Genomic DNA, 72089 nt, shown 5'->3' on the forward strand with positions numbered 1-72089 from the left:
AACTTACATAAGAAATGACTATGTTTGTCAATTCTGTTATGACCATACAAAATGTTGGAACAACAGGATTAGGTTGGTGATGCAAGCAGCAAATCAGCATATTACAATGATTTCTGAAAGGATCACTGAAGACTGGAGTAATGGCTGCTGAAATCAGCTTTTGGGGATCACAGGAATAAATTACATGGAAAATGGCATTAAATTAGACCCTCATCCTTTACCTAAGTCCATAATTACTGATTTTTACTGTTGTTTCTGACCAAATAAAGTAAGATAGGGTCTGTTCAATGACATCTTTACAAAAAAAAGTAGCTTGGACGCAACCGGTAATTACCGCCGCCGCAGGCCATGTGCGCGAGTGAAGTCGTGCACGAAACTACCCAGTGCAGGTGGCGCAAGGACGTTGCACTGCTGTTATTGTTGTTTTGTAATGGAAAACGAATAATGTTTTAATATAACTTATGCCCTTAAAAATCTTACAAATGATTTAATATAATTCTTAGAGTTTTTCAACGCGAGATAGTTGACTGCAAAGAATTTTTTACCAGGCGGCTGTTTGGTATTAAACAGTCATTATGAAACCCATCAAGCTCACAATTCCTTATGTTGTATTGGGGCTTTCATTTGTACCTGCTATTTCGTTTTTGAAGAAAAAATCATGACTTTGGCCATTGCCTCTGTACAAGCTGACACTTCAAGTGAGACTAGATGAAAAAAATAATCTTGTTAGAACCTTCTCTTATAGGGTTACTTGCGACATAAAAATTAGAAATCTATAAACGTAGCCGATTGCTCTTGGCATGCGTAGCTTAAACCAAATGTCAGAAGGTGCTGTATGTAAGATTTTGACTCTACTAAGCTTAAAATACCATATATTTTTGCGATTTTGAAATCATGCGGATTACTAGACTTGTTTATCTGAAAACATGCTACTGTCATTTATTCTCATGTAAAATGTACATTCGCGGGCCTCCACCCTCATCTGCAATGTACTATGCAGATGAAAGGGCCCCTCCTTATTGCTGTAATACCCAATCTGGTCGAGCAACGTAATGTTAAATGTGCTGAATTGGCATAAACATAATGGTTCGTTTGTAGGAGAGGAAGGAGACCAGGGTCGGCGTTTCTGAGGAGTCGTGGGAACTTTTTAGTTTAACGAAATAAAACAAAGTCGCAATCCACACCTGCGCATACGTTTACATTCAAACCACTCTGCTGGGCAATTCACAGTCTTGCTTGCTTGCTTGCTTGAGCTCCCCACGAGTCCTCAGCTCTCTCTCTGCCCTCGCTGGGTTTACGGGCGGCCTAGCTTAAATACCCCGCTTTCCCCATGCCAATCACTGCAATGAGAACCAGGTGTTACTCGTTTTTTCACTTGACCCACTTACCACCGCTCGTCTCTTCACTCTGCTCTCTCGTCACAGACCTCACTGAAACCACACCTCCCCTGCCACATACCCCCACCTACGCCCGACTCAGCCTGGGAGCCATCCGGCCTGCAGCCGCCCCCCCATTCCTGGAGAGGAAGTCGGCTACAGCCATCTGCACCCCGGCCTGTGAATCACCTTGAACTTAAACGGCTGTAAAGCTAGATACCAACGGGTGATTCGCGCGTTGGTATCCTTCATGTGGTGGAGCCACTGCAGGGGCACGTGGTCCGAGCAGAGGGTGAACTCCCGCACCAGGAGGTAGTAGTGAAGGGTGAGGACCCCCACACTGATGGACAAACACTCCTTCTCTATGGTGTTATCTAGATGGTCTCTCTCTTCGAGAGCTTTCCGACTAATGTACAGCACCGGGGCGTTCCTCCCCCCACTTCCTGTGGACAGGACCGCACCCATCCCCCTGGTCCGACGCGCGGTCTGTAACAAAAAGAGGGAGAGAAAAGTTAGGAGCATGCAGGAGCGGTCCGCCACACAGGGCAGCCTTAACTCGGGTAAAGGCCTGTTGGCACTGCTCCGTCCATTGGACCGTATCTGGTACCTCCTCCTTTTTTAGTGAGGTCAGTCAGCGGGCTGGTGAGGTCCGAATAACCAGGAATAAACCTCCTATAATTCCCGCCAGCCCCAGGAACTGCCTCACCTTCTTTTTTTTCGTCTTGGGTCTGGGGCAGGTCGCAATCGCTGCCGTCTTGTCAATTTGGGGACGCACCTGCCCGTGACCCAAGTGGAAGCCCTGAAATACCTTACCTCCAACCCGCCCAACCGTGCACTTTATCTTCGGGTTGGCCGTTTAGCCCCGCGCCTGTCTCAGCGCCCCGAGGACAGCCCTCGCATGCTCCCATATGCCGCTGCCAGTCCCCACTATAGATATGATATCATCCAGGTAGGCTGCGGCATATGCAGCATGGGTTGGCGCAGCACTCGATCCATGGACTCCTGAAACATAGCGGGGGGCCCCCGAAAAGCCGAAAGGAAGCGTCACAACTTGGTGTAATCCAAAACGGCGTGGTGAAGGCTGTTTTTTCTTTGGACATGGAGATAAGATAAGGGGATCTGCCAATATCCTTTTGTTAAGTCCCTATGTCGAGTAAAAAAAAAAAAAAAACGAGCCGTACCTAACCGACACATCGAGCAACTCATCAATCTGCGGCATAGGATAAGCATAAAATTTTGACACTGCGTTCACCCCCTGCGATAGTCCCCACAAAACCGCACCGAGCCGTCCATTTTAGGCACCAAAACTATCGGGCTCGCCCAATCACTGTGGGACTCCTCGATTACTCCCATCCCCAGCATCCCTCTAATTCTGTCTGAACCACTTTTTTTGTGTGTTCAGGTAGTCTATATGGCCGGCTGCGAACCACCATGCCCGGCTCCGTCTCAATATGGTGCTGAATCAGATTAGTACGACCAGGTAGGGGTGAAAACACAAATTCGGACTGTAAATGCCCAATGTCGTGTGAGCTGCGAGGGCGAGAGGTGATCCCCTCCTGGGCCAGGGCGAGGGATTTTTCTTTTTAATGACCGCCTCTGGCCCGAGATCTTCCTCCTCTGATCACCGCCGTCGCTAGCAACCCTGACATCCTCTTCGCTTCATTTTTTAGGAGGTTGAAGTGGTAAATTTTTGCCGCGAGTCGCCTTTATCTGTTCGTACTACTTCATAATTGAGATCTCCTACTCGCTGTATGACCTTCAAGGGTTCCTTATGCCACTTGGCTAATAATTTGGAGCTGGAGGTGTTGGCAGTAATACGTTCGAGCACTTTATCGCCCCCGGCCGTGCAAATTCTCGGAGCTTATTTCCCCTGTTATACAGCTGGCTTTGTCTGCCCTGGGCCTGAAAGCAAATTCTCCATAGAGAGCCGCCCCAGTGTATGGAGTTTTGCTCTCAGGTCCAATGACATATTGAATTTCATTCTTGCTATCGAAAACGTCCGTTCCTCCCAAGTGTCTTTTAGGACGTCTAGCACCCCCCGTGGGGCTGACGTCCTGTAAAGAAGCTCGAAGGGGGAAAAGCCCGGTTGCGGGGGACCGCGCTCACAGCGAATAAGAGGGGTTTCTAGCCATCTGTCCCAATTTTTCGACGTCTTCTTGTACGAATTTACGAATCATTGTTTTCAACGTGCGATTAAACGTTCGACCAGTCCGGTCCGTTTGTGGGTGATAGACGCTGGTACGTACCGGGTTTAATGCCCAACAATTCGTATAATTCGCGTAACGTGCGTGACATAAACGCTGGTGCCCTGGTCCGTGAGAATATCTCTTTTGGGATTCCCACGCGGGAGATTAAACGAAGCAGGGCGTCCGCCCCACTCTTTGCTGAGATGTTGCGGAGCACCACTGCCTGCCTCTTGATATCGTGTTGCGTAATCCACTATGACTAACGCAAAACAATGTCCCCATGCTGATCGTTCTAATGGCACGATGAGGTCCATACCAATTCGTTCGAAGGGGACCTGCACTAGAGGAAGAGGGCGCAATGGGCTTTTGGGGTGGCGGTGGGTTCACCAACTGACATTCCCGACAAGACGCGCACCATCTGCTCACATTCTCGTGAATGCCCGGCCAAAAAAATCGGGTCCTTAGACGATTTCATGTCGCTGTCATACCTAAAAAGCCCTGCCATTGGATTACAATGCGCCGTCTGGAAAAGCATTTCCCGACGGCTCTGAGGTAGTAATAATTGGGTTGTATCTTCCTTTGTCTGAGCGTCATGGGTCACTCGATACAACCGGTCCATATAACGGCAAAATATGGATAAGAGAGCGCGCGGTCAGGATGGAGGACCCTGCCCATCGATGGAACGGGACCTGCTCGAATGCGTGTTTGAGGGTCTCATACTGGGGACTGCTCCAGGGGAAAGTCATCACGACTGGAAAGGTTTAGCCTCCCCAAGTTGCTAGGTTCCCCTGAAACCTCCCCACTGGGTCCTGGCACAGATTCTCCCACCTGAGCGCTCGCCCCCCCTCTGGCCATCTCTTCTTCCCCCAGAGGCATCCACAGGCAATCCACTGTTAAACACCCCAATAATTGTTTTGAAAGCTGGCCAATTGGTTCCCAAGATTAGTGGATGCCGGAGGCGCGGACTAACGGCCACCTCCACATAATGCTTTTGTCCCCTAAATTTGATGGCTATGGCTTTTACGGGGTATTCCACTATATCCAATGCCCCGGAGATGTATCAGGCTTTGATGGATGGAGGTCTGGTTACAACCTGAATCCACCAAAGCCTAATAGGTACCCCCCTTATCCTCACGGGTATTTGGTACAACCCGGCTTGATCGGGGGCAGCCCTGCGGGACGTCCGGGATCCGGACGCAACGTCCCCACCTCCATGACTGGGCACCGATCCACGAAATGGGCTGGATCCCAGCAACGCCAGCACGGCCGGCCCAGGCCTCCCCGCCGCCCTAGTGGCCGGGAAGTCGGTCAGGTGATTTGATGTGGGAAAGCGGCAGGTGCTCGTCGAGTCCCTCCCGGTGCGGCGACGCCATTCCCCGGCATGGGCATGGCCTCACGAACGGCGCAGCCGGCTCTGTCCCCCGGTCCTCCCAGCGGGGGGCGGCCCTCGGTGGCCCCGCGAATCGGGTCCTGGGATAGGGACAGGTTTGTGAGGAAGTGGAAGAGAGAGGGGGGGGGGGGGAAGAGAGAGGAGATATATGGAAGGGGGTCGCCGCGACCCTGGAACACGCCGCCAGCTGATCCTCCGCCAGTTGGATGGCCAGATCCAGCGATGCCGGCCGTGTCACTGGACCCACTGGGTGGTTCTCTTGGGGAGTCACGAGATGAACTGCTCCAGTAACACTTTGTTGATGATGGTCTCGGTGTCGCTTCCTTCCGGCCAACAGCCATTTGCGGCACGAGTCCCGGAGCTGCTGGGCTAAGACAAAAGGGCCGGCCCGCTTCAGTTCAGTTCCAAGAGACCGGAAAGCGCTGACGGTGTTGCTCGGGGCTGAGGCCGACCCTTTGGAGCACTGCTCTTTTTAAGTGTCTGCATAACCAGGAGGTTCTGACAGGGCAGGTGTTGAGCAGCCTTCTGGGCTCCCCCGACAGCAGGCGGGGATCACCCGCACGGCTTAAATACCGCCTTCCCCATGCCAATCACTGCAATGAGAACCAGGTGTTACTCGTTTTTCACTTGACCCCCCCCTTACCACCACTCGTCTCTTCACTCTCCTCACCCGTAAAAAAAAAGAAAAAAAAAAAAAAAAAAAAAAAATAAAGAGAAAAACAAAACGAAAAAAAGTAAAATAAGAAAGAAAAAAGAAAAGAAGAACACAGACCCGCTGAACCACGCCTCCCCTGCCCACAAAAAAAAAAATAGACTGTATTCAGTAGTTACAAGTGTTCATTCTTAGAGGGGGAAAAACAGTGGAAGCAGTTTGTTAAAATATATACTTATTTGAATTTTTTTTACTTTATTATTTAATTTTTTTTTTTTATTTTTTTTTTTTTTTATCTGTGTTTGGACACAAGTCATGTGCATGGTTGCAAGCACGATACAGAAACTGAAATCTTATAGAGACCAAAACTGCAACTATTGTAAACATGTTGTTCAATTGAAATTGGTGCTGAAATACATATAAAACTAAACAAAAATAAAAAAAAAAAATATAAACATAAAAAAAAACTTAAAAAAATTAAAAAAAACCCCAAAACAAAAAAAACACAAAAAAAAAAAAAAATAAAAAAAAAAAAAAAAAATAAGAATAAATAAACACACTAAACTGAATTCAAAATCTAAGTCTAAATAGAAAGAAAGAAAGAAAGAAAGACAGAAAGAAAGAAGAAAGAAAGAAGAAAAGAAAGAAGAAAGAAAGAAACGAAAGAACTGAACAAATAAAAGTGTTGTTTCGGTCAGTGTATCTTTTGGTCATTGATTTTCTACTTAAAAAGAATAAAGAGAAATGAGAAACACTTTGATTCATCATTTTTTTTTATTAAGAAACAGAAAAATACAAATTAAGCGGGATTAAATATTATTTTATAATCATATTACTTAAAAGAATATAATAATTATTTTATAATAAATCTTCTACTTAAGCTCGCGTTGGCCACGTATCAGTGCAGTAAAGAAGGAAAGAAAGAGACGTTTCAGCACTGCCCACACTTTGAAACAAATATTAAAGCTATAATCTAATTTTTATACAGAATCCATTGAACAAAAATATGAAAAATTCAGCTACATTTTCGTTTCTCTACGTTTCTTAAAGGGTTACTCCACCCCAAAATAAAAATTTTGTTATCATCACTTAACCTCCATGTCGTTCAACACCCATAACAGCTTTGTTCATCTTCGGAACACAATTTAAGGATATTTTGGATGAAAACCAGGAGGCTTGTGACTGTCCCATTGACTGCAAAGTAACTTACACTGTCAAGGTCCAGAAAAGTATGAAAGACATTGTCAGTATAGTCCATCTGCCAGCAGTGGTTCAACCGTAACGTTATGATGAGAATACTGTTTGTATGAGAAGAAAAAAAAATAACAACTTTATAAAACAATTCATCCCCTCGATGTCTCCACATCATCCTAGCGCCATTTTGAAGAATATCCGCTGAACACAAGCTCAGCTCGGTTGGAACCACTGATGGCAGATGGACTATTCTGATGATGTCTTTCATACTTTTCTGGACTAGGCAGTCTTTTCACGGGTTTGGAACGACATGGGGGTAAGTGATTAATGACAAATGTAAATTTTGGAGTAGAGTATCCTGTTAACAAAACGAAAATCAAACTGTTTCTCATTACTCTTCATTTCTTTTTAAGTAGAAAATCAAAAGACCAAAAGATACACTGACATGTTTCACTTTTATTTTTAATGTTTCTTTTTGAAGTTTGACATGCTGAATATTTGACATGCTGGATGCAGACAACAGAGGATAATATATTCAGTAATATTTCCAGTCCATACATCACACAAAGCTGTTATATGACTTGGAATATAGTACACATATTAGAAATTTTCCCCATTGAGATTTTCCCCACTCACTTTTATTGTATGGAAATGAGTGGCAAGGATTTGTTTTTTCTTTTTTTTTGGGAACAAGAGGGTGAGAAAAATGATTACAGGATTTTTCCTTTTAGGCTGAATTGTTCCTTCAAATGCATTTATTGTATATTCACCAAATTGAGGATGGGAAGGACCTTGAATGCGAGTGTGCTCCAAGGCATAAACAGCATGCACTAATGTTCTGTTTTATCTTTCCCCAAAGCAAGAACGATTCTCATACAAAGCTCTTTTCCGGTTTGTTTCAGTGGCATTCGCGAGTCGGGTTATGTGCACTCTGGTGGTCAGCGTGTATACGTACATGCACTGGTTTCTAGGTCAGCATCGAGTCGGGCCTCAGGGCTGTGGCTGTTATTTAGGTTGATAATGAAAGTGCTGCAGTTAAACAAGCACTCATGTTCACCTACAGTGCAGCAAAGGCCCTAACAAATCCCTCTATTAGAACTTTAGAAAAGTTATGAGCACTTCTTTTTTTAGAGGTTAAATCTAAAATTCTTCTCATCGAGTAAAAATATTCAGTCTGCATTAGCATATAAATGCACGTCTGGTGATGCATGTTTAATGGTGGGTGATTTAAATGTATATTATTCATACACAAAGTGATGATTGTAGCTATAAATGTGCAAACACTGACTGAGGCGGATAAGTTCTGATGTTAAAGTGCATGTGCTTGCATACGTGGGTCAGCATATCTATCTTTTTCTTTCTTTCTTAGCTTTCTTTCTTTCTTTTTTCTTTCTTTCTTTCTTTCTTTCTTTCTTTCTTTCTTTCTTTCTTTTCCTCTAATTATTGTACTGTACTTTGTTTGTTCTTTTTTATCTTTCTTTTTGTTTTATTTTCTTTTCACATCTCTCAATCCATCTCTTTTCTCTCTCTTCCTTTTTTGTTCATTTTTCCACATTCATTGTTTCGCTTTTTTCATTCGTGTCAGATTCAAGTTCTTTCCTCTAAATTTGTTTCTTTCTTTCATTTTTTTCTTATTTACTTTCTTTCCCTTATGCATTCTGTCTTCCTTCCCTTATTCATTCTGTCATTCTTTTCTCCATCTTTCTTTTCATTTGTCCATTTTTCCATTTAATTATTTATTGGTCCTTTTTCCATTTACTTATTATTTGCCTTCTATTTGCTTGATCGCAGTCTTGTGCTTTCATGTCCTTCTAGTACCAGCCTCTCTGTAAAGCCGTATTAACATTGTGATGTGTTCAGAAAACAGTTTTGGACTGGAGAGGACATTGTTTGACACTTACCGTATGTTTGCATGGAGCATCAAGAGCAAATGAAATTCAGTCCTTCATGATATGAAACAGCTTGTCGCTGACGTGTCTTCACAGAAACCCAAGCAGAAAGACTGGCACCCTCCTGATGGCTTCATTCTGGGGCTCTGGACTCTGATCTTGCTGGTGTTCTTCCAGACCTATGGCATCAAACATCTCAAACACATCTTCTGATTCATCCCTCCCAGCACCACAGAGGTCAAAGAACCCACCGCTTTCATAAAAGAGTCCACCCTAACTTTGTTCATGATTGATTTGGTCAGGAATAGATTTTAATTTATTATTTGATGCAAGTTTGTTTTCTTTGGGTTTTACTGTGTATCATTTTTGAAAGTGACTGACTTCTTACGTTCAAACATTCTTTGTTGTTCGGAGCTCAGTAAATCCATTTGAATTTCACACAGGGACTTTCTTTTGAACTAAACACACAGACAGCTTGCAGGGAGAAGCATACTTCTTGTTTGTTGGTTTGTTTGCTAGTTTTTTATTTGTTTACTTGTTCTTCAATTTCCATTTTATATTTCATTCTCTTCAACAATTATTTTCGAACACTTATAATGGCACATGTGGAATTGTAACTGGTAACTCCTCCCAGATTTCTTCATTTGTTCTTAGTGGGGGTGGGGATGAAAATGGTTTTTTTTTTTTTGTTTTTTTTGTTTTATTTAAACAAGATAATCTAAATCTGTAAATGCAATCGCTGATATGTTGTTTCAGTTGCATCATTTCCATTCTTATTATTTAATGCTTATTTAAAGTGGTAAAGGATACTACCTTTCAGGGTAATATATGGCTCATATTTTAAAGTAAAGCTTATTCTAGGATAAATTCCTTTTTTTCTTCATTATCATAATGAAAAGAAAACATCTCGCTGTACTACAGTGATGCTTTTTTAAATCCGCACACATCAATTAAGTACAAACCACTATAACATGATGTGTTAAAAGCACTGTTCTTAATTTAAATAATAGAACATTTATTTTCCAGTTAGCAAAGAGAATGTAATTGTTTTTCCACACATATCATTGAGCTGCTGGCAACTGACTGACAAGAAGTGAGTAGAAAATGTCATGAAAGTAGTAAAAAATATTTCATTTATCTTAAAATAGGCTTTGTTCTTAAAGCAAAATGGAATGTATTTGTTTTTTATGACCAAGACATTTCATGAGATCATTCAGCAATAAATACGAGGAATTAATGGACAACAAACAACATTTCCATTTGCCTGTGGCAGTGTCCTGTAATCTGTTCCATTAGCATCTCTGCTGCACTTGAACTGTTACGAATGTGCTCTAAAAGGGTCGCCAAATTCACCCCCAGATACACAGCAAGTGTGTATGAGAGATTGACAAATTGGACTGTCTGAAATCAGTTTTTTTGCTTTTTTATTTCTCTCTCTGTCTAATGCATCATTAACCGCTGTTGGAACTGAGGATTGTTTTAGGAGAGCAGAGCTCACATTAAATATTGACTGGCACTCACATTATGTGAGAAAACGCATTACGAAAATTTCTACAGTCCCAGTTTTGTCTGTTTTCCCTGTTTATGGTTCTGTGTTTTTTATTATAAAACTAACTGGGCACTAAAGGTGATATTGTGGAATAAAGTCTACAGTGAAAATTCTCTGAAAGCTTTTCATGTTGTGTTCCCTTTAAATTCAAAGGAAGGTAATAAAGCGGAAAATAGTTGGGAAAGAGCTGGAGCTCTTTTTTCTGCAGATGAAAATGAAAGCGAGAACAAAAGAACTCACATTTACAATGGAGAAGGCAATTATGAAATGATTTCTGGTAACATAATGCTGAGTTATGAGAGAGCTGTAAATGGATCAACACCTGCTGCAGTTACTGGTTGTGTTGTATACAAATACCTACCTAATACATATTAAGACATATTTATTAGGCCATGAAAATACAGCCTTCTTAAAATGTAAATTAGTAGTGATGCCCGATTTCTATGCTAATTTCATATTTCAATCATGCACCAGTTGAAGCTACTTTCATTAGTACCCATTGAAAAGGCTTGATTTATTTTGTCATTATTTTTTAAATAAATAATAGTAATATGGGCTTCATGCAAGAAGACCTTTTGGCTTTTTGTGCAATAACAAGCTGGCACAGAGGAAAAGACAGAGTTCCTTTTTTGATTCTGCAGTGGCATATCATGATTTTGTGATGTGAATTCATCTAGCATGTAATTCCCCGGGTTGGTTTACCTGCTCATATATTTGGGGTTTAATTATAGCTCAGCACCCTGTGATTCATCTCTCTGTTTTTCAGAGCCAGAGACGTTTGTCTCTCAGTCAGCGACTCACTGTTTGGAAAATAGACAGGCCACCATGGATCAATACACCACCAAGAGAAAGACCCCTGGTGCAGTAATCTTGGTCTAGCTGCAGTGGCCTATATTGCTTTATTTCTCACCAATTCTCTCTTTCAATATAACACAGTGAAACACTTAAGCTTCTGTTCAGTGTGTTTTCTCTCTGCTTTCAAAGATTGTCTACATCGTTGCACAAACCGGAGAAGATGAGAAAGAAACGTGGTTTTTGTGTTACACTGTAACAAAACACATACTGTAATACAGCACCATTAGCAAATTAATCTTACCTGAATCATGGTTTTAGTGTCAGTAAATAATGATGATCATATTTTCTAAAGCTTTTCTGCATAAAGTTATATCCAAATGTACAACACAGTTATTTTCGTACCATTGATTCATTTATATTTTTTATATTTCCTGTTTTAATTTGAAAGTTTAATAAATTTGTTGTCATTTTTAATGTGTATAATTTATTTTACTTTTAAATATTTTAGTACCTCAAGTTAACTTAAATGAAACTGAAATAGAATAAGTTTATTAAAAAACAAGTCTTATGTCAGCTAATATTTATTTATTTCATTTATGTAATTTTTTATTTATTTTATTTATTTTTTTAAGTATAAGAATGGTTTATTTAGTAATGCCACCTTGAACAACATACCTAAACATCTAAAAAATCTAACATGACTGTAAAATGGTAAAAACAACGGTACAACTCTATTGTGTATATAACACACAAGTTTTAACAATAACATTAATGCACATGCGTTTAGAAAATGATAAGCTTCACCTGCCTTTAAATCCATCATAAATTTGCCCTATTAACTTCTATTGTACATTGCCCATCATTGCAGAACGAGTTAAAATTATTCTCTATTGTAAACACCAGTAGCCACAAATGCTGTTGAATAAACAAGTTTTGAACCTGGAATATTTCTTTAATTAACCTTTCAGCTATTTACCAATGTGATTTCGATTTGTTATATAGTATCATATATATATATATATATATATATATATATATATATTATATATATATAGATATATATATATATATTATATATCGGAAATTAAGATAACAACCCTTGAAATATTTTTCCTACTTGCTGTTTTTTCAAAGTGACATATGATTTCTTCCACAGCTGTAAGCATACAGAAAATAATGTTTCCCCCCTCAAGATGGACAGGCATTTCAGCATTTATACAACCAACAGTAGCTTTTGCAATAATTCAAGCTATTACAGACCGACCTCATCACTGTGCGGCGTATCTGCAAACATTTGTGCATTCAACAGCAATGCCAACTTGTCAGTCATCTGGGGGCGCATTAATGCGATGGCTGCTTTAACAGTCCCCGACACGTGTGTACATTTGCATGACTGACAGGTGCAGTGCGGTTATGGTCAAACGATGCATGGCCTCCCTACTGTGACAACCGTAATTACACCTGTGTGAATCCTGTACACCTCTGACACCGCTCCTCTCCAGACTGACCACAAAAATAAATGCATGTTGGGTTTCCATTTCATTTTTATATGCTCCATGTTGCCTTATGATGCTGCATTTCTTGTGGACCCATGCGTTATTCCAGCAGGATTCATCTTAGATATTTCAGCTTGGATAATGTGAGAAAGCTCGATCAAAACTGCAGAATCACCACTGCATGTTAATTTTTTTAAACAAAACTGTTTTTATTGTTCATGTTAAAACATTTAAAATCAGTCTCACAATCATACTTTCAGCTTACAATGAGTTTTGGAAAATTTTAATTATCTTGAGAAGAAAAAATAAGAGCATAAAAGCATAAAACAAACCCTGAAATAAATAAATATATAAATAAATAAAAATCCAGTGTCTCCTGGGATAATAAATTAGGAAAATAATTAAGAAACATAAAAGGATCAAAACTGTACTTTTAAATTCACCTGTTATACATTTCAGTATAATGTCTTTAAAATTTTGAAATATTATACACTCCCTAAAAATAAAGGTTTCAAAGGGAGTCTTCCCAGCAATGCCATAGAAGAACCATTTTTTTGGTTCCAAAAATACACTAAAAATTGCCACAATTTCAACTTAAAATCTAAGGCATGAACTGAACTAAGTCTACTCAACTTGGTCGTACAAGTAATTTATCAACTTAATATTACATTAAACCAAGTTAAATTTCATTAAATTTTCTCAGTGTTAATGTAAAAAACATAAGTTTCCATGACTTACTGATATATATTTTTTTAATGTGAACCTTTCGGTGGACAAAGATCTTAAAAGAACCATTATTTCTTTATATTTTGTAATAATCATCTAAAAATTTTTTTTCCACTGTAAAAGAGCCTTGTTGCAGTTAAAAAGTTCCATGGATGTCAACTTTTTCTCATGGAACCATCAATGCCAATAAAGAAACCTTTATTTTTTAAAAGTGTAAACAACATTAATACACTGGACATTGTTGGGTTTGAGATAGACAAAATGAATCAAAAAAATTGTCATTGTTTTACTTTCTTAGTGCACATTTCAGGCCTCACTGCGAACAGTTGATCCCTTTATGTTATTTTAAAAAACTATCTTGCATAACGCTTTCATAAAAATGAATGCTGATGTAAAAAAAAAACACTGTCTTCTAATCACCTGACACACAGTAAATTGAGACTGTTTTTCACAAGTTAGATAAAATCAAGTGCCATCATTCTGTTCTCTCTCATTGACTATCCGGTTTCATTCAATAATATGTCATATTATCAAAGTATAAAATGACTTTCGAATGCTGTTTTACATTGTCTTTCAGTACAAATTTTGTTGGCAGGCAGATCCTATACACTCTATAGCTCTTTGATCTGGAATATGGATGTGTAACAGGACTACTGGAATGCCTTATGTTCCTAAAGAAACATGAATGTGCAAAAGAAAAGGTTTTAAGCGTCAGTTCTCCTTGAATCAGAGTCTTTCTCAGTTAATCCAACACGTAAAGCTCCATCCACACGGCAAACAGGAAATTAGCCAGTTGATCCGTCTGAGGCAGTTGGAGATCTCTGAAAGGCTCTGGTGAGAGTCACGTCTTCTGTGATCGGGGAAAGGCTGTGGTTGCTGCGCTATTTCTCGGTAACGGCGGCGGACTCCAGTCTGGCTGGTAGAAATGAATGTTGAACATCCGAGCCCAGCTGGCAAAGACACCGCTTCTCTGTGATGAAGCGATGGTGGCTGCCTCGCCGGCCTCGCTCGTGGGAGATGTACATGGCACATTCGTCCGGGCCCGTCGGTTCGTAGTAGTGATATGGGACAGAGGGGTGCTGAGACTCCCTGTACAAAATGAGAGCAGAGATTAAAATGGGGACAGTGGTACGTACCATTACATTCCTTCCCTGATTCCCAAATTAATCCTGAGCTAGATATTCATTTTTCAAGGCAATTAACCTGATTTTGATTCAGAGAATAACTGGCTTTAAGGGAATAAATTGAATTTTTATGTAGATACATTATGGTTGCAAAATGGGCTGGGGGGAGAGGTCATGCCTCAGCGGGGAATCACAATGAATCGTTTAATTTTTGGCTCTCGGTTATTTTTCTCATAGCATTGGTACACAGCAGGGGCTGCCTGAACAAACACACAGAAAGATCAGATCTTTGACCATATTGGAAATATGCGATTCACTATACAATTTTAACATGGAAATGAACAGAAAGATTTAGGATTTTAAAACATTCTAAACAACATCCCTATTTCTAATAGGCATACACATTACATTGGTATCAGCTGATTAGGGGTGTCGTGATATAGCGGTATTGGTGATAACCGTGCTATTCAAAACAACAATTATCGATCCCGTGTTGGTATTTAGTGTGTGACGATATACCAGTATTAGCGATAACCGCAATATTTAAAATCAACAGTTCTCTTATGATAACACCACATGTAAACACTCCATCGTCAGTACCTGGGTTGCGTTCCCAGGTGGCAGTATTTGTGCCTTAAACGCTGACACCTGTCACACAAGAAGACCACGCAGTGCTCGCAGCTACTCTGAGGCGAGCCGTGTTCATCAGAGTAAGTTTGCCATTATTTTACTAGTCATAGCATGGGAAACATTATTAAACCCGTTAACCTCCGCGTTTTTCCTGTGTTCATATATTTAGTCCAAGGGTGATTATCTGAATAAGTACCGCATTTTCTTTACTCACTTATTTTTGTATTTACAATCAATATGCCTGTGAGTATAAACACACGTTATTTCTTTGTTCAAATCTATTAACAGTTACACGATTAAAACTGATCTTGAAAAACTGAGCCACATTGCTACATTAAACTCTGTAAACGTGTAAGTTGGTCGCAGTGCCATGCACTCAATGCCTCATCTGCGGCTCATTCTGCAATAAGGTTCATTAGTTCACATTAGTTAATTTAATTAGTTAACATATATAAATAACCAAATAATAATGAACAATATTTCCGCAGCATTTTTTAATTTTAGTTCATGTTCATTTCAGCCCATTACTTATGCATTATTAAAATCCCAGGGTTTGTAAACCTTAATGCACTGTGAACTAACATGAACAATGAACGACTCTAGTTTTAGTTATCATTAAGGCTTCAAAGCGGTTAATAAATTGTGTGTAAATGTATGTTTCATTGTTCATACTGTACATATTAGTTAATAAATTAATGTTAACAAATTACATCTTATTGTAAAGTGTACCATTAATATTTATTCATTATACCTGTTGAACTTGCCAGTATTTTCTCTCTTGTTATTTCCTCGGCGCTTCCAAAGAAGATTGAGAAAGCCAGAGTCTTGTGCCCTGCATTTATCAGTATCCTTGTTTGCGTTGGGTGACACAAGACAACATCCGTAAACGAGGGATGAGGTATAAGAAAGCAACTTGACTGATATCTTTTCCCAAAAGGTTTCGATCGATTATCCACGATTTCTCTATATTGTGAATTTAGTATGGCCACAATCCCACCCGCTGATATTGAACACACCTCTATCTCGCACAGCCCCTAGTAGCGTGATGTCATAACAATTCATCATACTAGCATACTCCAAGTTTTTGTTTATGTAATATTGTGTGTGAATGTGTTTATTTTATGTATATATTAAATATACTTATATCTATATATACTCACACCCCATCCTGTGTACATTTGCACAAAACTTCATGTATGTCTTCATGGATAATGGATAATCTTTAATCGCTCACACACGAGCCGCTCACAGAATTATAGATTTTGTGTTTTCCTAAATACAGCTCCCCATGGATCTAGAGTAGTCACAATAACCCACACGTCTGTTGCTCCTTCTATCTTCGTCGTATCGCCCCGCCTACTTTTACTTTTGATCTGTCCTTCGCATTCGATAATCTGGTCTCCGCCTATATCCGTCTGTATACTGCTTCGCATATTTCTATTTATCGATATTGTCCATCACTTCACCTCGGCCCTTGCATCTAATGATTCATTGCGGGTTCCGACGTTTTCGTTTGAATGCCATGTTATGTCTTGTTTTCCCCTATCATGTACGGTCATAGCTACCCCCATCGTACCGTTGTCCTACCTACATGACAAACATGGGCCCCTGTGATAGATCAGCTGTGGACATCTTCCTTGGCAATCGATCCAACTAGCAGTGGATTTAGTATTTTTGTGTTACCTACTCAGTGCATACGATTTATGCTGGCCGTCAGATTAGTGCTTAAATTAACAAACATAAACTGTATTTCATCAAAAGTTTTTATATCTCCATACTGACAACGTTTTGGGGGTTAGGAGAGACTTTATTTTATTTTTTAAAGAAAATTTTTACTTATTCAGCGGAGGACGCATGCACTTTTATCAAAATATTTTTTATATTTTATGTTGTTACACCTTCTATTATCACACAGATTTGAACAACAACTTATAAGCAGCAGAATCATTTACAACTGTATTAATGGGAATGTTTGCTGAGCACCATTGTAAATTACTATTGTAAAAACACATCCTCCATAGAAAAACAAAGTTCCAATAAAAAATAGGATTATGTTTTACTGTATTTTTGAGTAAATGCAACATAAAAGACTTCCAAAAACATCTTAAATGTTAACAAAAAATCTTACCAACCTCATATTTTTGAATAGTGTATGTAAAATCATTTTTACTAATGGTCTCAGGTTTAGACCTCACTGTATGCTGAAACCCAAAGCAAAGCACTGAAATCTAACTTACCTACAGAAATCTGGAGGCACCATGCCGTACACATTGATTCTGTCACAGAGCTCTAAGGCAATAGTCATTGTGAACCAGCCTGTGCTTAACCACGAGTTAGAGATTCTCCTGAAAGAGAAACAGAGAGAGAGTGTGTGACTGTCTGCTGAAAACAATACAATGAATACCAAACTGTGAGGCATGCTGTAGTTAACATTCCAGAAGATATTTCTGTTAGAAATTCCACACACGCAAGCCCAAGATTCTGTTGCGTTTACAGTGCTGTCCAGCTGTCAGGATCATTTCTACAACCGAACGTTATCTTCAACTGCTCATCAGTTCTGCCAACCTGCCATCTGACAGTAAAAGCCCGGGTGAATCTTTGACAAATAACACATTAATAAAAAGGAAAACAAACAGGATGAGTGAACAACAACCCAGACGTGATTGATTAGAAGCCCTTGATTACTGTTTAAATTACTCAGACAACAGAGCATCCACTGTCTGGAAGATGCAATGTAAATAATCTCTTGTGTATGCGCTAGAATATCCAATGGAATTAATCAACATCTAAACTATAACCTCTGTACAGTTAGGGGCCATTCACAACAGAACATGTTTTTGTACCACTGCACTGTTTTTCCATTGGATTTTTATTTATTTGTTAATTTTTTTTCAAAAGCAGTACCTAACGCATGACATGGCATCCAAAAAATGCAGGTCCCCATGAGGGAAAAAAATTATTAAAAAATAGTAAAATTATGTTTACAGTATCTGAAAGTGTAACCATGCAAACAGGTTTCCTGTAAGGGGAAATGTTTAGGGCTAGGGTTGGGTTAGGGGATAGAAAATATCATTTGGTCAGTATATAAAAGTAATAGCAGTCTATGTAAAAGTCCCCACAATTCACAGAAACAAATGTGTGTGTGTTCCACTACACTTCTGCATTAAATGTGTTTTTCTATGCACTACGTGGATATCTTTGATAGTTGTGCTGTGCAGGGTTATTTTAGTATCAACTGATTAGAAACTATTATAGTTTTTTATTAATATTTTTTAAATAATTTTTATTTTAACATTTTCTGTTTTCATTTTAATTTTAGCTAAAAGGTTTTAGCTAAAATTTTTGTTGGGTTTTCATAATTTTGATTAGTTTTGTCAATTGTAACTAAATGAGCCAATGGACATTGGCATGCAGAATTCGAATCTGTCTGCCACACCCCGCAACGCGGGTATAAGAGACAGCAAGGTGCACCATGGTTATTCTTGTTTTGCGGCATGAGCAGCTGAGGCCAGACCCGGCAGCTCAGCGGTGGGTGGTACAGCTAACTTTGGCGATGGGGCGTGATGTCTCAGTTCGCTCCTTCAGGGAACGAGGGTTACACATGTCAACGAAAGAGACATCTCCCCTTTCAGTCAGTCGCCTCTTGATGTCACGTTGGTGACGTGACGAATCTGGGGAATCCCTACCAACGAGCCACAGGTGCTGCCCAATCCAGTACCGTGTGTAGGCCTACTGAACCTTCCTATAAGGCAGGCAATAGGATGGGCTCTACACAGAGAAGGACGACTACTGCTGTTCCTTGAGCAACCCAACCAATAGGACTTGGATAACATGCTGGGAAAACATGCCCTTCCTACTTAGATGAGGCACAACACTACAGAGACACCTACTCCCAGAGGGGGTTGAGTGACATTTACTCATGTGAAGTAGCCCAGAAAGAGATCCTATTGCACTAATGGAAGTACTACTGACGTGGTTCAGGGGCTACATTCATCTAGAGACAGCAGAGCTGTAGCCTGCCAGGGGAACATGGCCCCTAGTAACTGTACCATGGAAGTACACATATGGAGGATCCCAACAGGGTCACTCATATAGGCAACCAGCCTCACAGCAGATTTTAGGAATTAATTGGATGAAAAGCTGGCGTCGGACGCTTGCCACGTCTGGCCGCTCGGAGTGTGGAGGACTCCGACAGGGTTTTGCCTGGTTGGAGAATGGTCTCTGGAGAACTATGCGTTATGGGACGCCGCAAGCCGACTCTGAACCGGGCCTCTCAGTGCCACTTCCTGTTTTTGAGGGTGAGAGCACAGAAGGAAACCGGTTTGACACGTAGGCTATAGAGGACTACAAACATGTTAGAAGTCGCCCAGCCCGCAGCTCTACAAATATCTGCTAATGAGGCACCACGAGCCAGAGCCCAGGATGATGCGACACCCCTATTGGAGTGAGCATGCAGCCTGAGTGTGCAAGGGAACACCTTGTGACCTCATATAGGCCCAAGGTGATGCAATCACACTATACCAAGTGGGCCACATTCCTTGCTTGAGAGGACAGCGTTCCCGCCTTCTGCTGTCCCTGTTAAAAGACAAAGAGCTGCTCTGCAGGTCATAAATCTCTGAGTTCTATCCACATACGGTTGCAGGTGCGCGTCCAGGACAAAGCAAAGCCAGGGTGGGTCTGCCTCCTACAGGTGCAGGGCTGGCAGGTTCAACACACGGTCCCTGAAGGGCATTGGTTAAGAACCTTGGGAATGTGCCGGGCCCCTGGGTCTCAGTGTTGCACTGGAAATCAATCGGCCCAACTCAAGGCCCGTATTCCTTGAACGAAAATGCAGGTCCACTCCACCTTCTTGAATCGAGGCCAAGTGCCAGTCAGGGGAGTAGGGTGTTTCATGGAAGAGGAAACTTCAACGCCACTGCCTCCAAAAGGGCCTTCGAAGGGAGCAGTTTTTGTAGGGCTCTTAGCACCAAAAGCTAAAATCCCACAAGAGGGGTATGGAGGGGGGGCCTAGGGATGAAATTTACACCTTCTGGCCCCCCTAAGGAACTTGAAGACCAGGTAGGTTGCGGTTCCCACCGGCCTCCCTCTATGGGGGTGTGGGTTGTGCGGAGCTTAGCCAATTCGAAATCTCACAAGGGTGGAGGGGACAGCCTACAATCAAGCCGTTGTTGCAAGGAAGGGGAAGCATGTGGCTACTGAAATCGAAACATTTCCAGGGGTCTCTTGGTGAGAGGAAAGCTGTGTAGAGACGGACACCGAAGGGCATTCCTTGTACTGATATGCCCATACTTCGAAGCGAAATGCGAGAATTCCTAGGTCGCAGCGAAGCTCAAGGACATGAAGTATGCTCCTTCAGGAATCGATCACTGCAAACCAGTCTTGGAGAGGATTTGCAATCTGAAAAATGCGTTTTCTGCATAAACATTTGAACGGCAGGCATTGTGAAGCCGCGATTCAAAACTCGCAGGTCCAAGTTGGGTTATAAACCTACCGCTTACTTCTTGGCACAATGATGAAGTACGGGCGAAAGAACTCCTATGCTTCGAATCGGTTAGGAGGAAGGACGGCTCTATCGATCGCTCGCAGCACCAGAGACTGCAAGTTCTGCACGTAGACCAAAGGGCACAAAGCTATTCCTGATGTGAACTGGATGCCCTTGAACTTGGGGGGCATCGACCGGGCCCTGAATTTATTGAAATCACGTTCGCCGAGGCTCTGCTGTGTTGTGCAGAAGCTACCGAGATGGACTGGGGAATGCTAACCAGGCTCCAAGAGACCGTGCCAGTGGAACCAACAGAGCCGACTGACGTACCCACGGTGGGGCAGCGTGGTTGAACACAGGGTGCAGAGGGTGGGGTCTGGGTGTGAAGTGTAACACTCAACTGATCCCTCTTCATGAGAGGGGGAATGCAGGGCCCCGGCTTGGTGCTTGTAACAGCGTGGTGTGTGAAGGCATGAAGCAGGTTCTTGAGTGTCACAGAACCTATCTGGTTCCACGAATGGGCAGTAGGAGTGCTCTTGGGCAACCCACTGCTGCCCGCTGGCAAAAGAGGAGGAGGAAAGTGATCCTGCGATGTTCAGTCCACCATTTTCCTCCTCTTGGCACCCAGAGACTGAGGAAACTGCTCTTTCTCTTTGGGAACCGCTGGCTGCTGGGCCAGTGGCAGAATACAAACAAAATGAAAGAAAACATTCTCCACCCGGCCCTCCTCCGGCGGAGGGAGTGGTGTGGTCACCATCTCCTAAAAAGCATTCCCCTCCATTTCCGGGTTGCCTGTCTTGCACTTGCCGCCAGGTTTGGCAGGGACCTGGACTGGCTGGGCATCCTGCCTACGCCCGGCTCCATGACACTGCCTGGTGGAAGGCTGCTGCTGCTGCGTGGGAGTGGGGGTGTACGCAGGGGGGTGCCCTCGGTGACGAGCAGGCTGAGAGGCTGCGGGCGGGGTGGAAGCAGGCGCATGATGTGCTTGATCGCCTCAGTCTGCTTCTGCGCTGCCGAGAACTGCTGGGCAAAGCTCTCGACTGTGTCGCCCAAAAAGCTGGTCTGTGATACGGGAGCATTCAGGAACTGCACCTTATCATGGTCCTTCATATTGGCCAGACACAGCCAGAGATGGTACTCCTAGACCACCAAGGTGGACATAGCATGACCAGAGACTGTGTGGTTACCCTCATTGCTTGGAGCCAAGGTCCGGAGTTCATGTAGAACCACCAGGTCATGACCACCTAGTTAATAAGTTAATAAGTATTTTTGAACAAATTGGTTAAGTGATGAATTCAATGACTCACTCATAAAAAACAGACACTAATCACCACCCGATGATGACCCAAATTCCCAGCAGTTAATGGCCAGTTACATGAGTGTTTTTGGAAAGACACTCAGTCAATAAAATTCCAAAGACCAGAACTAACTGTTTCAGGCCCATTATTTATATCATTTACACATTACTTGAAGTTTTGCTTAATGCATTATAAGGGTAATCATAACGTTTGTTGTAATTCATTATATCTTTTCATAAATAATTGTAACCAAAGTTAAAATGCATCATGTTTTAATGCATTATACTTTCTAAGGGTGTAACAATGAATGGATAAGTAAGGTATTATAAATGTGGGGTTACAATTAATAATAACTATTTACAATAAAAATGTTTTATAATGCATTATATTAAAAGAATTCAAGTAAACTCTAATCAAACATCAAATAAGTTCTGACTGGCTGTTTGTGTGCCATTTCATAAACCAATTTAACTTTTAGGGCCAGATTTACTAAACAGGGCAAATTAGCGTTAGAGCGCAATTCCATAACAGCATGGATGGGAAAGTAAAATTCAGACAGGGTGCACATTAAAGAACACAGACACAACATCTCATCTCCATAATGTCTAGCACAATCTACCAAGAGCAGTGCAAATTACCATCTGCTTTATGACATACTTTTTTTTGGGGGGGGTGTTATATGTTTTCATTTCTCAGCATACTGCCTATTTTACTAGAGGACATATAAACTGAAAAGATGGCGTTCAAAAAAGTTCAAAAGCAGGAAAAACATTATCCATTATAAGTATTATCGAAGTGGAAGAACTAATACGATTTTCTGAAATTTCAGCTGTATTTGAAGTGCAAATACAGGATGTTTGATTCAACATGTATGACTGCCAGATGAAGGTTGGTTCATTTAGCTTACAGTCTCAGAAACCTTTAAGGATAAAGAAGCCCCCGAAGACATAAACTTGCTGTGTCATTTGAGGGTTAAATAAAATCATAAATACAGTGAACTATTTTGTGCTAGTATCTTTCAATGCATCTTCAGATGAAATAAACAATGTCTGTAATGCACATGGCAATGCACAGTCTTTTATTAGAGGATAATGATATTTAGTGCATGAATCGTTCTTACAGAAGTATGTGTGGTACAGTATAACATGAGACTGCTCATAAAGGCAAAATGAGGATGACCACCGCCTCTGCATTTCAACCATCCAAAGAATTCAAGTCTAAACGTCACAACACTGAACATATGTGCTTGACCAAACATAATATTTATTGTTCAATATCCAGCCAATTCAATCCAGATATCATGGAAACATATTGCTAAGATCAACGCTCAGAATCCCTATGAACACATTCTGACAGACTGTATTCTCCAAAGCAGGATTGTTTAGAAGCCAATGTGACCAGATGCAGGCGAAAACAACAGAAGAGGAGAAAACTGAACTGCTAAGTCGTGGAAAAACAAAATGCCAGAACATTGAGCTATGTTTGTGCCACAGGGCTGTCTGTCACTGCCAGGCTTGAGAGCAAAGACACTGCATCCCCATTGCCAAGTTCTTCTGCATGACTATTTACATGACCTTTAATGCACAAATTAGAACACCATCAATGTGACAAGACACCACTGTTCAATAAACAGTTTCATATGTTCATTCAGTTTTATACATTCATTTTATGATAAATAACATACAAAAAAAAAAAAAAAAAAAAATAATAATATTTATAAAAAAAAAACCATATATATGCACTTATATTTAATTTATTTACATATTTATTTATTAATATTTCAGATTTCAACAAAAGAACTAACAAATCATCAATAATTCGTATTGAACAACTTTTGAAAAAAAAAGCAATGCGGTCCCCCTAAAAGATCCGTAAAGTTCTGGAAATGGAAATGTTATTTCCATTAACGGTTATCGCATATGTATTCTTCCGACAATGCAAATGGAACGTGCTACTAAAATACTCTGGCAATATTTCCTGCAATACAACCCCATTACAGAATCTACAGTGCAAAAATGACAGCCCGACCAGTGTAGACTGATTACAGAAAGAATGATGAGCCTTTTTTGTGTATGTGAATCAAAAACATACAGCTAAAAGTAGTCTGATTTCCAAACAAATGACTCCAATGATCTTTTTTATTTTTAGTGAATTAAGACCATACATCGCAACCACTGTAGTTTGATTCCCAAATGAATGAATCTCATGAACTGTTTTTTTGTAGTGAATTACATGCATAGAGGTAGTTACATTGTCTCATGAGACTTAAATCAGTGTGTTTTGGTTGTTCATATTACAGTATGCAGCTTTGCCAAATTTTGATGTTTAGTAATGTTGTTTATTTAATACTGTATATGGGTAGGGCCAATTATAGGAATGCATTTATGATGCCTCTACAAAGACAGAAATGTTCTTAAAATGTCTTTGTAAACACCTTTTGCAAGAACTGTTTTAAATTTATTATCAAAATGATTATCTAAAGCAAATCCTACTCTAGTGAAAGCATGACTCATTGAATGTTAATAAGGTTACATGACAGGTGCTTTTTTGTCTTTTTTAAATCTTGAGAATTCCTGGTTATTATAAGCCAGGGATTCTCAACTCTGACCCTTAAGGTCCACTTTCCTGCAGAGTTTAGCTCAGACCCTAATCAAACACACCCGGACAAGCGAATCAAAGCCTACAGAATTACTAGAAAGTTACAGGCAAGTGAGTTGGTCAAGATTGGAGTTAAACTCTAGAAAAGACCCTTATATTCCAGAGTTAAAACCCCAGCTGATGCTGCCTACCATAGTTATTCTGCAATTTCTTTACATTTACATTTTTAGTCATTTCATAGAGTGCTTAATCGTAAATACATAAAGCGATTCTTCTTAAAGAGGCAAACTGACACAGGTCAGGGAGTGCTTGAATAATTAAGTTTCAGGCATTTGTCTCAACAACGTATTAGAAAGGGAAGGAATAAATAAAGAGAAAATTTTTTTTTTTTTTAATTTAGGATGAAGTCAATTAGTGTGAAAGATTATGAGTTTCAACAATGTGAAATTGTCAGAATCAGCATTTGAGATAGGGGTGGGAAGATCATTCCACCGGCAGGAATGGTGAAGCGAAGGTTTGGGGGGTTGTAAAAATTGTATTAGAAGAAACTAAGTAGTTAAGTTTTGAGGTGGCAGGGAAGATAAGAAAAAGGGGCTCAGTCGTTGGGCCCAGTTTTGAGCTGTAGGTGATGTTCTTTAATTTCCCCAGTGGCCGAGAATTCTTGGTGCCAGGCCAGCCTGAGAACATAATCCCGTTTGCAAAGCTAATCCGTTGGGATGTCATTTTCTTGGCTTTGAAAATTGAGGGTGATTTATTATTTTGGGAAATAAGAGAACACCCTAACCAGGTTGAGGATAAGGATTTTCTCTGTTGGGAATGGGCCGGAGTAGGTGGGATTGTGCACGAGCTCTGGGACAGGGCCTGAGGTTTCTGAAGTTGTGCGTGCCAACTGGGAGGAGGGGCAGAATCTTTGTAAGGGGTTTTCTGAAGTTCAGTTTTGACTGGACATAGAAGGGGGAAGATTTGGGACCGAGAGTTGATAGTAGTAATGGTAGAGAACCTAGTAGTAGAGTTTGAGTTGTTGCGTGGATAAGAAGTTCAGTCTTTGCATTCTGAGAGGTAGTGATGTTCATTGTGTGTGGGTGGGGCTTCCTAGAACACCTGGATCCTGCAGCTTGATTTGTTCATCGGGTTTTCGTTCTTGTGAAGCCGCTGAACAAAAAAGAAAAGATTCACTGGGTGGCTGTTTAATTAGGAAGGGGTGACAGGAGGTGCTTGAAGGCTGGCTGGAGATGGAAAGTAAAGATTCTTCTGCCTCCCAGGCAGAGGAGAGAAGGAGAAGATGTGGTAGTTTTTAAGGAAAGAGTGTGGTTACCGTGAGGTCATGTCTGGGTGAGGAGCTGAGAATTGGACGATTGTTTGGGAAAAATATGTCCTGTTGGCGAAATAACTGGGATAATGTGAGCAGGAGATAAAGATTGCGAAAAGGGCAAAACAAAAGACTTGAATGTACACATACTTTTGGTTTTGAAACGGGAATTACTTGTTGTTTTGCACACCCTTTTTTCTCTTCTTTGCTTTGCCCTGTGGATGGTTTGGGGGGAGGATTTTTTTGCTTCACAAAGAATGAAATTAACCATTGGATAAAAACCAGGGTTTGACGAACAGTTTTGCAAAAAAACCCCCATGGGCTCTCGGCTGCCCTGAGTTTGGCGGGAGGAGGAGGAATAACAGGGGGGGAACAAGGGTTTGAAGGGGCCAACATATTTTTTTATAGGGACGTGAGGTGGAAAAAGCGGTTTTTTAAGAGTTTAAGGAGCAATTAAAAGGTGTTTCAGTTTCTTGCATTTATACGCACAGAGATGAAAAAAAAGAAAAAATGGTAGGTTAGAGGGGGGATAGAGAGGGAGGATCAACTTTACAGCGGAAAAGGAAAACAGTTGTAGGTTTTTGTCTAATACGTAACAAGTATTAGGGGTTGTTGCGGTGGGGCATTACAGGTAGCCAAAAAACAAATTTAGAGTGTTTTAATTGTAAATTTGAAGAAGGGAACTGGCAGAGAGATGTAGGGGTTCTACCAAAAAGTGGGGGTTGGTTTTGCAATTAACAAATTGCGTGTTGGTAAAATTTAAGTCAAAAGGTTTAGTTTTTGGCCTGGGGTGTTTGTTGTTGCTTGGGGCTTGATAGGGTGAAAAGGGCAATTTGAGATTTCAAAATGGAAAGCCAAGGATGGTAAAAAATGGATAAGTTCCCTCCATAGGGACTAAAAAAAAATAAAAGTGGAACGGCCCACCCTCCTCGGGGATTGGAAGGGGGAACGGCTAAAAAAAAGCCACCTCCCACGGGCTTCCTTCTAGGAAAGGGTGGCAAAGTTAGAAAATTTGCGCCCAGGGAGGGAGGGCGGCGGTTACAATACAAAAAACAAAACCCCCTTGGGAGGGTTGTTTAATAGGAGATTGTTTACAATATCGAAATAATAGATGTCAAAATGAGTTAATTTAATTGGGCACAGGGTTAAAGAGGTTGGGTTGAGTTATTTCCTTATATATAAGTAGCAACATAAAAGAAGGGGGGGGACAGTAGCCAAAGGTAAAAGGCCTAAAAAACCCAAAAAGGACAAGGACAAGACATTATTGGACAAAAATTTGGCAATGGTGTTGTGCAGCCGCAATATCCCCAAGCCTTTCTAAATGCATTTGTGGAGAAGAAAAAAACAAAGAGTTTTTGCCTTTGGGGGGTGCTTGGTGAAGAAAGGGGAAAACATGTTTAGTTAGATTAAGAAGCAGCTGGGGGTTTTTTTTTTGCTGGTTCGTTCTGGGGGGGGACAAAAAATCCCCCAGGTCTCGGGTTTCAAGCCCAACCGGATTGAGTGGTGGGATGTAAAGGAAAAAAGCACGGAGGGCGAAAAGAAAATGGAAGTTTCTGCTTTTGGTTTGGACAAGCGGGGATGAACAATTTCCCGGAGGGGGGGGGGACACCCACAGAGAAAAAGAAAAAGAAGGTGGGGCGTAAGCCGTGTTTAATAAGTTGTATAGATTTAGGATTGGGCGGGGTTAAAGGCCAATTAACTGCCCGGTAGAATTGGCTTGAAGGGACCACCGGACATGTTTTTGGAAAAATGGCATGATTAGACGTGGAAAAAGAAGGAGAGAAAAAACAGACAAGGAATGGAGTGTGTAAAGGGAAAAAATAAAAAAAAATAAAAATTTTTACTAAAAGGGTGTTTTGCCACGTTTTCCATTGCTTTCGTTGGAAGTCGCCAACAGGTTAAAACAAGGGTCAGGTCTTAATTGCTGAACGGGCTCCGCCCGGGTGGTTAACTGGCACACCAGGACATCCAAAAAACAAGGGAAAAAATAAAGAACCTACACAGGGGTTCTAAGGAAAAAAAAAAAACGTAGCTGCCTTCTAATTAGCACAGCCAACAGCCTATAACAGGCAAGTTGTTTGCCCTGAATAATTATTGGTATATGGTTGTTTGTGAGATGCATTTATAGGCAGTATATTTCTTATGTATGTTGTTGTCTTAAAGGGGCATATGACGTTGCTAAAAGAACTTCATTTTTGTGGATGTGTTAATGAAATGTGTTTATGTGGTTTAAGATTAAAAAAACACATTATTTTCCCATATAGTACATTATTGTTTTTCTCTCGATGTCCGCGCCTTTCTGAACGAGCCATCTTTTTGCACAAAGCCATAAATTCTGAAAAGCGAGGTGTGCTCTGATTGCCCACTATCCAGTGCTTTGTGTTGGCCGAAATGCCTTAATATGTGAAGGAAATGTTAGCCCCTTGCCATAGTGATGTGTGCCCGGTTAAACACCGGCCGACAAGACAAACATAAATCCCATACAACGAGCCATTGGTGGCAATCCAGTTGGAGACATAATTATGCGTTTACTTATGACTCTACTGTGTGTTTTTAATGGTTTGCGGTTTCTTTTTGGTGGCCTGCATACAACTCATACCATCTGAATTTTGTCTTGCATCCTTCCTCGCCTGTCCTTCGGCGAAATCGACCAACCATGGTGTCTTTGTGTTGGGGGCTTCACTCTGACACCAGCGGGTTTCGTCTCATTCCAGTCCTCGGCGCCCCCCAGCTCTGGCTCTTCGTTTTGCATACAGGTATCTCCACCTAAATCAGCTCGTTTAGTAGTGAGGTCCCTCGTGCATGTAATAGGCGTCTTTTTCTCCACCCCTGACAGGGTCCCCTACACAGGGTTTCATTTGCTCCGTACGAGGCGGCCTCACCTGAGGCAGGGAAATCTGTTGAAGGTTTACGTACTTCGGAACATTCATATCACGGTTAACGTTCACTTGCGCAACCTCTTCACACACGGACACAGTGTGAATCAGATACTGCTGCCGCGGTAATAAATACAAGTGTATAGTCCGGTCGCGCGCCGGCCTTTTAATCTTGCACTTTGGATGGAAACATAGACGGTTCACGTCCGAACTGGGGGGGGGGGGGGGGGGAAAATAGCTCTAAAGGCCTGTGGATTTCCACTTCGCTGGCACATTATGTTCTAATAGAACCAACGTCTGAAGCCATAAGAGCAACATAACAAAATATGCAAGAGCAGGGGGAGGGAAGACTGGAAATTGAGGACCGCGGCGATACAACTGCTGCAAAACTTATGTTTGAATCATCAGTGGCAAAATCCTTTTTACATATGTCAACGTATTTACTGACTGTTACTTACATTCAGAAACAGCTGGCATTGGTAGTCTTTCTCTCCAGGATCAGGAACAGTCCCTCAATAACAATGTGCTGTAACACATCTGAAATTTGGGTTGAACTGTGTTGCTGGGAACAGTGTTGTAAGTTCTGATTCCGTCTTTTAGAAGGCCCAAACACAAGTATTTTCCGCTATATCACAACGAAACCCAGCTATCTCCACACATGGCGCCATGGCAACAGTGAGAAATCAATGGTTACGCCTTATTCTCTTAGCTGAACATTTGGGTGGCATTTATGCAAATCTTTTCCACATCGTGATGTCGACATGTGGGGACGTGTTTTAAATGAGGGCTTTTAGTGTGTGGCCTGGACGAGGTCTTAACTTTATTACAGAATAAATTCTCTTTGGGTTTGAGACTTTAGTCGTTGCAACTTTAAACCAGAGATCTTCTTTAGTCACCAAGTAGCTTGTAACACTCCAAGAGAAAGCAAAACTTGAAAATCACATCATGTGACCCCTTACAAGTAACGTTTTGATAGAACCAGCTCGTTGAAAAATTCTGCATGTATGCAAACAAACGGGAAACAAATGATCAACAGCAGCCCAGCCTTCTCAACCAGTCCAGTCTGACCATCAACAGAGACATAGTTTTGTTGGCGAGTGTTTAGTATGACTTCTCACAGCAATCTTTTGTCTTCTCCCTCCGCTTTTTCATTTGCAACTTTTGGGAATAACACCAAACGAAAATGACACAAGATAAGAAGAACAACACCTTCGAACGCTGCAATAAGACTGCTGTGGTAATAAGGGGACGAGCAGCTACAAAACCACGCTTGTATCATTGCTAAGCCAATTCATCAGTGGTAATATTTGCATTTCGATACATAATGACGCCTCCAAGAGTTTTAAGAAGCCATCTGTAAAATAGTTTTGGCGAATAAAACGCCACATGAAAAGACATTCACGTACATGGAGATCTTCAGATGACACCTCACCATAACTAGATTAGTGCGCTATTGAATCAGAATATAAACCAGGACCTGTAAATTTACAGCATTTCACTTTAAAAAAATAAAGGTGTCCAACAGTGGGGTTCACAATGATGCCATAGAAACAACATGTTTTTTGGTTCCCCGAAGAACTCTTTCACAGTGAACAGTGTCTTAAAATCATTTTTTTTTTTCCTTTGGTGTGAAAGGAACTTTGAATGTAAGTCCTGAAGCCACACTTTCCCCTATAAAGAACCTTTTTTGTGCAATGGAAAGTTTCAGGGTACTGTATGTTAAAGGTTCTGTCATGTAACCATCCGTTAGCAATAAAGAACCCAGTTATTTTTAAATAGTGAATGACAAATTCATTTTGGCCGTACAAAATGGAATATATTAAACCCTCCCTTTCGCTGCAAACAGACTAAGCTGCGAACACACGCACCACGCATGCATTGATTAACGTTTGAGTATCTTTGGCTTAATGTTCAAAATCTAAAATCCCACACTAACTGATCTTCTCACTGTGATCCTAGAGGTTGAAAGGGATAAGAGGCTGGCTCTTCTCAGAGATAGATCAGTAAATGTGGCATAAGAATGGCCTCTGCAGACTCTATCTCTAGTGACCGGTTTCACCATCTTTCCTTTATAACACCTTGTTGAAATAAAATAGTTCACGAAAAATTAGGGCATGTCATATGGATAATATTGGCAGTATGATTGAAAACGTCTGCGTATCATCCATGCACTGTTCAATGCACCTCCTTCAGTTAATTGAGTTCTGCATACCCATTTTAGTTGTGTTCAGAAACTGGGTTTGAAATATCTTTTGCCTTTAATACTAATGAAACATCAAAGTTAGTGTATCTTCACATATTTAAGTTAGTTCCTGAACCGTATCATTATAGATACTAAATTGGCCTCTTATCAAATAATAACATTTTAAATTGGCTCTGTAAAACATAATATAGTGCCCGTTCCCTTGTCTTGGCCAGTCTCTCTCTTTGGAAATAGTTTCATCAAACTGGAGCATGTTCTGCCGGAGATGTATATAGACCTTGAGTTTGGCAGCCACTTGGTCTCATACAGCCGCAGGTTGTTATAAACAGATCCTTTCCGCTTCACGTCGCATGTAACTGCTGGTTCCCCCAGAAAGAGGAAGACCGTGTTCTGACTGTCGTTTAGGAGTTTCAGTTGCGGCTGCGCCGCCCTCTCTGCAATGCTGCAATGAGCGTGGAACCCTCATGCTCGTGCGGTGACCCACGTCCACACGCCGTAGCCCAACGGTCTGTGTGCGTCGTCAGTCATTCCGATGACCTTCCATTCTGCGCCTGATCAGTCGCTTTTTTCCCTCTACCCCCACCGGTTAGTAGACCCGAGCTGGTGGACCATTGCGCAGCTCCTGCCATTGCATCTTCAGAGGCTGATGGTGAATAGAGATGGAAAGATTCGCTCCAGGATGCAAGCGTAAACCAAGTCAAAATATTAGACCATAATTTCATACAGATTCTCTATTATATGCTCGTGTCATGTAAAATAATGTATGACGTGCCCTATCAAATGTAAACACTGGTGTACCCATTCAAGGCCAACAATTAACAACCTCAATGCCTTTATTGTATATTTCTTGAACTAAACTTCTTTGCTCCCGGTATTGGTGAGTTCATATTTTTTCTTATTGTTATATAAAGTTCATATACAACTGTTTTGAGAAACCTTTACACCAGTCCCAATTTAGTTTAACAGCAAACAACAGTTTTCCAGTTTGTGGGCTGATTGCCAGCATTACTAACAAAATACTACTACGAAATTTACTTAACGAATTTAGAGCTTGAGATAAAATATGTTCTGTGACTATTGTGACTAATAACTTAATAATCATAATCTTTTGTGTCCATTTCTAATTCTATACTGTAATTCTTTTAAAACTAAGGGCAAAATTAAAATATTCTTTCACTGGTGTGTATTTAGGGATACAATAAATGCTAGCTAAGGAAATTAGCCTTGCCTTTTTATCAACCAAGAGATTTAAGAGATAATTCCACCCCAAAAACGCAAGTCAGGTTTGGACAGCATGAGGTGGTATGATTATGACAGAGCATTTTTATTATGCATGCAGCTATTGGCACTAAGTGTGAATGCGCTAAATCTATGTCACTAAGTAAATAGCATATTTTCTTAGCGTAGATTCTATTTACACTAAGTGCAAATAACAATGATTCTATTTCCTACGAAGTGCAATTTATCAATTGATTTCTATTCCCTTCTAAAGTGAAATAGCAGTTATTATTGGGGCAAATCTAAATCCTCCTTATACTCTGTGCTAAACATAGGCCAGAATTTCCTGCGACTTATCATCTTTATGTGAAAATAGTGGCAATAGTTGAAACTCAGTATTGTGGTACCTTATAAAATAGTATGGCAACTATTAATGTGGTGAGTGTAAAATATCATTTATACTAAATTTGTTAATTATTAAGTGGACATGTCACTTTTTTTGGGACATATAAAGCCATCTCTAACACCTAGACCTACCCTATACCCAATACTTTAATTTTCTTCACTTTTTGATTCTTTCCTTAATTTCTTAGTGAAATAATTGCCTTTCCATTTGATGGATGATGATTTGAAAAGTGGTGGATAAAGAACAAGGTGTGTAGTAAAAAAGGCCGGCTTCGAACTCGGAGTCGATTGCACCCAAAGCTCACACGAGAATAGCCTTACTATATGTAGACCTGGGACACACCAAACCGCTCCTAAAGTTGCCTGTGGTATAATTTGTAGTCAAATGCCAAATGCACTGTATAGGTCAAAATTATGAGATTGTTCTTTGATGCCGAAAAGCATTAGGTTATTGAAGTAAAGGTGCTGTTCCAGGACCACAGGAATAATAATTTGTGAATTTCCTACCCATAAATATTCAAACCGTTAGATGTCATTTTGTATTAGTAATATTACATTGACTAAGAGCTAATAGTTGGAAGACTTTAAAAGGTGAGTTTACTCAAGTATTTAGATTTTTTGCAACCCTCAGATTCCTAGCGTTTCAGATAGTTGTATCTCTGCCATCTATGTCCCTTCAGACTAACACCAATACATCAATGAAAAGATTATTTATTCAGCTATTGCTTTCAACTGATGGTATAAAAAGGTCACTATAGATACCATTAGGTCTGATGTAGCTGGTTGTGTCCGTTTGTGTGTGGTGACCATCACCCCAAGTGTAACATCACTATGTGTAGAGCGGGATGGGAGTGTGAATGTAATCTGCCAATATGGTGGGCTATATGTAGCTGTACTATAATAATACAACTGGCCACATGAAAAGCCATATGAATTGTATTTCTGGGTAACCAATCGCAGTGGATAAATAACGCAACATATTAGTGTGGAAATGCGGGTGTTTGTAAAAAAGAGACTTATTTGGTTCAAGAAGAAACCAGGTAGAACAATGAGAGTGTAAATATTGTGTTTTAAGAGGACTTATGTTAAAGGAGTAACTTATTAGTGTTATTTTCGCACAGGGCCAAGTGTCCACAATAGTGAAGAAACATCCGTAAAATAACCTAACACCACAACTGTTTTATCTTATGTCTTCATCCTCCGTTGGGGACTCTGGGTCATAGGTCTGGTATGAATGCACCGCGAATCAATGGCGGGCTCTTCAACATTAAAAGATCCTATTAAGAGGAGAATGTCCTAGTTTTTTCAAAGATACTGTTAACATAGCACTGCAATTTTTACCTGCTGATTTCTTTTAGAGTCACAACAATCTTGTTTGGTCAGACATAAAAAAGTGGTTAGTAAGTTCAGGCCTCCGTCCATTGATAGTAGATAATCCTTCCAGCTTCTTCGACACATCTCCACGATTCGAACCACATACTATTCCACTGGGTGGCGTTACATTCTCTACAGGGCGTTTCCATGAATTAATGCCAAGCTGACATAAACAAGCTACCATTGGTATTCTTACAGTGATAAAGGCACAGTCCCCCTTCAGAGCCCCCATCCTTGGGGGATAAAGTGTTTTTCAGGAATACAAAGCCATCTTGCTTCTCAGGAAGCGTTGAATATTCCGGTGAAATTTTCTCTGTCCCCCATCCTCTGTCACGATCTTTAAAAAGAAATTCAATAATATGCAAAGAGTGCTGGCCACTATTGCGTATTTGTTCCTTGATGAGCCATCTGCTGGTGGGGACATAATAAGAAACAAAATGGCGCCTATGCATTTCATGCAGGCCAAGTGCTGGGCGACATTTGCAATGCAGCTGCCTCTTGGCACTCCTATGCGTCGTCATCTATGGTATGTAAACATCCAACCACAGGTCAAGGAAGACACAGGTGCTTCTTCCACTGACATAATGTTTTAATGATGCCGGGAGGCAGCTGAAATCCTTGTGGGCCAGCATGAGCTTCCTGTGTCGCCCCAAGATCCTTTGTTTAACAACTGCTGATAAACATCCCCGATTATAGTCAATGGCTGCACGGGAGACTCTTGAGCTCTGTTTTATCCAATGAGAACTGCCTTAGTTGCATTAGTTTTAGGGTAATCCGTGCTCAACATTCAGCTTATGGACACTGAATCATCATATCATTCCAAAAAATTGTCCGGAGTAAAAAGTTCCAGTCCTTGTTTTTCTGGTAGCAAATGTATTTATTCTGAACAAAATGAAAAATAGTTTTCCCCTCCATCCGTGATCTATCAGGTATTACGTTAATCAGGACATATTTTGTGATTATCTTCCTTAAATTTGATTGCTGGTTACATTTTGTTTTACTTTTTGAAGGAGCAATTTTCTCTCAACCTGATTCAAATGTTCATCACCATTTACAATCAAATTCTAACTTTGATCAATACAATTAAGTACGAATATACACACTATATAGTTGTTACTTTACAAATGAAATCCGTATCAACCAACTCTGTCTTCCCACTGATAGGAACACAGAAGCTGCTTCGCACCTGCCCATTTAGAAGTCCTTTACTCGCACCTGTTTGAATGAAATAATGGTTCCATTAATTTCATTTAACTCAAACTGCAAGCATACATAATGTTATTATTAGAGTTTAATGTTTTAAGACTTTTTTGACATAATTGAAATGTTGGAAAATGCCAGAAATTTTAAATATGAAATTAAACCACCATTATGTGGTGGCAAGTCTTAATGAGTGATCATGTGCTTCTAACCGTTGGTTCCAAACGGCTGAATCATTCAATAAATGGAAGCAAGTGACTGTCTTTATGAATGCCTCACTAAATCATTGACTTAATCAAAAATGCTGAATCATTCAGTAACAAAAGACTGTTGTGTGTTGCTCAGAGATGTGCAACTGTTCTGCTGTGGCTTAGAACTGTTTTCGTTAACAAAATGGAGCAAAAACAATCAATAATATGTCTAAAATGTAAGTCAGTTAATATTACTTTTTTATTGATCTAAAGTTGTATAAAATCAATATCACATTTGCAATCGTGCTGAAAGTCGGAAAAACATCACTCTTGTTCATGTGTACCGCAGTATGTTTGTTCATGTTTCTTTGTGTGTGCTGTTGCACTAATAGTTTTGATTTCTCCATGAGTTAGATAGGCTGCACGAGCCTCAACTGACAAGATTTTGATACTGTCAATACATTATCTGTTATTAGTCACCGTTTACACAGAAAGTAATAAAATCAGAATTATTCTCGCCAAAGCTTCAGTGCTGCTCCAGTTATTGTTTGTTATTAAAAATTTTAATCAGGTTACTTGTCCAGGCGGGCAAGTAAAATACTCTTTCACTTGCCCCTTCACAAAATCCACTTGTCCCGGACAAACAGACAAGCGTTAATGTCGAGCCCTGGTTAAATGAACACAATAGCAATTCCTTAGTCACTGTCCAACAACTCTTTAACATGTGGGCATTTAAATCTGCCCTGGGACAGCAAAAATCGGATCATTTTTGGCATATTCAATTCAAATTCATGCAATATTGATACCTAAAGAGCACAAAAACTTGATCTGAAACACATTAACACATGGGTTGTGTCCAGACTCCAGACTCTTACTTTGTTTGTGCAAGGGCATTTTTGTTCAATTTAGTGGCAATTTTGCTTAGAGGCAAAGCAGTTCTGCTGTGGCTTTATTTGGAACTATATTTCGCTGGCGGAATAGAACAAAAAAAGTAGTAGCCTGTGTCTGTAAGTTACTTAATATTAACTTCTTGTTTTTTCAAACGCAGTATAAAGTCATCATTACATTTGCAGTCGTGCTGTTATTTGGGGGAAAACCAGCACTCTTCGTGTGATATTGCTAAACTATATGGTACAGTATATAAAATATTTTTTTAATTTTTTACCCCATATCTTGCTATCACGCAGCAAAACGTGCAGTCTAAATGTGCATACAGTAGTCTAACCTATCACAGTGTGTGTGACTTTTTTGTTGTTGTTTGTTTGTTTTTTGCAAAGTGATGGACATACTCTATTATGTTAGATTGCACATCATTGAAATTAAGCCCTATTTTGTGATACTTTTTTCATACAGTTGAAAATTAGGATTAATATTATTTGTGAGCACCCTCACAATTTTCAGAAGCACCCTAAGTGATTTGGTTCTGAAACCGGGCCTGATCACAATTACTATGTAGTACTGTATATAGTAAACGAGTCAGCAGTTTTGGAAAGAGAATACACATGAATGCGTGATACATCTCTGTCATCCGTTGTCTCATGCAGCTCATGATTTTCCATCCTCTCTTTCCACAATGACAGCTACTCAGAGTTTTATGAGGAAGGCTCTTGGCATGGTGCTGATGCTTTTATCATTACTGAAGTAACCATTGTAAATACGCTGGATATTGATTGCAATGACTGAACAAACGTACCAGTTTTCATCACTTGCAGAATGACAAAGTGCAGACAGTCAATCATAAAGACTGATCTGAAAACCAAATCAGACCGGTGTGCAGAGTTAACCAAACGCCTCAGTGCCCTGAGTGTTTTCTGCAGTGCTTGAGGTTTTACTTCACACTGTGAATTACATATTGCAGGGAGAGCCAGACTCTGTCCATCAAGCTTGAGGAAATGTCACTGGAAAATGGCACAATCAGATTGACGCCATCTGAGAAGCAGACGACAAGAGCAATCTTACAAAATGACACGAGCACTACCCTGGCATGATGACTTGAGAGTTAAAGCATTTTGTGTAATTCTAAGGAAAGGTCAGCTAAGATTATTTTACTAAGAGCTATATTTGCAGGTTCAAAATAAAATATTAAATTAAATCAAAATGATGCAAATTTAGCATTAGTTATTTGCTTGAAAAACATTAATACACCTGAAAGTGTCAAATACAGGTTTGTTTGTTTTTGTTTTTTTGCAGTGCCACTGCATCTCCAGAAGTGCTGGGGGCAAAATTTGCTTTAACAAAAACATTCATTGCTGTCTGGTATCACGAGAGAGTTGTTTGTTATATATTTCACTATTAATAGAGCATTTTAATAGGACACTCAAATATGTGTTTTGTGAATGATGAATTATGTAATAATTCAATTATGCAAGAGTTCTGCACATGGGGTCCGATAGAGTACTCCTCTAAAAACCATATGGTTTATGGTACCAAAATGTCCATAAGTAAAAACAGTTCAAAGCAGAAGGCAGAATGAATTAAATTTGATTAATTAGGGTGCTTCAATAAAAAAATTCTGGCAAGTGTTGACAATTATTTTTTTTATGCGCCATAGCCAATAATCAATAAATGTCTATTTCTTTATATTTAAAATAAATAAATAAATGGAAAACAAATATTAAAAAACAAAAAATCAAAGAATATCAATCAGCTTTTGACGCTTAAGCAAAGGTTATAAGTAAAGTATTCTAATTGAGAAACATGCTCAAAGTAAATACAACATTTCTCTTAAGTAAATTATGGTTTTGCAGAGCGTTCTTGCACATTTCAAGCAACACTTTAAAAAGTAAGTGAGTGAGTGTATGCTTGAAAGCATTTTCGGCTTCCCCTCCAAAAACAAAATGAAAGTGAATCTCTCGCATGTGTTATGTTGGTGGTTGTACATATTAAGCGTGCAGTTCAGAGAATGAGAAATGTCTTGTGAGTGGTGGTAAAAGATTAATACAACCTACTCTAAACTGAGTGTTAATAAAAGCACACATGAAATAAAAACACATTGCCATTTTTGGCTTGCTTACACAAACACTTGATTTTTTTTTTTAATGGCTCATGTTTTACACTTAGCATTACAAGTGCAACACTGTACCAGGTGAGCTAAGGAGCAAGCCATTTCAGCATCAGAAAGCGGCAGACATGGAGCTGATTATTTGATGTAAACATCAAAATAAAAGGAAGCATAAACCAAGCACTATGGTAAAAGTGTTTTGAGAATATATTATAATATTAAAAAGGACCGCACAAAATAAGTGGTTTATTAATCAATAATTTGCCTTTAAATCATAATTGCGTGAAACTGATAAAAAGTTGCGTTCTTACTCTACGAAACACTTCAGCTGGAAACCCATAACTGTGTGTGGTAGAAGGCAGAGCAGCATTTCGTGTATATTCATGTTGAATTTATTTTGCACTTTTAAAGATTAACTGCAAACAGCCCGAAAGGACCGCAGTATGTTTTTTCGTACCGATATGAAATTGAAATACTGTGAATCTTTAAAATGTAATCACTTCACAATTCAGTTTCAATATTTTTTTGGCTTTTTTATTTAATAGGACAGTGCACTGGTAGACAGGAAACACTGAGAAAGGAAAAAGAGGGAAATAGGGTCAGGAAAGGACCTTGGAGTTAGAACTCCGGAACTGTCGCTTCTGGAAGCACGGTGGGCGTACCAGGCGCCGGGGAGCCTGCCTGCAGCATAAATAAATGTGAGGCCTTATTTATTCATCGGAAATAAATGTGCCTAGCGGAATGTGATCGTTTGATGAACTGTGCATCAAGTAGGACCAGAAAAAAATACTACCAAATAGGTACCTTGATTTCCTATGTTTATTTTTTAAATATCCCAAAATGGTAGCATTTGGCTGGCGGTCTGCCCCAGGCTTTTTCTCGGCAAGCTTCCTCCTTTGTTTAGGATGCTATCTCTGAATGAGAACTATGCATGCCGTAGTCTGCCTCCAAGGAAACTCCTACAGAACAGAATTGCAATGCAGGAAAAAAAAAAAAAAAATATAGCCAGGGAGTGGAGTAGCCCCACAGACATGCAAGTGTAGGTAAATCTCAAATTAAAAAAAATAGGATATCTCTCTTTCTGGGCAAATCAGTGGGCATAGAAAATAAAAAGTGCATTTCTGCGGCCAGGAAGTGGGGCGCAGCCCTGGGCATCATCGACAAAGGCTCCCGGCCGGTGACCGCTGACTCCTCTGTAAATCGCTTCTGCTGACCTGAACGTGCCCGCTGTGGCAATATACGGTGCTGGCCAGCGACGCTGGCGGGGCGCAATGGCTGGCAACGGCAGGCGTACTAGCCAATCCCATCGGGCGCCCCTATCACCGCCTCCTGCTGGATGGCCCAAGCCGTGGCGTTCCTGCATGCTCTTACCATGCTTCTTATTTTTGGCTATATCTCTACTGAAAAAGATGCTTCTCTGCCTCACCACAGGAACTCCAGCCAGCAAAGAGGCCAGGACAGGGGAAACGTGGCAGCTGGGTTTTTAGTAATGTTTCCAAACAGAACCAAAACAGCCAAAAGATGAAGGAACATGTCTCTTTCTTTGAAAAATTCAGCTGTGTCTAATGATGCGCTTTAAATTTTTCTCCTCTTCCTCTCTTGGGAGTGTTATAAGCTCTTGGTGCATAAAGAAGATCTGCAAAGCTGAAAGCATCTTTAAAGCCCCAAATCCAAAGAGATATTCTTTATAAAAAGCAGAGTCACAACTAACTCATCCCCTGCTGCTGCCTTCTCAACAAAAAGAAGAATTTTGAGGCTAAGTATCAACTACCCCTTACTATACGGCCAACATTTCTATGGGAATATTTTATAAATAGCATATATATGTAAATCCACCTCAACAAATATATTTTGTAATATATCCATATATGTATGTTATTTATATATATAACACCAAACCTTCTGTTGGTTTGAATTGCTATTTGTTCCTCATTGAAGTTGTTTGGATAAAGTGTCCCTGGCTGAAATGATTGAAATGTGGACTTTAATTTCTTAATCTGTATAGATTGGGAACCTTTGTAGGCTAGTGTGAATGTATTTTTTAGACATTTAATTTTGTATGAAACCCCTGTTAATAAAATTAATGAGTGTTTCAGTAAAGCTATGTAGTACTGTATTGTTTCTGTCTTATTGCTAAATATATATTTTATATGCATCAATATATGGCTATACATGGTTCATGCATATATTGCAGAATATTGAAAAATATAAGGACTAGAGTCCCATATATCAAAAATATATTGTTTCATATATCACATTATGTCTACCAATAATCCACATACTGTTTTGTTTCATAAGGTTCATAACAGTTCAGAACCCAATATTCAGATGTGTGCAGTGCACCTTTGAATGGAGGCCTGTTTCCTGATCTGGTAGAGAAGATTACTGCCTTGGCGCTTCGACTCACTCTGTAATACTTTACATATGTTAAAGGATTTGCCACTGAGTTCAAATGCGAGTTTCGAGCAGTGGGTAGAGTAGCGCTTGTTGTTTTCTTTCTCAGATCCAAATGCAGAACATGTTTGTGTTTATGCGGCGTGTCCGTGGAGGCGATATGCAACGCAATGAGGTATAAAAGACAAGTATAAATCAGGCATTCCTCAATTCCAGTTCCTTGCGCCGCCCTGCTCTGAACATTTAGTATGTTTCTCTATCGCTTCAGCGGTTTGTTTCTATTTAAACGTAAGTGCTGTGCGAAGTGGCATCACCGGATATCCGCCATAATTTCAGCTCGAAACGAACAGATATGTTCCATTAAATGCATTGAAGTTGGGCGAGACGTGAATTAATTTGTATGTATTTACAGAGGTATTGATGTTTAGAGCCACTTGTCCATTGTGAAGCGGGGTTGAGCTAGCGCAAAAATCGTGAATGAGTGTTCCGAAAAGAAGTAAACTCAAGGATTTCCCTGCTCAGGGAGTAGGGCAGCAATGAACACTGTGTAGGACATGTCAATGGGACACACCGTTCATGCCCTGAAGCTCACTTCAAACGGAGATGGATTATGTGAATCAGGTGTGATGACAAAGAATGGGACAGATGCAAATATGCAGACGTGGGCGGCAGCGAGGACATGGAATTGAGAATCCACTGTGTCATTGGCATTACAATCCGTAATTATGTCCCCACTAGATGCAAAGCAAATTGGGCCCCTCCTTCATAAAAAATCTTTTTTATCACTGGTTTATGGTCTTGTGTTCCGGGGGGCGCTCCACGACACAAACGGCATCACAGTAGTAGTCAAGGGCTTAACATTGGCCGGTCCCAACCTTGAGGTATACAAGCAACTCACAACGACAATGGATAAGCTGGCCAATACAGAGCACACCGTCACTTTCAAAACTAAGCTTTGTAAAGAGTGACGTGTTTCGAACCCAGAAAGGCTGGGGGCATAGAGGAGAACAAAAAAGGAAGACTGTATGGAGAATACTGTGCTTTTTTTTTTGAAGGTAACACAGCCCATGAAATTGTTTCATAGTGAGTTATCCCTCTTTCCATATCTCCCATCTTCCATGAAACCAATGCATTACATCCAAATAACAAAAAAAAATAATGGTTTTTTTAGCCACATAATAATGACCACTTTAAAAGTACAAACAGCGTCTAGTGATGTTATTGTCCTGTGAATGTTTTGAAGGAAGTTCAAACGAAACAAGTCAAGTCCTCATTGCACCGACTAATAATGGAACAGCACAGAACATTAAATCTCTAACATGACTGTTTCTGGCTGCGAGACGTGCTGATAAGTCTGTTTTTGCATTTCTGAAGAACGAGATATTATTATTTGTCTACTGCATGCTGCGATTTGACCCATGACGGGGGGGGGCAATTTTATGCCTCAATCTGCCGCACTGTGTTTTCTGCAAACCAAGGCTCATGGAAAAAACATGCCGGTGGTGTCTTGCTGAACAAATGATAATACATTAACTTTCTTGGAGGTTTCGTGGACACTTCCAAAGTGAAATGTCCAGAGAGCGGTCCAAAAAGCGTGTTTTATCTGAAAAGGGAAAAATGAATATTACATCTATCAAAGTTTTATTATCGGTGGTTTGATGGAGTGGATTGGTGGCAATTTTGGAAAGTTACAGGTCCAGTGGGGGAGCGCTATCATGTTTAGAAACCGGCCTTAAGACCCTTATCCTAACTGATAAAGCAAAATGTATGAAAAAGTAAATTTGCAAAGCTGCATTCTTCATGACTCATGTTGCAAAGGATTCGTACCTGAGTGAGCCCTTTACTATGCAAGAGCAATGCTGTACTGGGTGGGCCTACCAAGCAAGGTTTACCACATCTGAAATTCAGTAATTTGGAGCGGGTATGTTACTGTATGTGTATGGGTAACAGTATGGGAAATGTTGTTTTAAGGTCATAACATAGTATTGTGCAAGGGAACAGCAAAAAAACACTTCCGCTTAATATCAATAATGTGCCCTGGCCAATCCATAATTGTTCAAAAGGAATAAAAGTTTTTTTTAATTTATTTTTAATGTTTAACAAGCCACTAGTGTTCATTTTTGCTTGAAAATGCAGTGAGTGTGTGTTAATAGGTACCTTTTTCAGGAATGTAGCAGAGGCATGTTTTTTTCCAATGAGTCCAGTTGAACCATGATATAAAAACATGATTATGTGGTATTAGTTATGTTTTTACATAATAAATTATTTGACCTGAACACCAAACTGTATTTAAAGCCTAAACACATAGGATACGGAAATTACTAAGACAATTCAGGTAATAATTTATTCTGCCACAGTGCATCATGGGAGCCATGGATGAATTTTGATAGGTGGGCTGTACCCAGAATGCACTGCAACAACAAGTCTCCTGCAAACATGCAACATGCTTTTGATTGTCACGCGTCGTTGAGGTTCACAGGTTGATTCTTTGATGTTGCATGTCTAAATAAAGACTCTTTTGAAAGATTTTGTTTGAACAAACAACTTTTAAGAATTCCACAGATTGTATTTAAAATGCTGGGGTAATCATTTCTGAAAGAATCATGAAGAATGGCGGGAGGAGTCGGGCGGGGACCCCCGGAGGACCAGCAATAATCAACAATGAAAGTGATTTCTGAACTCAGTGATACCTACTCAGTGTTCAAAACCCAATAGTTTTTAGTTTGTGTTTATACACTCCATTACCAACAGCCACGCAAAATCTGACTTTAAAATAGAAAAAAAAGGTGGGACTGGGGGGGGAAGGGTCAAGAGCCCACCTAAACGCAAACGTTGGACTCACTATAATGGTGACATTAAAATAGTGATTTTCGTCTTTGTTTGATTCTTGCTCGTTAACATCAGGTCTTGTCAATAATGAGCTCAATCATCACTCCACTTAATCACTTAAGTATCTCATTAACTTGAACTGTCTGATTCAGTGTTAATTTACAACAACTCCTATTTTAACACTTTCACACTCTTGAGTGTGGTCTCACATGTAACTCCCTGCAGAGTTTAATTTCACTCTGGATTTTTGCTGTGTAGAACGTAATTGATGTAGACTGGTATACCAATGATTAAGGATTAATGTCAATGTCACTGAATAATTCACATTTTTAAGCAATAATTCTACTAATGCTTTTTTTTTTTTTTTGAAGTTGAATGCTGTCTCATTTACTAACATTAATTCATATTGTGTATACTCTATATATATATATATATATCTATATGATTATAGATATATATATATATAATATACATAATGAATTGAATAGGATCATGAACTCATTTGCTGATTTGATTACAGTCTAAATTAACTGCCAAAGCTTATCATTAGTTTCAATCATGCTGAGTGTAAAAAGTACACACAAACATTGCAAGAGAAAACACCATTTGCTTAGGGCGTTTGGATTGTAACGCTGTCCAGCATCATGTCTTGTCCAAGTGTCTGTTGTTGTGTGAAAGGTAAGCCTACAGATACATCTTCATCCTCACAACTTAATCTGTGGCGCCAGCAGGAGGCTCCTCTGACTTTCATACTGAGGGGCTCAATCGCGCCTCCCATACAGCGGAGAAAGACACTCAGAGAATGTGTCTCTACTACTTCTGTTCATCTTAGGTGAGGGTTAGGTGATTGACTGATAGAAAAAGGAGATACAGACGGTGCACGGAGAGAGAGAATGAGAGCAGTTAAATAGTAACCAGGGGACACTGTCAGTAAATGAGATGGAGACAAAGGATGCTCCTGCGTTGGGTATGAGTGCTTTGCCTCTGAATACCAAAAGGTGGCCTCCTCCCTGCAAACATTTCGTAGTTAGTTTGCCAGCACAGATTAAGTCCGTCCGCCAGAACATTCCACGATTGCTTTTAAAGACAGCGGCCCCCATGGAGGAATATTAGCATCCATTCCCCCCTGGCTTATAAACCAGAGAGATGGGCCGTAATGATAAAAGCCTCCTCTCAAGGAGAATTGTACGAGTGGGGGGTATAGAGAGGAGAGACGTACCCTAGAAGGAAGCGTGCAATCCTAGTACAAGTGTGAGGCGGGGTTATGGATTGCAAAAGAACAGTGCACTGAAAAATGGAGGGGGTGTGTTCTGAGAGGGGAAAAAAAGAAGAAAAAAGATTCAAGCATGCTGCATGAGACTACTTGAAAGAGCACAACGTCTTCTCATTTTCTGAGGTGGACGATGACTTTTAATATAACATTCAGTTATCTGAGCAGACCCCAGAAACACCACAGAATAGTATATGTTTAAGGTCAAAAACCTTGTAGTAAATATACGTGCGTATAATAATAACAAAACACCTATACTGTTAAGATAGGATTTCAATACTAAAGTACCTACACATTTGTTTTTCACTGTTACAAATGTAAGTTTGTAAAGGACTGGCAATAATCTTTATGTTAGCACTTCTTAATTTCGACACGTCCCCAAAGTCCCCATTTTAATCCTCAAGCTTTTGGTTAAAAGGGCCTGAATAAGATAAATGGTGAGTGCCACAGAACAATAAATGTCCTCGGTGATCCCCGGCATTAAGAGTGATGGTAGATGCTTCATGGCTTAATTGTTCTTCATAATGTTTGTTGTTTTTGTATTCGACTCTTACTTTAGCTTTTTATTTGATCTGAAAGATACATTTTGCTATAGACTTTAAGCATTTACATGATTGTACAGTGCATATAATCTTAGTTTCATTTGTAAAAGATCATCGTGATGAATAAAATATAGTGAGAAGTCCCTAAACTTTTTGTTGATCACAGAGCTTATATTCTTTCTGGCAATAATCCCAAGAGGCAATTGAAAAAAGGTCAAGGATTAGTCAGGTCAAGGGAACCAGGGTAATGTTTTGGTATATTTGTTGTAACCAGTGGGGGTCCACCACCAACATAAAAATAGAGTTGAAAAATTCTTAAAATGTCTTCTCTTTGTGTTCTGCAGAATAACGGAAACTGTCAGACCTAGTACATACACAACAGAGAAATACCCACAAACAGTTATACTTTTCTGCTAAACATCGGGTACCCCTTTTAAAATGGGCTTTCTCCATAATTTGCTGATAAACATAGTATGGTTATGGGATTACAGTGATTGTGCAACACAGAACAGAATGTAGGTATCTCGAGACGTACATTATACATGTAGGCTCTAAAGGTAGGTAAATGCATTAACTGTGTATTAAATGCATTAGGAAAGTGAACAGCATTAAAAAACCTGATTTAGACGAGACTTGTTTCCTTGAGGGGTCAGGTAAATTTATGTTTTTAAATCCTTTTTTTTCCTTCTCCCAAAACGTCCCCAGACAGACAAAACTCAGTAAAAACATTATGGAAACCTTCAAGAACATTACCCACCTATTTCAACTAACGAACATCCATTAGGGTCCTTTGAGAAATTTTATGCAGTCCTAGATTGTTTGAGTAATGTCTGAAAATTGCAGTATATAATTTTCTTTTTTAAATGCTTTCTCTGTAAGCATTTTGACCTTAGATCAACTAATTCAAACTTTATCCACTTTGTCTTGCCTGGTGTACCTTCATTACTGGAATAAAACCTTTTCCTGGCTTCTTGCCCAAACTTTGTCTAAGGTAAAACTAACAGCTGGTCCTGCTTCTCTCTGGCATCCCATTTGATGTAAAAACGGGAGCGTAAGACCACATGTACTGCAACAGAAGTGACAGGTTTGCAATATTCTTTCTTAATTAATGTACTTTAAAACTAACATTATATATAGTATATATACACACACTATAGTTTAATCAATCACAACACCGTATAAGTCTGGTGTTTTTCAGTACTTCGATCACCATGAATACAACCTAAATCACAGAAGCTCTTCTGTTAATAATTAACTCAAAAGATGCATTTTAATTAATTGTATAACTAATTAACACCCGCAAAAAGTTTAGGAAGTTTTTCATAGTTTCAGAGTTTTTTTCTTTAAAATCTTGCAAACCCGCTGTACGTTAACAAACTACAAAATATGTTTATATATGTTTTTTTTTTTTTATTTTTTGCTGGATGAAAGTCAGTAAATTGTGTACAACCCCCCATAATAACACACCCAGCTCTGAAGGCACATGGCTATACCCATAATGACAGACAAGTATTCATGAGAGATATCATATCATCATCTCCATACTAAAACAGACGAATACACACGAAAATCGCACGCTCTGCCCAGTCATATAACGTCCTCTCTGCTCGTTATCGAGGCATAATGATAATGACCGCCTGGAGCCTTAGGGGCGTTCTCGGGCTTCGCACGGCTCCGAGCTACTGAGACTATACCCTAACCTTCAGTTCGTTGATAAGAGGCCGGCCTGACAGCACGCGCGGTGGGCCCCCTATAGCCTAATTTCAATCCATTGCATCGTGGCTGTTGAGCAGGGGTCGGCAATCGCGTTTGTTTTCATCCTCCGTTGCACCGCACAACAGGGGGGGGGGAGGTTCCGAGGTGTTGTCGCAACAAGTCGAACCCCCAAAATGCATTTAATCACACTCCACATGTAAACATTAACCACAGACAATACAGCCGTTTATCGATGGATCACAACTTATGTGCATCTCCGCCATCCACCCATCACAAACCATAGACACCATCACAGACACTCGTATAATAAATTATGCCAAAAAATGCTTTATAATAATAATTTTGACAATAATATCATTTCACTCAGAATTTAAAATTTACAATACTACAGTTAAATCCTAACTAGCTAACAGCATTGTATCCTTGACCATAATTTGTGTTGTATACAATATTTTTGTCATTTTTTTTTTGATTTGTTTTTTTTAAAAAAGTAGCTGTAATAAGTAGTTGTCCTGTTAAATTAACAATATATCCGTACATTATAGTCAGTGCATGATAATTCATTATTGTTCCTTAAAAAACAATTTTATAGTAATTCTACAGAAAAAAAATGATATTACCAAAGTAAACAAACCATTAACTGAAAATTAATTAAAACTCGTTTTTGTTCAATCTTTTTTAAAACCAATAATAAGGTAATAGGCAGTATCTCAAATACTGTATTGCAAAAAATCTCCTAATATTTCCTAGATATGTCCCAGGATGTGTAATGAATAACAACAAAGCGAGAGAGTACTCCTTTATAATTAACTAAATAATTAACTACTAACCATAAATATGTGAACCATTGTTATTTTATTGAACAAAAAACTTGTTAAGATGATAAATAGAATAAACAATATGAACCGTAACCTGTACCCTAAAATAACTAAAACTGAAAAAATAAACTATATTTAAAAACAACTAAAATGTATAAAAACATAAAAATACAATACAATAAAAATTCAAGCAAAAAAAGATATATAACATAAATCTGACATTCAAAATATTATAAGAAAACTATAATTGTCATATCGATGATACTATAATAACTTCTCTCACATTTAGATTATATTTTTATTTATAATACTTATGGTTTATGTTTCTAATAGTTGCATTTGTAATGTCATGACAGTGTTTATTACTGTGCATGTTCATTAGCCATTCTTTACAAAAGGCTAGTTTTAAAAGAACTTTAAGATGCCCTGTAATAATTCCACCTGTATTAGTTGTTATCAATGTTATCAGCCACAGCTTCCAGTTTCAAGTTCACCTGGAGAATAAGGCCTATTTAGCGCAATTAACCCTGAAGACTCTGTTCAATTTAAAAGTGATTAATGCAATATGATTAGACTTGGTAACAAAGCCTATTGTCCCTCTATAGGGTTCATTAGTGTATGCGATTCACCACTCAGACCTCTCTTTAAACCCCTGACCTCCATAATAGCTCTAAAGAAAGTTCATCCATATCTATAATAGCTGGCAGATATCAGAAGAAGCCATTAAAGCGCCCCCAGATCAAGGAGATGCTGTCACAAACATTCTCCATTAATCTCCCACATTCTTGCTTATCCCTCAGCAACAAGACTGATCCTGAATTACTATGGACTCCCAATGGGGATCTGCATATGCATAAAAATGAATGATAATACTCTATCTGTACTATAGAGCTTAGGAAGTCTCACACAATGGGCTGTTAAGTGTGTTTGGGACCAAACTATTGTGCAATATTTCAATCTGTCATGTCAGGAGCTGATGAGAGCTGTCAACGGCATCCATCATACTTGTGAAGCCGTGCTATTAGTCAGTGTTGAAATGTGGGTAAAACTGTCGAATTCATCTGGGAATACCACTTTAGTATAAGCTGCAGGAGAGTGTCGGCTGGTTCTTGAATCTCTGTGAATTGAGTCCAGTGGGGAAACTAAAGGATATATTGGTGATTTGATTAAACCTGCACTGCTTTGAGTCCTCAGGATTGTATTAATATTACCGGTTTATTTTGTGTTCTTTCCTTTGCATTTATTAACTTCATTAACATCCACTGAACATTTAATTGCGAAAAAGTTTCTTTATAGTGGAAAACTGTTCTTTAGATTATTAAAATGTTATTTGTATTAGAAAAAAATAGCTCTTTTTAGAACTGTTTACTAAAATGTTCTTTGGGGGGGCTTTTATGGCATCACTGCAAAACCCCTTTTTTGAAAGCTTTATTTTTGAGAGTTGGGAACATATTTTTAAAGTCAAATGAGGGTTTTTTAAAACTATTACTCATTTGCTTTTTTCTTTCAACTAAGAAAAGCTCATTTGGAGCAACTTCATAGGAATGATTTGACTTGGTGGAGCAATAATAAATTGCTCCATGTGGTTCACGCAATATGTTGTGACTCTCCAGGGAAATGTTATCGGCATACAAATTTATCAAAGCCAGATTATATCGAAAACACAAATAACAGCTTGATCGCTCCTTTCTGAGGCTGAATGACAAACTCATCAATCACCGCTAAATATCTGCATAATGCCCTGGGCTTATAGAGCACTATGGGGCAAAAAAAACAAACAAAAAAAACAAATCATTAATGTCCAATTAATCTGCTGCTTTCCCTTCTACATTTCTCACCAGCAGAATAGCCAGAGGAAGATCAATCCATCTGTTATGTATGTACACCTTATTGCATAGTGTAGCAGTTTATGGTTTGCAAAATGCCTTTTGAGACTCAACCGGCAAACGTCATCCCCTCAAGCTGATGGATCAGAGTTAAACATGAAAACCATAAAATTATCATCCTGTACAACAAATGCTTCCAACATCCCCCTGTTTCCTGTTTTGTACTGAAACATCCAGAAGCAGTTTCCTGACCTAGAATACTCAAATGGCCCATCCATGATATTACATTCATGAAGAATTCTAGTCTAAACATATACTGTTTGCAGTGCTTCCCACCAGGTGTTACCAAGAGCGCTTCTGTTTGACATAAAAGGACCTGCGGGTGTCTCTATGGTGGAAATGAGTGTTCAGCGGAGACCAATCCAGCATAATCATGAAGGACTACTGGTATGGCCTCAGCTGAAATGACTAAATAATTCAAAAGATACTCTCAGGAAAGCCTGAGTGGTGCTAGCCCCATCCAAAACTCAATGCTGGAATCAAAATATCACAAAAATAGTTTGTGGATGAAGCTGCGGCTCAATCCCATGTGTTCAACAGAACAAAATCCAAGAAACATTGGTCCACAATGAACATGGTTTAGAATGCATAGACAAAACAATCTGATAAAACTTCATGTTATGTAGCAATTTGGTGGAAGATGCCATATTTCTAGAAGAGACAGTTTGTCTTGCAGTCCTATGAGGTAATTGTAGCCAATGCAATTTCAACATTGAGATGCTATGCAATGATATTTCTCACTTGTTAAAGCAAAGCCACTGGAGTTTTTTTGAATATGTTTCTATCGTTCTTTATACATGTTTTCTTGTCTGAATACAAAAAATGTTAGGTGAACAATATAAAACATTCTAGCTGATGCTGCCAATAATTAATGTCATGTTATAGATGATATGCTTTAAATAGGTGTTATTAAAATGATACAAAATTTGTGTAAAAATAAATAAGTGAGTGATATATGACGCATATAATTTACATGTTAAAATACTGGCAATATCAGCCAATATCTGATATACAGTATTTCAAATATTAACTGATACTGATGAAAAGAAATGAAACTGTAATGCCACAAGAAACAAAAAATATTGTAAATACTAACCACTGTCTGATATATGAAAATATTAACCAATACCAATAAATGAAAAAAAAAAAAAAAAAACTCCAAGCCCAACAGAAATCGATATTGTACCTATAAATTGTGTATTCCTAAAATGTATCCTTTTCAAAGAGAATGCATTTACCATTTTTATGAAATATCCAAAAATTCTCTTGAAATATGTTTTAATATATTTTAAAGGGGTGTTTCTTTAAGGCCGCAATGAAAAAAAAAAATCAACTGCCTGTTTAATTGTTCAGGTCAGAGAAGGTCGAAACTTTACAAACACTGTAAGTGTAGCTCAGGGAGAAATAAAAAAAATAATAATGTAACCCATTTAACTCTTAGGGTTAGAGGGAGATCCTTATCCATATGTAATAGCAAATAGTGTTGATATGCAAATACTTTTAACATAAATTTATGTACTAAGTACATTAGTACACTTTTATGATGTACTAAGCAACTAAGCCGTCATAAAAGTTAAATCTGCTCCGAAAAACAAGCTTTGGGGAAAAACTGAATTTTAGCACCTAATGGAAATGAGGTATCAGGCATATAGTAACATCTGAACTGGCAGATAGTGACTGTAGGGGAATGACTTTCATAACACTGCCTTCTCAATACCCTCTAAAAATTTGTTCCTGAGGTGTACATATCAGTGTGCATTCAGAGCTCCCCTACTGGTTATGTCCACAGGTTGTGTGTTTTCAGAGTGAGCAGAGAGGATGTTTTCAGCCCAGAGCTGAGAGCGTGCAAATCCGCCATCACTGGAGACATCAGCCTGGCTTGCTGAGCTGAGGGAAGACCACTGGGATCTCTCAGTCTCACTCTCTCGCTCAGCTTCTCTTCCCTCTCCACAGTCGAGAGAAGAACTGACACTCATCTCGTCCCACACTGGGAGGATTCAAAGGAGCAGTCATCCAGCAAATGAAATGCAGAGAGAGCTCAGCGGAGAGCAGGGGGACCATTCCTATCACCATCCACCTTTCGGAAACTGTTAATTGCAGAGGCCGGGATAAAAACCTATTCAAACTGTGACCAACAAAATTAAATGATCCTTGTACATCTAATTTTTGACTGTACTATGTCAACATTACTTGACTACAGCTACGAAAAAAAAAGCTTGTGCTGAGTTAAACAAGAATTAATTGTGACCATCAGAGCTGTTGTAACACACAATTCACTAAAGAAATTAGTGCAAAGGCATGAATTAGGCCTGTCACATCAGGTTTAACACCACAATTATTGTGACCGAAACAATATAATTGTGATAACTATTGACATTTAAAATAATTAATTAGTTAATTAACTAACTGTACTATAAGTCAAATTCATCTTTGACTTGTTTTGCATTTTCACAATAAAATAATCACACTCAAAAGACAGTGGAGGTGGAGAGAGAGTTTGTCTCCCACACTGATAGGCTTTTCCAAAATCGAATTTTAGTTTCAGTTTTGATTTTGCCTTCCAATAATTATGAAAAAACAACAATCGCGATAAAATCTAGTATAGTGCCACATTCTGTTTATTTCTTTACAGTGGTTTGCTTGTGCCCCTCCTAAAAAATTTCAAAATTAACATCCAAATCAGTCAAAACATGTAAAATGACTGTCATAAAATGCAGTCTAGACTGCTTGGGACAAAACAGGATGTGTATCAGTATACCGTATCCATGCCATTAGGATCTTAAAGTGACAGCAGCTTTAATGAACCTGCTGTAATCTATGTCATTAATCAAACAACAAAAGAAAGAGAAAATCATTCACTGATCTTAACTGAATGAGTTTTGTAATACAAATCATGGTGAGTTTAATTCATACAGTGAAGACTATTCTGTATTTTATTTTACATTTGATTGTTTCTGATGAAGAATACTTTGACAGTGCTATACTGGCACAGATCGCGTGTGGTTAAACTGGACTGCAGATGAATGAATGGGGCTACCTACAGTGTGCAAAAGTGGTACAAGTGAATAGTAAAATTTTTCCTCAGTTACATCACACAGTCATACACAATCAAATACTGAGGATAAAAAGTGGAAATCCTTGGCAAGTCCACATGAATGCTATACAGTACTGAAAGGTATCTCTAAGTCGCCTGTCTCATCTCATAAGATCTAGTCAGTCCTCTCAATTATTCAGTCCTCAAAGTGCCTATGGATCCAAACCTGCGTGCAACTAATGTGCTGTGTAATGAGAAAACTTGTAAGAGCCTATGGACTATGAAATAGTTTTCTTACTTTCTTAAAGGAATAGATTCAATGAAAAATTAATATTCTGTCATTATTAACTCACCCTCCGGTCATTCAACCCTTTTTTTTTCTGTTAGAGTACAAAATGAAATATTTTACACTGTATGACGGTTCTTACTAACCAAGGGCTATCAAGCTTCAAAATGACCAAAACAATTCATAAAATGTAGTGGTTATTTGGCATTTTTGCACAAATATCGGCATCGGCCATAAGTTTTTCCTCTGCTGTGGCCGATGTGTTCGAGGCGGGACTTTTATTTTGACGGCGCTGAGAAAGGCAGCGTCTGAGAACACAGTGCTCACATCTCCCTCTTGTTAGCAGTCTTTTTATATTTAGCCAATAGCGCTTTGTTTATATCTGCTCAGGCCAGAGCTTTTGAGCTCAGTAAGCCACATTTAACAGCCACAGTCTAATAGATTACCCCTAGATTCAATATGAAAGTTTTAGTTAACAAAATAGTGGTCATAATCATGCTTGAGGCTGTGTAGTTGTAAAGGTTTTTAAAACAGTATATGCAGACTCACGCATATGATCCGCTCCATGCGATCGCGTCTCTGGACTGTTGCCAAAGTCCAGATCAGACTGTGTGCGCTGCCCGCGGTTTGTGAATTTTGTCACTGATTAGATAACCTTAAGAACTAACATATTTGATACTACATTTTACACTTACATTTAATCATTTAGGCAGACACTTTTAGTCCAAAGCGACCTTACAAATGAGAACAACAGAAGCAATCAGACCAGCGAGGGAACAAACAACAGTATACAAGTGCCATGACAAGTCTCAGTTAGACTAGCACTAAACATGTACATATCAATATTCATAAAAGAAAATAATCCAGTCAAAAAACAAAACAAAAAAAAAAAAGAAAATAAAACAAAATAATTTCTTTGGCTCAGTAAGTCTAGTATTAGTTGGTCAACCGAAAGTGCTGGTGAAAAAGATGTGTTTTTAGATGCTTTTTTTGAAAATGAGTAAAGACTCAGATGTTTGAATTGAGATTGGGAGGTCATTCCACCAGCTGGGCACAGTCCAGGAAAAGGTCCCATGAGAGTGGATTTTGAACCTCTTTGGGATGGCACCACAAGGTGCCGTTCACTTGCAGAATGCAAGCTTCTGGAGGGTGCATAAGATTGAATTAGTGAGTTTAGTATATTGTGCCCATGCCAGTGGACGTCTTGTAGGCAAGCATCAGTACCCTGAATTTGATGCGAGCGGCTACTGGTAGCCAGTGGTAACCCTGATGAGGAGAGGAGTAATGTGAGCTTTTATTGGCTCATTTAAGACAACTCTCGCTGCTGCATTCTGGATCAGTTGCAGAGGCTTGATAGAACATGCAGGACGGCCCGCCAAGAGAGCATTACAATAGTCCAGTCTTGAGAGGAAAAAGAGCTTGGACAAGAAGTTGTGTGCTGCTTGCTCTGACAGTAAGGGTCTAATCTTCCTAATGTTGTATGAGGCAAATCTGCAGGACTGGGTCGTTGTAGCAATATGGTCTGTGAAGCTTAACTGATGATTGATCACAACTCCTAGGTTTCTGGCTGTCCTGGAAGGAGTTATGGTGGACAAAGAGAAGTGGTCCAAGCACTAAGCCTTGAGGAACCCCAGTAGCAAGATGCTGTGACTTAGAAATCTCACCCCTCCAAGACACCCTGAAGGATCTACCTGAGAGGTAGGACTTCAACCACAGGAGTGCGGTTCCAGAGATGCCCATCTTTCTGAGGGTGGACAGGAGAATCTGGTGGTTAACTGTGTCAAAAGCAGCAGACAGATCCAAGCAAGATGAGTACTGAGGATTTGGAAGCTGCTCTTGCAGTCGCAGGGCTTCAGTAACTGGTACCAGAGTAAAGAGAGGGTGTTGATAATTGATAATGTGAGTAAGTGAAGGGTATGACTGAAGAAGAAATTTGTCTGAAGGCATGATACTAACACCCAAAAAACTTTAATTTTGATTTCATGGGGATTTTAACAGTTCTGTCTAATATGGATTGATGTCTGTTTAATAATCACATAGAATGGTTTAAACAAAGGAATTAATGTACACAAAAAGTATTATAACGATTGCTTTTATTAGTAATAGGCAAACATTATAATATTTTCTCGTTTGCCTTCAGCATTAAGCAAATACACATTTATTTCATTTAAACAAATCTTTGAATGACTAATGAACATTTAATATCACAAACCTTGCAAACTTAGTCTAATTCAGCTGTGAGATCTTGTGAAGGTGTGCATTTTTATCCTGCGCGATCACGTGTTCTCTGTGTGATGGTCCGTGTTAATTGAATGCTTTAAACTTTAAACTCATGATTTCAAATTATGCTGAGCATTTATGCATTTGCCCACTGTCATATCCCATGTCTTTTTCTCAGTGTGCTGTATGTAAAACAGCACTCTGTTCGGTGCTGTATGTGGGGGAAGTCGTGGCCTAATGGTCAGAGTGTTGGACTTGCAATCCAAGGGTTGCGAGTTCGAGTCTCGGGCCGGCAAGAATTGTAGGTGGGGGGAGTGAATGTACAGCGCTTTCTCCACCTTCAGTACCACGACTGAGGTGCCCTTTAGCAAGGCACCGAACCCCCAACTGCTTCCCGCAGCATAAATGGCTGCCCACTGCTCCGGGTGTGTGTTCACACTGTGTGTGTGTGTTCACTGCTGTGTATGTGCACTTTGGATGGGTTAAATGCAGAGCACGAATTCTGAGTATGGGTCACCATACTTGGCTGTAGGTCACGTCACTTCACTTCACTTCTACTTCACTTCACTTCACTGAAATGAGTGTTACCCTGGCTTTATTTGAAAAATATGATTCTCAATGCACACAAACTTCCCAGAATACTGAATGCCCTTTTTAATTATATTTTTATTAAATATTTATTTATTTGTGAAAAATACTTTGTCATCTAAAGTATAAGTATGTTTTTTTTACACATTTATTTTTTAACCAATTTTCAAATTTTTTACAATTTCTTAAATATTAATGATTTTTTTTTTTTATTATATCGGCTTTATATCGGCCACCCTGCTTTCCAAGATATCGGCATCGGCTGTCAAAAAATCAGTATCAGTCAACCACTTAAAAATTATATTTTTAGGTTTAACATATTTTACTGTACTTCATGTTTTTAAAGCTCAAATAAAACACAAAGGTGAATGAGGGAAAGACAAAGATAATGTGAAGGATCTATTATATATATATATATATATATATATATATATATATATTATTATTTATTTATTTATTTTTTCAGAAGAAAGTTTTGTCCTTTGAGAAGACTCCAAATATAGTGCATTACATGAATAAACAACTTTTTGTCCTTTTCTGGGGTTTACAGCCCAAGTCATCATTTACTTTCATTGTATGGAACAGAGCAGCGTGAACATCTCCTTTGGTGTTCCACTAAAGAAAGTCTTATGAGACTGAAATGAAATGAAGGTGACGAGATGACAGCAGAGTTCTTATCACTTCAAGTTCTGTGAAACAGTAGAATGCACTGGCATACACCTCTTAGCATTTCAAAGAATCCAGCTGGGTTTAAAAGCATTTTAAATAGTATTTCATAATTCTATTTGCGTCCGTGTGCGCTTCTTCCAAACTGAGCCCTTCCAGTATCTTCAAACCACATTAGCAGGCTGTACGTTCTCTAACATGCTTTTGAGAATTGTTTCCTTTGAACTGGCAAGTCTGAATTTGGGGCAGTATAATACACATTCTTTCTATACTGTCAGCTAGACATCACGGGTGTAAATGATGGACTTTTTAATCCACCCACATAATCCAATGGCAAACAAAACAATAAGCAGCACTTGGCATCTACTTTAAAAGATTAAACCCCCTGCCCATTTTAAAGTCTTAAAGCAGCATAAATGCATGTGCACTCCGCCATCAGTTATACCACCAACTGCTTTTAAGCAGATTCATGTGCTTTGCTCTCATCTTTGACCTTACTGTCCTGAAAAAAATTGCAAATGTTGAAATTATACATTGCTTTCACACTGCCATCCAACGATCTGATGCAGAAACCCAAATTTAGAGCTGAAAGAAACAGAACTCCCAGACATCTATCGAGGCTCAGACACTTAAATATTACTTGAAAAAAGCATGCACTGAATTCTAATCCTCTTCACTTGAGTCATACAGTCAGAAACAAAAAACTGCGACATTCATTAACCAGTATTTATGATATTAGAATGTAAGTCAAATGTATTTATATAAAAAAAAACATAAATGAAATAAAAAAGAGAGAGGAGTGAGAGGGAGGAGTGAGAGACATCTGATGTCTGCATTGGGTCTTGTTATTGAGAATTATTCCATAAAGACAGCAACAATTCTCATCCCAACAACCCCAAAATAGCAACATGCTTAATGCATTATCAAGGTCAAAGCTTAGAGTGTTTGCTAGTGACTAAATAAAAAAAATAATAATGCAGAAATGCTCAGTCCATATTTAGGTTTTTGCCTACATTGTTTACATATCGGTTTAAATGTATGAGCTTTAATAAATATGTTAAAACCATTGCATTATGAAATGAAATCATTCAAGAAATGTCAACTCCAGCCATCAGTAACCTCCCAAAACAAAAAAACTGAGCGTCAGAAGACCAACCCACAGAGAGTCATCAAACGCAACTCGGCTATCGATCACAGAGTCATTTGGCTTTGTCAACAGCTCTTCTGTGACTTAAAGTGCACAGAGCCTACCATAACAGTACATTTTCTATCAGCCCTCATGTGAACAACAATTGCAGTCACTAGCAGTGGCATCAGACAAGTGGTGTCAGATCTCATTGTAGAAAAATTGCTTTAGGTTTATCAATAACAGATAGAAGAGGGCAGTGAGGGATCTCGCTCCAGCTGAAGCTGATATTGCTAAAGGCAGGTGAGTATCGAACGGTCCGTCTGCCTGAGCCAGGGGTAAATAGTGATTAATGGGCAATGGAGGAAGGTTTCGCAAGGAACTGTGTGTCTGCCTGCAATCTGACTCTTCTCTTCAACCCTGCTCTGCTCAAGCTCATGCGACTCTGTTGATTTCAACGAGAGGTGAATTCTGAAGTGAAATGGAAATATTGTTTTTTTTTTTTTTTTTTTTTTACTAAAACTGCTCCAGCTAACCAAAGATGAGATTAGAGAACACCAGCAATGATTTTATCATTTTCCAAACTAATCTGGTTTATTGATTAGCAGTGTCAGCAACTGAATAAGCTTTAAATCTGTGGCTCAGGCAGTATTGACTGAACTGGATCCAAGTTTGAAAATAAGCTAGGAGAAATCTGCCTGTAGTCAGTGGTTACACATTTTAAATGCCACAGTTCAATTTTTAACCACAACGACCTCCATTGTTCAAAAATACATTTTAGTACTTTCTATTGTGCCATTGGCCTAGACCAAAACTAGTTTCCATGAAAAACTAAACAAGTCTAAAAAGGCACACAGCTATACAAAATTCAAGCTTAAATAATGATGTTGAATCATGAACATTTAAAAAAAAATAAGACAGGGGGGCAGTTTCTCTAAAATCTATTGAACATTTTCACCTTTATAGCAGATGGAAACATTCTGTGACAACATGCCCAAATATTTCTAGTATATTTCTCACTACTATTTGCCATATATTAAGATTTTACAATTCTGTGGCAACTGTGAACAAGATCAGGAAATGACTGTGACATTGCAAAGTGATTAGCTGTCTTCATCACAGTAATCTCTTGAACATAAACAGATTAATATTATATAATTTTTTTTTTAAATCTGAAATTATGTCACCATTCTTGACTTTTGTATGCTGAGAGTTAATATCTGTTCCAACCATTTCCCCCATTATATTAGGACTGTTAGGCACAAAATTGCTACAGGCTTAAAGGTCAATCATAACGCTATTTCTCCATGTAATAATGGAACTGACTGTAAAAATATTATGGGCTAGAATAAAATGAAATGAGATTAAAATTAAATAATTGATATTAAAAATGTAAAAAATTATAATATATATATATATATAATTTTCATAATTTTGGCTCTGTATGCCACCAGAACAGAATTAAAAATAAAACAATCAAGAAATCAAGATAACATTGAAATGCAGACTTTGCAATATTTATATTATTATTGTTATTAAAAAATAACACTGTTACAGCTGTTATAGTTTTAGCTCATGCAGTTTAAACCAGCTAATAACCACATTGGGGTAGTCAGAAACTTGCACAATACACAACTGGATTTTCCAGAAGGACACAGAAACGTGCATCGCTCCATTGGTTACGGACAATTAACTTCACTTGAATACATAAAGTAGGCGCGTTTACCTTGTGCTCAATGATGCTGCTGTATCCCTGCAGTGCTGGAGGCGCGCGGGGCGCACTGGTGGGCTCCACTTTCTCACCTGACGCGCCCTTAGAAGCGCTGGATGCTGTAGTATTATTATTGTAGCTGACGCTGTACACGAACAACAGACTGGTGCACATGGTGATCGCGAGAAACACGGCTACTCCATGACGCTGGAAAACACGAGGGCAAAAGTTCAAACCCACAAAGAGCGCAAGGTCATAAATCATCACCAACTCATGCCCGCAGCGCAGTCAATTATAGGATACAAATCACATTTCCATGCTCAAATATTAATTAGTCTGGGGACTGAGATGATAAGACTTGCAGGTTGTTACTAAAATGCTGATGCCTAAAACTAATCAGGTCATGCAATAATGGTTTTGCATCAGCAACGTTAAAGTAGTACGATAATTAGGCTATATGGTGGTCTAAACTTAACAAAATTAAAAAGCCCTAAAAAGCTATCTTATTTAAAACATTGTTGTGTATTTAATAGTGCCATGCTAAAATAAGAAAATTGCTATACACAAGAACACACCATATTCTTATTAAATGTTTTTAAATATATATAGATTTTAAAAAGAAAATCACAAAAGACATGTTCTTTTCTCAAAGCAAAATTTCCTGTCCCCCCAAATTAATTTCCGACAAAGTCATTATTCAGGAAAAGGGGATTAGGTTTGTTTTGTTATTGTCTTTAATCTTCTTTCATTCATGAAAGCAACAGAGCCGCAGTACTTCAACAACAATGCTGCACAGGAGAGATGCGAGACATTCAAACAGTTTTCACTACAGTTACCATCGGTGTCTTCATCCTGAAGCCAGCTGGAATATTCCCGGGAATGTGCGCATGAAGATCACACTTTTCCCCCGATTGTTGCTACTTCTTCAGATTATGTCGTCATTAAATTGCCGCGCTCCGCTCGTGCTGGGAGATGTCAGTGTGTGTGCCGTGCGCGCTATTGAACTGAACCCATTCTTGAGAGCGGCGAGCAGAGAGAGCGAATGTGACAACGCGCGGTCCTAAACTGCATGGGTTTGAGTGTGAAACTCTAAATCAGTGTTCAGGACAAATTGCACTTACTGTAGTCATTGCGGCGACATGGAAATACAATAAGCATCTGTTGTAAGAGGCGAATATATTAGATTGTAGTGTGTTTTTTCTTCTTTTGCGTACAATGTGCGTACAAGTGTGCAGGAATATTACAGGTTCAGTACAAGTTAAAGCTCAATCTACAGCTTATGCATATTGCACACACACAAAAATGGTAAGAGTTGAAGCAGCCAGTAAATTCTCCAGTATAATTATGCTGCTTTCATATCTAAATTCTCTTGTTTACTTACTAAAATACTTTTTAATGTACATTCCTGCGATTTTGTGTGTAATACTTGTCTTTTGATTTGATATGCTGTACAATTATATATACAGTATACTTGTAATTTACCTGGCAAGGTAACATGATATGCTGATTGATTAATCATAAATTAATCACACATCAGTTTTGGCTTTACCCCCCAAAAGATTAAAGTCCTTACTGTGTTAGATGAGAAAAGCATGAAATAAACATATATATATATATATATATATAAAAGTAGCTTTTATATTTGATTCAGCAGAATAATGATAATAAATGGGTATTAATTGTTTTTTAAGGTGGCCGGTAAGTCATGAATGAGTGAGTGAGTCATTCATTCATTCATTCATTCATTCATTCATTCATTCATTCATTCAACCAATTCGTTCAAACGGCTGATTCATACTAAGTACCCTGTCCTAAATGGCACACTTCCTGTGCCCATGGTACTGTTTTGTGTGCACAGATTCACTGTAAAATTATTTCAAAGATTTATAACCTTTTCTATCAAGTAAATACTACGTTATAATGATTTAGGTAACTTGGAAACTTATTTACTTTTCATTCCGTTTCTTCCAGTCAGTGTAATAGTGTTACAGATCATAATACTTATGTTGCACTGTATGAAACTGATAAGAAAACAATGATTTAAAAAAGTTTTTAGACAGCAGAAATATGTAACAATTAAGTGAGAAGGGGATGCTTGTAATGCTATTAGCTGAAAGGTTGCATGGTATACATTTTTATATGCTAAACAGCCACACATTCAAAAAAAAAATCATTTATTTATATTAAATAAATAAAAAAAATATTTAATACTTTTATTTATCATATGAAAAACCATCAGATGTATTTATTATTACTATGTTACTCTATATCATGTTATTGTTGTAGTTGGTATTTTATAGATCTTAACTTATGATTATTAGTTTATATTATTACATTTTATTATATGGACATGACATACAGCCAAGTATGGTGAACCATACTCAGAATTCATGCTCTGCATTTAACCCATCCAAAGTGCACACACACAGGGGTGAACACACACCGTGAACACACACCCGGAGCAGTGGGACAGGGCAGCCATTTATGCTGCGGCGCCCCGGGGGAGTAGTTGGGGGTTCGGTGCCTTGCTCAAGGGCAGCACAGTCGTGGTACCCACAATCCTTAGGGTTAGGAGTATACTCTCTAACCACTAGGCCACAACTTCCCCATAGCAGGGATAGGCAACGTTGGTCCTGGAGTGCCGTTGTCCTGCAGAGTTTAGCTCTAACCCTAATCAAACACACCTGAACAAGCTAGTCAAGGTCTTCAGGATTACTAAAGCTTACAGACGTTTATCAGAGTACACAGAAGATGATTCCCAGATCTTTAGCAGACATCTTACAGATGTAATAAATATATTACATCTGATAAAATGTACTTTTATTACTGTCATTCATAATGTCTAAATATCTATATATATATATATATTATGGAGTGGAAATGGCCTATAAATACTTTTCTGTAGCCGTCTACTAATGGTAATTTAATATCTTTTTTTTGTTTGTTTTTAAATAATTGTTTGCTTTCCTACATTATGAAACTTTTAGTTTTATAGGCTACATGGGGGAAACCTATGAAGGATGAACAAATATCTTCACATTAAAAATAACTTTAAATTCGGTTCATACTTAAAGCTTTGCAGTGCTGGGAAAAGTTGTGTGAAGCATTTAAAAACACTCGAAAACAATCCATTTCTGCCACAAGTTGTTCCTGTACTTTTACTATGTTTAATCAATGGTGAATGGTCGTGGTGATTTGTGCTTATTGAACAATGTTTTTCCTGTTTTCCACATCAGTTGGCGTTTGTTCTGATCCGTAGCTTTAACAGAATTCTGTGCTGAATTTGAATGCTTCTCACAAGATTTAACAGAGATGTTGATTCTGTGGTGAATTCGACTGCTTTCTTCACTGTATCTCCCAGTGCCGTGTACATCAGTGTCGCGTGATCAAGATAGCCCGTGGCTGTGGCTCGAGCAGATAAACAGACTGCACTGCGTAGCTCAAACTAGTAGCACGGATTTGTTCCGCTTTCGGTTCATTTTATCCAATGTAGCTCTTGTAAATCGGTCATGATGAGAACGCAAGGCTGTTCATTCCATTTCTGGAACTGAGAAACAACCTTTCTTTGACTGCATGTGCATTGTGATGACGTCACGGGACGCGTCTAAACCCAAATTCTGCGAAATTTTGTGGCAATTACAATAATTTGCGAGCTTTTGAGAAAATTGCGAAGTTTGCTTTGATTTCTGCGATAAAAATCAGCGATCGCAAAAATCCTAGAGGGACTGATTATTATATTATATCAATTATATTAGAATATATAGTCATTTATATTACTTTATTTCCCATTTCTAAATAATTGCAGCACAGGATGGTGGTCGGTCTGTTTCCAGCTCCAACAAGTCGCCGTTGAAGCCCCTAATGCCGACCCTCTATGAGGTTGGCCCCCTAGCGGGCCAGCACCTGACACTATTCAGACTAACCGGTTCACAATGGCTCTCAGCACAAACACCTACTGAACGCGAGTCAGCAGTCTGAGAAGCTAAGCTGAACCCCATCCTTCACCCACCGGGCGAAGCCTTCTCTATTGATCTTCACTGTGAGTGAGAGAAATAAAAAGCAGCATCTCCCTATGGTAAAAGTGTTTCCAAGTGGGCGAAGAGTGAGTGAGACTGTCACACCACCTGACACCGTGGGTCATATCCATATAGTATATGGTGTAGAGGAACACCACCCAACAACATGCAAGATAGCGATCCCGTGAGAGGCTGAACACAGATACCCATCCATCACCCGCTGAGGTGCTTCATCGAGCTCTGTGATGAGTCAAGCTGTGTGGACATGATTAAAACTTCGGAAACCCCTGAATCTCTGAGCTGTTGGTTTCTATGTGTTCCTGGTCGGCCGAAGTATTCAATTGTATCAGGTGGCTGTGTTTAGAATTATGAAAAAACATTAACATAATATGATAAGTAATACCAGTTTGCATCATCAAGCAGCATAACAAGTATATGTTAGTTGTTATTTATAAAAAAAATAACTGGAAACGAATGACACTGGAAGCCTCACACATTGACCGCACTTACAAATGTTACAAATGGCTACACCTGTTAGAGGTAGAGTTCACCCAAAAATCAAAATTATGTCATTAACTACTCACGCTCATGTCTACTGTGATTGTTTCCTGTTTTCCACTCATCACACCACTGGAGGAATTGGCCTCCTTCCAACAATCCTGGGAGAAGCTGAATACAGAGGTCCATCAGTCATCTAACTACTGTTGACAGCAATTAAATCGCCAAAGACGTTCAAATCTCTGAGTTGTTATCAGTTTCTAGTAGTCTGCCCTACTTGCCTGCGTTAGCCATCTGCATCAATTGTATAGGCTGCATTTCTTTGTTGCTTACTTGAGTCGGGGGTCTTTTTTCTTAAAGGGGTCATATGACGTTACTAAAAACGAACATTATGTTGTGTATTTGGTGTAATGCAATGTGTTTATGCAGTTTAAGGTTAAAAAACACATTATTTTCCACATAATGTACATTATTATTTCTCCTCTATGCCCCGCATTTCTGAAACGTGTCGATTTTTACAAAGCTCATCGCTCTGAAAAGCGAGGTGTATGCTGATTGGCCAGCTATGCAATGCGTTGTGATTGGCTGAATACCTCAAGCGTGCAACGGAAATGTTACGCATACTGTGATGATGTCTCCCAGCAAGACCAGACAAAAATAATAAGACCCATTACAACGAGGCATTTGTTATATCCAGTGGGGGATACAATTACTGATTATAATGACTTATACTGTGCTTTTACGTGTTGTGTTGCGTATCGAGCCGCATAAACATGAAACCATGTCTGCATTTGTGATAACAAGTGCTACTCTACACTGCTCAAAACTCATGTTTGAATCATCAGTGGCAAATTCTTTAAATATAAAAAAATCAGAAGCGCCAGACTGTCCTTGCAAAGTTGGAACTGCCTCACTTTATAGAACAGCCTTTGATCACAGACCCATTGTAGGCTAGTCTGCAGGATTCTGGGAACAGTCCTCCATAAAATGCATCAAACAGTGCCACCACACTCGGGCTTGAGTGAGGAACGGCAGCGGATTCGACGAAGGGAGCAGCCGGCGGCTTGCGGCAACCACATGTGACAACCCAGGGCTGGACTCCACTTCATCCACGGTGGAAAGCCGATCCGGTGATCCACAGCGCGAAGTTGATATTTTTCCCTTGGCGACCAGCACGGATCAATTCTAGGCATGATGAAGCAGATATCGTCCTCTTTTGGAAGGCCAAACAAAGTAGTTTCGCTTTCACAATGAAACACAGCATCTCAACAACATGGCCGCAGAGGCAACAGCGAGAATAAAATTTATACCTTCTTTCTTTGCGTGAACATTTGGGCAATGTGATATGCAAATCTTCCCACACAGTGACGTAGACATGTGGGGGCGTGTTAGAACAAGGCGTTTTAGGAAAAAAGAGCCACGTGGACAAGTCTTAATTTTTATAAAGAATATCTCTTTGGATTTGAGACTTTAGTCTTTGCAACTTTACAGATCTTCTATATGCACCAAGAGCTTGTAACACTCCAAAGAGATAGGAAAAACTGAAATCATGTGAATGCATCATATGACCCCTTTAATAAATGTCGTAGATTAGAGGAGATACTCCTAGTAAGAGTGCACAGATTATGTTGAATTTTGGCGTGTGTGTGAAATCACAATACAGAGTAATTTTGAACGTTTCCTCATTTAATATTCCAAAAAGGTCTGCCTCGCTGGCTGTGTTGATTGGTTGATTAGAGTCGCCTCTTTTAAACAGCTTATGCGAGCAGCAGAGAGAGATCTGGACTACTTGCTGAAGGTCAAGTGAAGAACACTATAACAAAACCTGATTCACTGTGTGTTCATCTTGTGAGTAATTTAGAAAGTAAGTTAAAAAGTGATACTGTTGTGTTGGTTGGTACAAATTTCCCTTGTGTTCACGTTGAGGCTGTTGTCACAGAAACTGCCTGAAATGGTAAACACTGTAACTAGTATAAATGATGATTTTCACAAAAAAGAAGAAAAGAAAAGAAAAAAGAATGGTATTAGTCTTTTTCACAAAAATCTGAAATTACGTCAGCACAGGGTAAAGTTAGTTCCCTTTCAGTCAGTCACTCTCGATGCCACGTCGGTGACCGACGAAAATGGGATATCGCTTCGATAGACCAATCTACTTCGAGTGTAAACTAAACGAGCCAATGCACATTGGCATGCAATTATTGCATCCAGCTGCCGCTGATCACAGCGTGAGTATAATAAAGCAAGCAGGTGCAATGCATACCAGCCTTTTCCGCTTCGGAGCCGAGCGTTAGTATTGTTCTGCTCAACTGAGTCTGCTGTGAACTACGAGTTCAGCACGCTCTCGGAAGCTTCGTGTGTTGGCGAGACGGCGCTTCAGTGGTGGTCGTTCCAGCGTTGAGTGGATTGCATACTTCAGGCTGCACTACCCCCTGTCGTGTTGCAAGCGGCCAGTGCACCCTGTTGCACCTCAGCACTAAAAGAGCATTTCCTAAAGAGCAAATTTTCTCTAAAAGAGCTTCATGGGTTCGTCTTTGTAAAGACGACGGCTCGTCCTTATAAGGATGCTGTTTCACCCGTGCGTTTTTCTGGGTGCGGTCATTACCTGGCAACGGGTGATGGTCACGATCGCTGCATCACGTGTCTGGGCAAACACGCTGAGGTAGCTTTCGTGGATGAGTCATGTTCCCTCTGCGGGAAGATGACCATCTCTGAGCTGCGAACCAGGCTCCGCTTCCTTCAAAAAAGGGGGCAGAGTCCCGTTGTAGCACGTAGCACGGGCGGTTTGAGGACTACTTCCAGCAGTAGCACGGGCGGGTTTGAGGATTACAGTGGTGGCAAACCCCGCAGGAAAACCAACCCTCTGGGGACCATCACTCCTCTTGCATCTCCGATCCAGTGGATTAACCCATGGAACGCGCTGGGCCCTCTTCAAAGAGCGTACCCAGTGGTATCCAGTGGGCCTCCCCCCGACCAGATGTTGATCTCAGCATCGGAGGGAGAGCTGTCAGACTGAAGATTCAGTTGCGCTGCCAGCCTTCTGGGACGGGGGGCAAAGCCTGAATTGGATCCGGAGATGACAGCTATGCTTTCCCGGGCCGCCGAGAGGGTAGGATGATTGGTTTCTCAAGGTGGTGCGTGCTGGTTCTCAGCGCCCCACCCTGGTGCCTTTCTTCCCGGAAGTGCATGATGAGCTCACCAGGTCATGGATGGCACCTTTTACTGCCAGAAACCGGCCTGGTGGGTTCCTTCTCCCCTCACCACCCTCGATGGCGGTGCAGCGAATGGGTATTCGGTGATTCCCCCAGTCCGGAGAGGGCGGTTAGGGGGGGTAGCGATGCAATTGTGTCCCTAAGTCTGCCTCCTGCTGGTGGGGAGACCCGGCTGCTTCCTTCCCGGGACTATAGGCATTTGTCTGGTCTAACCGGTGGTGGTGCCTATATGGCTTGCGGGGGAATCTGCTTCTGCCTTGGTCGCTGTGGCGTTACTGCAGGTGCACCAGGCCAAGGGCACTGAGGACCTGCACGAGGGTGGTCACAATCCAGAAGTTCTGAAAGAACTCAGAACCACCACTGGCCTTGCGCTCCTGAGCGATGAAGGTCACGCGTGTGTTCTCTGGGTCGTGTGATGTCCACACTTATGGTCCCAGGAGCGCCATCTCGGCTGAGTCTGGTTGAAATTGGGGACGCCGACAAAAGATCAGTTCCTTAATTGCCTGTGTCCCATACCGGCCTCTTCTGTGACTGTGGTCGAGAACCCTGGCCCAGCAGTTCTCGGATGCACGGGGAGCAGGACTGAGGCGGTCCAACCTTCTGCCCGGCGGGGCAGCTGCTGCCCCCACCCATCCACGGTTGCAGCGCCCCAGCCTGCTTGTCGCCTAGGGCGGGCCCCTGCGTCCACCCCACTCCTGCGCCGCATCCCCGCAGCAGCTCTCCAGCAAGTGGGGACCGTAGCAGTGGGCGTAGGTGCAGGCCGCCCCACCCATCCTGGCCCCCGTCAAAACCTGGCGGTTGTGAGCGGAAGAGCAAGAGCTACAGCAGGCGCCCATTCGACGCCTTTGCATTCAGTCGAGCCAAAGTTTCTTTCATTGAAAACTCTGCTCCTGCTTGCACTGGCCCCCATCAAGAGGGTAGGGGAACTGCACGCATTTTCGGTCGACGATTCGTGCCTAGAGTTTGGGCCGGCTGACTCCCAGGTAATCCTGAAGCCCCGGCCTGGCTACATGCCCAAGGTTCCCACTACACCCTTCAAAGACCAAGTGGTGAACCTGTAAGCGCTGCCCCTGGAGGAGGCAGACCCAGCCCTGGCTTTGCTCTGTCCCGCCCAAGCATTGAGATGCTATGTAGACCGGACACAAAGCTTCAAGGAATCATCAGATCAGCTCTTTGTCTGTTACGGAGGCCGGCAGAAGGGGAATGCCGTCTCTAACGCAGAGGATGGCCCACTGGATTGTGGATGCCATAGCCCTGGCTTATCAGGCACAGGGTGTGACCCTGCCCGTTCAGGTTGCGAGCTCACTCAACTAGAAGTGTTGCATCCTCCTGGGCGCTGGCTCGTGGTGCCTCGCTGAAAGATATTGTAGAGCTGTGGGCTGGGGCGACCCCTAACAGGTTTGCTGGGGTTCTATAAGCATTCGTGTAGAGCCGGTATCCTCCTGTGTTCTCACCTCAAACGGGTAGTGGCAATGAGAGGCCCCGGTTAGCAGTGTCGGCTTGCTAAAAACTGCCTCCAGAGTGTCCATACTGTAGACGATGTAGAGATCCTCTGTCACCCTAGGCAGCTGGACGCGGCGGGAACGTCTGGCGCCAGGCCTTCTGATGAATCCGTGAGAACCATGGAAAGGCTGGGTTCCATATTGAGACCCTAAGCGGTACTCGTATGCGTATAGTCCACGGTATAGCCTTAGAGCCCGTGTTTCCCCGTGCAGACTTCTGCCTTTCCAAGAGGGTTGAATCACCTCAAATTTTTTCCATATACACCTAAACGGAGCTATATTGTGTATTTGCTCCCAAGACCTCCTTCGGGAAGGATGGGGCTTCCGCAGCATCCCTGTTACAAGTGGAACGGGTACGTTTTTTCCCAGTGTTATCCAATCTCACCCAGTGAGGTAGTGCTTACTTTGACAAGGTGAGTGGAACTACTTGTTCCGAGCCCCGGCCTACACCTAACAGGGGCGCAGGCGGCTCGCACAGGGCACTGGAAGGGGCAGCACCCATGGCGCTTTGGTAGAGATCCCATTTTTCGTCGGTCACCGACGTGTGCGTTGAGAGAGTGACGACTGAAAGGGAACGTCTCTGGTTACGTATGGTAACCCTCGTTCCCTGAAGGAGGGGAATGGAGACGCCACGTCCCGTTGCCATGGTGCTGTACCCACCACTGAGCCGCTGGCTCTCGGCTCGGCTCCTCAGCGAGAAAACCTGGTATGACATGCAACCTGCTGCTTATTATACTCACGCTGTGTGCAATTGGCTCGTTTACACTCTAAGTAGATCTGGTCTAGCGAAGCGATATCCCATTTTCGCTCGCCGGTCACCCGCGCTGGCATCTCTCGTGCTTCATCACTTCAGGGAATGAGGGTTTACCGAACGTAAAACCGATGCAGTTTATCCCCCGTTACAGGTCTGCACGCCATATCTTCCATCTACTAGGACGGAATTCCTTTTTTCCACCCACAAATAATGCTTCTTATCCTTTCTGTTTTCGTTGTGTTGTTATTAATAATGTACACAAAAAATTGCATTTTACTTGTTTGTTAAACTTATATGGCCAGTTCAATACTACGCGCCCTTGAATGTCAAGATAATACTGCTCAGCTACTTGAGACGACCCCGCGTGGTTTCTGTTTCCCATCTTTACCTTTGAGCGTCCTATCAGTGTACTCAACGTACATTTCCACTCACAACCCCCTCACCCACCATGCATAAATTACTTTAAAAATGCACAACACTTTATTATCCAGATGCACAAGTCTTCCAAGAATTAACAATTCTGAGTCTGTTTGAAGCATGCTTTAAACTCAACGCAACAATGTCGGTCCCGATAATCCTAATCAAGATACAACAGGAAATAAAATTCCCAGAACCCCAAGACATCTCTCGTTTAATATGTATTTTTTTTGCCAGGGCACATTATACAACCAAAATCCCCGTTCTACTAGTCTTTGATACAACGAACATTTATCCCATCCACATTAATAAGCAAAGGAGAGCAAGTAGAAAATACCAGAGTATTACTTTTAATAATAATAACATTAATCAAGAAAAAAAAAATCACGTGGAGAGTCATAATGCACAGCCATCACCAAATGGAAGAATGGCAAAACTCCAAAACTAACTGAATTACTAAGTTCCACATTTAGAATAAAACAAAACTAGTTTTTAGCAACTATAGAACTAACGAAAACTTAATGTGAAAACAGAAAATATTAACAAAACTACCATAGGATATCAATGATGCTAAAACTGTTCTTGTTGCACATCCGACAAGCCATGATGCCTTCACGCCACCTCATCATGTTCCTCACCCAGTGAAAAATATATCTCAGACGCAAAGAGGGAAACTCACAACATGCCGACAGACAACATTTTATTAAGAAATTCAAACAATGAATTCTGTTTTGTGGCTCTTTAATGTGTTGTTACAGATCACTGTATTGCCTCAGTTCAAGTGGCATGAGAACCAATCATCTCATTCTGTTTTACTAGTTATAGCACAAAATAAACATGAATGAACCAAGCGGCAACCTTCCGGTCTCTCTCGTGATACCAACATGGAAGTTACTAAAACTGCAGGTCACCCGACTGGCCGCTAGAGGATGACTCCAAAAAGGGAGTCAGTCCCATAGACTCCCCATGTTAAAAGGGTCATATGATGCGATTTCAAGTTTTCCTTTCTCTTTGGAGTGTTACAAGCTGACTGTGCATAGATAAGATCCCCGAAGTTGCAAAAAACTAAAGTTATCAAAACCAAAGAGATATTCGTTATCACAAAGTTAAGACATCTTGCCTCAACCCCTAAAATGCCCCATTAAAACATCACTTCCACGCCTACTGCCCATGTGTGGGAAGATTTGCATAATGCCGCCCTACATGTTCACGCAAAGAAAGAAGGTGTGGTTTTTCCAGTAACCGCGAGCAGGTTGAAGCAGCCCACAAGACAGGGAGATGCTGTAGGTGGGGAAAGCAAAAGCACTTTTATTTTGGCCTTCCGAGTAGATGCATTTAGGAATCTTTAAGATTGCTTTCTACAACAGAACAGCAACGATTTTATGGACGACCGCTTGGCGAACTCTCAGGAGAGGAGGTGTAATTCTGACTTTGCTGTGACAATCTGGTGCTTCTGAATCAGCTACTGTAAGTATGTTTCCCTTTCAAGGGAACTAACCGCGCCCTCTAGGGGTCGCTAATGGGGGAACACCGCCGCGGACCTCGCGGTTCGAAGCATACATTGAAAATACACTAACGAAGCTGGGTCGGGCCACAGCTTCCTCTGACATCATTACCGGCGCCACTATAAACAGGCACCGGAAAACATCGCCATTCTTCTTTCTTCGCCAAACCACCGCTTATTTGAAGCGCATCTGAAAGAACTGTAGAGCCGCTCTTTCTCTGTCTATCATGCATACTACGGAAGTAAAGCGCTTAGATCGATGTGCATCCGGTCGGTGGTTATTTGACAACCGCATGACACACACGATCTTTACGCCATTTGTTTGGGTAAAGAGAACATATATATCTTTGAGGAGGCACTGTGTATTTTGGCGAAGCGCTTTTTTTCAAGGAAAAGCTCCAGCCTGCTTCGGCTCTTCCGAAAAAAAGGCAGCCATCTGCTTCCTCATACCAGGACCCCCCGCCAAGCTGAGGCACGGAGGAGAATGAGCTCGTAGAGAATTTCAGGTGGATCTGTCTGAATGGTTTAAAGAGGGACTTTCCCTATTGCTTCTATAATGGCGGACTTGACGCAGAGAAAGCCCTCGGGAGGATGATGTTATATCTTTTTAACACTTTCTTGGATACTGAGGTTAGCGGCTCTTGCTGGCTTACCTGTGAAAGCAGGTGAGATATTTGAGATGGTAAAGAAGCTGAGGCTTAGCCTCTTTCAATTCTCCTGCCCTGCGTGATGTAGAGCTGTTGGAGTTTTGCGATCGCTACCATGGAGCAATATCTTTCCCACCATAGCCTCCAGCTCAGGTGAGCTCTTCCATTTCTCGCCTGATTCCAAAGCAGAGATCGAAAAGGAAATGAAAGAGGCCGCTTTCTCAGATCCATCGGTTTCCTCGCATAAGAGTTTTGCCGACATCGAGAAGCATGCCGAGGATGCCCCCCCAGAAA

At 40.2% G+C, this 72089-nt stretch overlaps 1 pseudogene; it reads right to left on the reverse strand.

The window, feature by feature from the left end:
* Positions 1–14094: 14094 nt before the first annotated feature.
* On the reverse strand, positions 14095–60268 carry LOC122136167 (annotated as a pseudogene).
* Positions 60269–72089: the final 11821 nt, after the last annotated feature.

This window comes from Cyprinus carpio, chromosome B2 (genome assembly GCF_018340385.1).
Source record: "Cyprinus carpio isolate SPL01 chromosome B2, ASM1834038v1, whole genome shotgun sequence".
NCBI classification, from domain to species: domain Eukaryota; kingdom Metazoa; phylum Chordata; class Actinopteri; order Cypriniformes; family Cyprinidae; genus Cyprinus; species Cyprinus carpio.